Source organism: Trichosurus vulpecula, chromosome 6 (genome assembly GCF_011100635.1).
Source record: "Trichosurus vulpecula isolate mTriVul1 chromosome 6, mTriVul1.pri, whole genome shotgun sequence".
NCBI classification, from domain to species: Eukaryota; Metazoa; Chordata; class Mammalia; order Diprotodontia; family Phalangeridae; genus Trichosurus; species Trichosurus vulpecula.
The window spans coordinates 272,353,881-272,416,285 of NC_050578.1; the positions used below are offsets into that span (position 1 = coordinate 272,353,881).

Below are 62,405 nucleotides of genomic sequence, written 5' to 3' on the forward strand. Positions count from 1 at the left end.
TGAACCCAAGTGGTTTGCCTCCAAAAGCAGGTCTTCTGTGGGGAAGGCAAGGTCTGTAAAATCCACCAGAGAAAAAGAGCCCAGAGGGGGTCCTGGAACCCCAGGCATTATCTTGTTAAAGGGAGCATACATAGTTTAAAAACCAATTATAAATAATTTGGAGTTTATGGCTCAACCTAAAGTCAGTTTTATTTTGATTTCATAGATGTGGAGCTGGAAGAGACCTCGGAAGCCATGAAATCCCAGCCCCTCACTGCACCAAAGAGGAAACAGCAGGCGGGCTGGCTAAGGTAGGGCTAGACTCAGCAAGTTTGGAACCCAGGTTCTCAGACTCCAAACCAGCAGCTTGGTAATACCAAACTGCGCTGCCTGTTGTAGATGGTTACTAAGTTTAGAATATAAAAACTGGGGGGAAAACCTCCAAAGACTTGCTCAACTTCCCCCAGGCCCTGTTCGCCCATCCTCAGACCCCCTGCCCTCTCCTTTCTTGGCTTCAGCCTCTCCTTTCTACTGGTCCCCATCCCCCTCCTTATCTTCACTCCTCAGAGAGGGGCCTGAGATTACAGGTGAGGGGAGGGAGGAAGGATGGAGGTGTCATGTCAGAAGGTTCCTGCCAGCCCTGTATCCTGCCCCTCCCCCACACTTTCCTGCCCACATCCCAGAGAGGAGCTGCACTCCTTTCCTCCCTCCCTCCCTTCCTCCCATGGCCCCAGTCCAAACCTGGCAAAGCTTCCTTGACACGGAGCAGGGCGGGTTGACCTTGGCCTAGCTGGAGGGCTCCCAATGCATGCATGACCCACACCAGAACACCTTACTGGCAAAAACTGTGAATATTAAGAACCAACCTAGGCACCTCCTTTTTGGCCAGGCCTTCAGGTTTACTTAATCCTCTCCTGCCCATGGCTTTGTGAGGCAGGAAGTCCAACTATCCCCATTCTGCAGGTCAGGAAATAGAGGCCCCAAGAGGTCTCCATGACTTGTCCAAGGTCACACCAGTCTCAGAAACAGTATTCAAACCCAGATTTTGCAATGCTAGGTTTTTCCTTCATAAGCTACTAATTTTCATTGTCTTGGCTGCTATCTTTACATGGATTCTTTGGGTTCTCAGACCAATGGGGCTTTTGGGGGGTCCAGTCCTACGATTTAATCAGCCCCAATTGGCAACTACCTGTAACTCACAATCTTACAGAATTACTTAGGCCCAGAGTGATTAAGAGACTTGGCCATGGTCACAGAGCTATGTGTCAGGGAAGACTCCATGAGCCAGTGCTCTAGCCACTTGACCTCTTCAGACCAAGGGCACTCAGGAGACTTAGCCGCAGAAGGGACTATAGTCCAACCCATCTGACAAATGAGGAAAATGGAGCTCAGGGAGGGGAAACAGCTTCTCTATCAACTTTGTACAGTGTCTTGCACATTAAAGGCTTTTAATAAGTGTTTGCATTCCCTAAGGTCACAACACAGGTCACTTGGCCGAGACGGCATCGGGCCTCTGGTCCTCTGGTCCTCTGGATCCCGATGCCATATTGTCTCCACTACATCATTCTGTTTCCTGTTTTTCCCATATAGACTTCCCATCAAAATATGTTCCCACCACATCTCTAGGGCTTTGTTAACACCATTTTTCTTGCTCTAGACTTTTTTCCATAATAAATAGGTAAGAGTTAAAAGAGGAAAGACAAATATCCCAGACCCCACCCCCTACTTGGCTCAAATCCGTCTCATTTCAGGACTCCCATAAGGGGAGAGAACTGAGTATCTGGCCATTTGGGAGATGCCAGGAAGCAGTGGGCCAGAGGTACACCAGAAACTGCATACCAGCTCTGCGGCACCCTGTCCCTTTCCTGGGCCAGTGCCCATGCCAGGGCCTCCAAGGGCCCCAGCACCAACGTGGGTTTGAGCCTGGTAGGTGTAATTATAACCTAAATGGTGTGATTACAGTTACCTAATTACCAAGTGGGGAAGACTCTAGAGAAGAAAAGCCCAGGCCTGCCATTAAGAGGGGGAGCTTAGGGCTGGGCCTGTGGCCCCCAAAGGAGAAGGGGCACCCAAGCTTCCCAGACTCTGTCACTGGGGCAAGACAGGATGGCAGAACGGAAAGGGCAGGGTCTGGGTGACTCTGGGCACATCACTTCACCTGTCCTGACCCCCAACTGCTTGGGTTTTTAGAAAATCCTTCAGTTCAGTCGATCATCTCCGAGGGTCCTCTCTTTGGCCAAACTAGGAAAAAGCCATTTACACTCGCTTCCTCCACTTCCTCTGAACTCACTTCTCTGCCCCTTACCATCATTCAGGGCTTCCAATCTCACCGCTCAACTGAGACTGCTCCCTCCAAGGCTACCAATGACCTTTTAATCGTCCAGTCCAGTGACCTCTTTTCTTTCTTCATCTGTCTTTGACTTTGCTACTTCTGATACTATCGGTCACCTCTTCCTTGATCATCTCTCTTCTCTGGGTTTTCCTGATATTGTTATCTCCTAGATTCTTCCTCCCTATCTCAATCTCCTTCATAGGATTATCATCTGTGTCTCTGCCTCCTTTTGGCGGAGGGGGGGTCCCCCAGAGCTCTCTGTCTCTCTCTCCTCTCTGTCAACTTTCTCTGTCTCTCTTCTGTCTCTCTCTTCTTTCTCTGTCTCTCCCTCTTCTCCTCTCAGCTTGCCTCTCCTCTTTCTCACTGAAGTTCCCATGAGTTTAATTCTCCTATTTATTCAATGACCATGAAACCCACATTTGAAGCCCTCCTCTCTGCCCTGAGCTCCAGTCCCACATCCGCAGTGACCTACTGGACATAGCCACCTGGGTGTCCCGTCAATGTCCCAAAGCTCAGCAGATACTCTTGCCCTAAAACCCTCCCTCCCCCGAAACTTCTGTCACGAGCTCCCTCATCCTCAAAGTCCCCCAGGTTTAAAATCTCAGACACGTCCTGGAATCTTCCCTTCTCCCACCTCCAAGATCAGCTGCCAAATCTTCTCAATCCTCTCTCCGCAGCTTCTCCCCCTCATGCCCCCCTATTCAGGCCCTCCCACGCCTCACATGCCTCCTCCTTTCTCTCTTCCCCTCTTCCACCCATCCTCCACACAGTTACAAAGCTAATCCTCAAGCACAGGTATTTCCATAGAAGCTTCCCTAGCTCCCTATCACCTCTGGAATAAAATCCCAATGCCTCTCTTGGACATGAGACATCCTTCAAGATTTCCCATCACTCCCCTTCCCACCTATGACCTTCCAGCTTAACCGGTCTCCCTCACACACAACGCTCCACCTGCCACACCTCCCCCTCCCAGTAGAATGTATGCCGTTGGAGGCAGTACCTGTTTCCTTTTTTCTCTCCATGCCCAGTGTGCCTGGGACAGTAGCTGCCTTCTAAATGCTTGAAGAATTGATAAGATCTCTAAAATGAAAGGACTGGGCTCCTTCCAGCACTCAGTCTGTTGGGGTAGTTGACCATAGATAAGTCACTTGAGCATTTGAGCTTCTTTTCCTCTCCTGTGAACTGGGAATGATATTCCTGGCATTACCTCCCTCCCATGCAAGGCTCCTTGCCTCTCAGAAGAACAGAGAGCCCCGAACTAAAAGTCTGGGAGGCCTGAGTTAAATCTCACCTCTGAAACCTCTACTAGCCCAGTAACCACGGGCAAGTGTTTAACCATTTCCGAGCCTCGGTTTCTTTGGCAATGGAACGATAATTTCTGGAGTGCCTGCCTCACTCAAGATAATGGATGGGAAGTCCTCTGCAAAGGTTAGAACACTTATTATTCTAGAAATGGGCATTTAAGTGAATTATTGGAGCCAAGCAGAAAGCCTTCCAGGGCCCAGAGGCAGTGGTCACAATGACTCTCATTTCTCTCCTGCTTGGAGCCTAAGGAGGTGGTCCAGCTCCAAACCCCAGGCCAAAAAGTGGGGAGCCTTGGTTCCGGCTTCCTCCCCCTCTCCCTCTTGGGCCACACCCCGGAGGATCCCTTTAAGATGCTTGTAAAAAGCACTGTCCCCATCTCCCCTCCAGGCATTGCCCTCCTGTCTGGGAAGTTCTTCCTTCTATCCCATCCTCAGCTGAGGCCAATCTGGGGCTAGCAGTGGAAATCAATGGGGGCTTTTAGAGGATCACATAAAGGCCCTCGATGGCAGGTCAGGGCCCGGTGTGGGAGCCAGCCCATGGAGCAGCCCAGCCTGGCCGTCAGCCCAAAGGCCAGGGCTCCACATGAGGCCTGAGACCACAGGGTAGCAGGGTAGGGATGGCAAAGTGCCCACTACCAAGCCAAGCCGGTGGCCAGTATCCATGGAGAGAGACAGAGAGCCCCTCTGCAGCAGCTTCAGAAACAGCCGGAACATGGGGAGGGACCGCCGGGCCTCAGGTTAGTGCCCCAGCTTTGTGTCCTGTCTGTTTATAAAAAGGGTTGGCTTGATGTAGTAGATGTGCTTTCTGGCCTTGGAATCCAGAAGACCCGGGTTTGAATCCTCCCTCAGACACTGTGTGACCTTGAACAAGTCACTCCTCTGTTTCCTCATCTGAGAAGTGGTAATGATGGCACCTACCACTCAGGGCTGTTGTGAGGATCTAAGGACATCCTACCTGCAAACCTCAAGTACTCTATGAATGCCAGCTCTTTTTCTAATTGACTATTAACACACCAAGTGCCAGGGCTAAGGTATAACACAAGACAAATTTTAGATATTAATAACTGATATCTTTGCAGCTCTTTAAAGCCTATGAAGCACCCACCTTCTACCCTGTGGCACATTTACGCCTCCCAGCAGCCCATGGGGAAGGCAGGTATCTTTATCTCCACTTCCCACCTGAGGCAGCTGAGGGCCAATCAGGGGAGTTCGATGACTGGCCCACGATCAATCCATCAGTCAACCAACAAGCACTGAGTAAGAGAGTGCCAGGTGCCATGCCAGGCACTGGGGGTAACCCTGGGCACACAAGCAGTCAGTGCCACCAGCAGGATTCGAACCCAGGTCTTCCAGCTTTGGCATCTATTGGGATACTGCAGGAAAAGCAGGGGGCTAGGGGGCCAGAGAGGTGGAGTCAGACCTGAAAAGGCAAAGACCCCAAGGGGAAAGTAGAAGAAGAGATGCCGAGGGAAGTTAGCAGATGCAGAGCATGGACACAGCCAAGGGAACAACCCCCAGAAAAAGGCCCAGAAGGAAAAAGAGACCCGAAGGAGATGCCCAGATGAGACAATGCTCGTCATTGTGTCAGAGTTAACACACTACACTGTCTACGCTGGAAGTCAAAGGCTGAAAGGAAAGTCCTAATATGCCAGACAGACTCCTAGGTGGGTGTTTGAGTGTGTGTATGAGTGTGAATGTATATGTAAGTATGTATGTATATGAATATGTGTGTGAGTGTTTGTATGTATGAGTGTGTGTACGAGTGTGTATGAGTGTGAATGAGTGTGAATGTATATGTAAGTATTACGAGGGAGTGTATGTATGTATGAGTGTGTGTGTGTGAGAGTATTTGTATGAGAGAGAGTGTGTGTGTGTGTGTGTGTGTGTGTATGGCGATGTATGTGAGGGATTGTGTATGTGTGTATATGAGTATGTGTGTGTGAGTGTTTGTATGAATGTGTGCCAGTATATGTGAGGGACGGTGTATTTGTGTATATGAGTGTGAGTATGTGTGAGGGTGCATGTGAATGTGTGTGTGTGTGTGTGTGTGACTGTAAAGAACACTTAACAAACATGGGGTCCATCAACTGGCTGAAACAAAATGTCTGAACAAATCGTAGTCCTTGGATGCCATAGAATCTGACTGTTGTGTGAGAAGCAGAGCGGGAGGGATTCAGAAGGACAGGGGAGAGAAGAGGAAAACCACCCACTGCCATTACTTCTCCTCTCCCTCCGGCTCCCACCCCCATCCCTGTATGTAGCTGGCCCTCTCCCAGGTCCCCTGTGCTCTCTTCCTCGCCAGACCTGGTGGCTCTTTGTCCGCCCACACACTTCCTGGCTCTTCTCCCCTCTGCCCCTGCTCTCTTGGGTCTCCTCCTGCCCGTCTGCCAGCTCCCTGGGGGTGCCCTCAAAGGCTCTATGCTGGGCCTCCTCTATTCTCTCTTCAGCTCCCGGGAATTTAATTATCATGTCTGTGTAAATGAGTCCCCTCCCCTGAACCACACACTCTGGTTCAACCAAACGTCCCTGTCTCTGTCCCTCACACATGGTACTCGCCTTTGCCCTGGTTGCCCCCTCTGCCTGGAATGCCCTCCCTCTTCATCCCCATGTCTCAGAATCCCTAGCTCCCTTCAAAGCCCCACTCGAGCACCACCTTCCACACAAAGCCTTTTCAGCTCACCTCACACAGCCCAAATTACCTTGGAACTCTTGTTGTAGAAGCACATCTTGTCTTCTCTGCTAGACTGTCAGCTCCCTGAGGGCAAGTACAGACTTCACTTTTATCTGTGCCCAGCACAGTACTTAACATGCTTGTAGGATGGCTTGACCCAAGAGAAGAAGAAACAATACGGAGAAACAGACTAATTCCGATTCGAACCAACAACCAGTAATTGAAGCTCCAGAGAAAAGGCTGTGAATGTCACAGGTCCTTCCACAGGAGCCATAGGCTCCAGAGACCCGTCAGACGCAGCCAATGGGCTGCCCACACTTCTGTATCACAGGAGAGAGGTGGGGGAGGGGGTGGGGAGGCATCTTGGGAAATGATACCGATTTTTCAAAATTCATCAACAATAAAATATTTTTAATTTTTGAAAAATAAGGTCAATATGCATACTTCGAAAACAAGTCGTAAACATGCTGGAGTTTGGAGATAAAGAATGACCTCATTTAAAACTTTTGGTTGGTTCACTTGAATGTTTACATTTATTGATGGTCACTGAGTTTATAGAGGGAAATTCTCAAACTCAAAGAGTGTGAAACACGAGAGAAATAGAAGCAATGACCACCATCATCAACGTTATTCCTAGTGTGAGATGAGTCTCACCAGCAGAGAAGCAGCGGGCTCTTGATTCTAAGGGGACAAAAGAAGAGATGGGCTGTATGGGATGATGGAAGCCCAGTGGATGGAGTGGAGGACCTGGGATTCAATCCCGGCTCTGCAGTTTCCTAGCTGTGATTGGGCCAAGTACTTTGGCTTGCTGATCTTCCATTTCATCCTTTGGCTGGCTTCTAAGGTCCCTCCCAGCTCTAAGTGATCATTCCAGGATGCCTTTCTGGGCCTCAGTTTACCCACCTTTAAAATGAGAGACCAGATGATCTCCAGGGTCTTGTCCAAATTTAAATTCCGGAAATGTTATCCATCAGAAACACTGGGAACACTATGAGCTTTGGTCCATCTATTAACCACTAGGGCATGATAAACTACAACACCACTCCCAGTTGGAGGAATCTGGGAGTCCAAAAGCCATTTGGCCTGGGCAGTCTTTTCTTCTTCCTGTCCATCCTGAGAGCTTCTAGCCCGCATCCATCCACCACCGACATCCAGAACTTCTCCGTGTCCTCATCTCCTGACCACAAGTGCAAAGTGAGCCCTGGGGTCACTAGGCTCAGAACAGCCTTCTCTGAGACTCCTCTCAACTTCCACATAGTTCCCAAGGGGATTGGTTAGTCTGCAAGGTCCCTCCCACTTCTGACATTCCATGTTCCAACAACCCTTCCAGCTCTTACATTTCAAGTTCTAATGTTCTAAGGTCCCTCCCACCTCTGACATTCTATGTTCCAACAACCCTTCCAGCTCTGATTTTCCATGACATATAACTTAAGATTCCTTCCAGCTCTGACACTGGTTCAATCACCTGTCAGTTTCCCCACCTGTACAATGAAGTGATGGGGCCAGCCAGTCATTAAGTTCAGACAGTCCATGCTCTAGTCACACTCCCACAGTCCATGAGCAGGGTACTGCCCACCAGGCACCTCAATCAGGGGAACATAAACAGCCCTCAAACCCTATCAGCAGTGTAGAAACCACCAAGCTTAGGTCTAGTTTGCAAGAACTCAGCTTGGACTGGGCCATCTGGTCCCTACGAGTCTTACCAGCCGAGGACTGGAGGTGTCCTGGGGCCAAACAGGGAGGTGTGCTACCATGGGCTCCCCTCACTCCATCCAGGACTCAACCAGGTACAAAAAGATGCCCTGGAGGCACATTTCATGCTAGTTGCCAAAACCACTAGTTATAGCTCTGTCTGAAAGAGACCCCACCCCATTCTGACACCGTGGACTTCTATGAAGGTCCTCTTTTTGTAAACCCCCCAAACCTTCCCTCTGATTGGTGCATGGCCCTGTCCATCACAAACTCAATCTCCCAGCCTGGAACACAATAGCTTAAGCAACCTGGGCTATACTATGGTGGCTTAGACAAGTGGCTTGGCCTCTCTGGGCCTCAATTTGCTCATCTGGGAAATAAATAGGGTCTGAATGACTTCTAAAGACCTTTCCAACTCTAAGAGCCTACGACTTTCATTTTCTGAAGCATTTCATCACTGTCATGAAACTGCTGTCCCTGGGAATTGAGAGGAGAGCTCCACACTTTCCCTGGGGACGCAGAGATGCTTCAATCTCAATTCTGCCACTTACACCCATGTGGCCCCTTCTGTGGCTATCTAGAAAACATGGTGGCTGAAGGATTTCTAAACTCCATGACTTGGTGGTTAGTCCGATCAAGAAATCAGGGGCTTTGCGCACCAAGCAGGGCTGGGCCAGGCCACCAGATGGGGTGAATTGGGGGTGAGGAAGTGGACTGTTCCCACCTTCAAGTTCTTGCTGCTTCCCCTCCCTCCACCTTGGGATGGAATCCAGAGACACAAGGCATCCAGATTACTTGTTAGCGGCTTTATTTGCATTTTACAGCATGAATTTTCTTACATTCGGAATTAATTTGGCATTAAAGTGCTGGATTCTTAATCAGGTAACATTTGTTAAAAAGCATCCATGACAAATATCAGGAAAATGGCAGTCACTGGTAAAAACATCGCATATAGTACAAAGTATGTAAACCCCAGTTAAGCGGGTCAGTCACTAATAAGCGAGAAGCTATCTAACCCCCTCTCACCAGGAGCACCCAAAACCAGTCAGAATTACCAGCTTGGGGGGAGAACTGATGTGCCAAAGGCACCATCATCACCCCCACCCCCCCAAAAAAAAACAATTTCCCTGGGGAAGACTTCTCTCTGCCATCCTGGTGTGTGTGATAGGACAATTTTGGAATATTATCCATCCTTGGAGGCCAAAATGGAAGTCGCACCCCACCCTATCCCACCCCTACTCCCATCCCACCCTCCTATCCCTTGCAAACAAAAGCCTACCCCCCCAAAAAAAAGGCATTCAAATGGACGTCAGATTTCTATGACCCCAACACTGAAAAGATTCTGTAAAAATGAACGTGATAAACACAAGGCTTGCTTAGTAAACAGATGCTCTCAGCATTTCATGAGCAAACTGAAGTCTTAAGAAGGCAAATACTGCTTACTTTGCAGATAGGCTGGACTGAAAAAAACACACAATTCACCTCCTTTTGCTGTTATTACCACAGCCCCAGGCTCTTCCCAGTAACCTGAGGTCAGGCCAAGCCGGCCAGGCCTCTGTTTTCATTGCTGATTTTGACCTTGAGTCAATCTTCAGAAGTTTATATACAAACACACGGAAGCCTACCTACTGTAAATATATATTTATATATATACATGTGCACACACACAAAGGGCCTCTCATCTTACTTTTTGGAAACAGTCAACTCTGCCTCTGACAACTGTATGCCCACCTTGGTCCCGCTGTCGTTACTCGATGATGAGGACAGCCTGGACTTCTTGGAGGCCAGGGATACCCCGCTTCCCTGGAGCTTCCCAGCCTCCTCGTCACTCCCAGTGACCTCATAGTGACCTTTACTCTTTGACCCTAGCCCACCAAAGGTGCCAAACTTCAGTTTGCCATGTTTCCCTTTGACCTTTCCACCCTCGATGGACACTTCCCCACTTCCAAACTCGAGTGTGCCAGTAGGGGTGACTGGAGCAGAATGCTCCCTCTCGTCACTGAAGGAGCTGGACCTATGACGAGGCTTTTTGCTCTTAAAGAAGGAGAATTTGCCTTTCGGCGAGGAGGCCTCTGCCTCGACCTCCCCATCGAAGGAGCCTAAACTGGCCTTAGAGCTCTTGAGGTCTCCCTTGGAGCCAGAGATCGAGACCTCCGGGGAGCTTGCAGCACTGCCCTTACCTTTGGCTTTGGAAAAGGTAAATTTGGGCATTTTGATTTTGGACTTTTTGAGTTTGACGTCCGCCTCCTCCCACTCCCCTTCGTCAGCTCCAGCCTGCATGCCACCTTCCACTTTGGGGAAGTTCACATCCACCCCCACTTCTCTGCCCACTAGCTCCCGTTCTGAGGACGTAAACTTGGGGATCTTCATCTTGGGGAATGTCACTTTTCCAGAGACGCTTTCCAAGTGAACTTGAGGGCCGGACACACTCACCCCAGGACCCTGAAGTCCCACCTGGCCTCCTTTAATACCTCCTTCTGCCTTTGGTCCTGAAACATGGATTCCCCCGGCCAACTTTGGCACATCCAGGTCAAGAGCAGAGGAGACCTGGGGCCCTTTCCACTCTCCACCCACACCTTTTATATTTACGTGTCCTCCCCCCAAGCTGAGGTCTGGAGCTTTGTCACCTCCAGAAACATCCACACTGCCTTGGATTTTCGGTCCCTTCAAACTGATCCCCCCCAAGTCTGATGCTGAGACCTCGGGTGATGAGAGATTGAATGTAGGTCCCTGGATGCTCACGTCAGGAGCTGCCCCATGAAGACCAATGCCTGAACCTGAAAGCTTCCCTGATGGGAATTTGACATTCACATCTGGCAGCTCTGCTTCACATCTGGGCTTCTGGATACTGCCTTCCAAGCCTTTGACATTGACGCCCCCAAGACCCACTCCCACAGTAGGACCTTTGATGTCACCACTGGCCCTGAAGCCCCCTTTGATTTTTGGTCCTTCCAAGTTTAAGTCCACGTCAGGTGAGATCTGAGGCCCTTTCCCATCCACACCTTTGAGCTGCACATCCATCCCAGGCCCCTTCAGCTCTGGCCCTGTGATGTTAACGTCCAGATTAGACCCCTGAGAGGAGATGCCAAATTGAGGCAACTTCATTTGGGGGAGTTTAATAGCTCCCCCTGGTGCCTCCAAACCGACAGCTGGGGCATCCACCGACCCTTTGGGACACTTGATGTCACCCGCTATAGCCACATCTCCCTTCAGGTTTGGTCCCTTCAGATTCACATCGGGCATGCCAACATTCAATTTTGGGGTCTCTAAACTGATGTCAACACCAGGCACTTTCACTCCTCCTTCTGTAGAAAATCTGCCACCACCTTCCATCTTCAGTTTCCCACCAGCTCCTTTGAGGTCAAGGCCTGGGGTGTCCACACCCACCTTGGGACCTATGACACCCCCAGAAACATCCAGATCTCCCTTCAGCTTTGGTCCTTTCAAATTTAAGTCAAGATCTGGCCCAGAGAGGTTCACAGAAGGCAGGTTCCCTTGGGGTCCTCTCAGGGTTACATCAGGCCCTTCAAACTTGAGGTTAGGGGCACTCACACCTCCTTCAAGAGAGGGGAGCTGGCCATGAAAATCAGCTCCCCCACCCTCCACCTTCAGACCAGGTACTCCAATCTTGGGCAAGGAAAACTTAGGAAACTGGATTTTTGCATCTGGACCCTTCAGATCAACATCTGGTCCTTCCAATTCCACTTTGGGGACATCACCCTTTATCTTTGGTCCTTTCAAGTTGACATTCACATCAGGGATAGATACTTGAGGAGATGAGATGCCAAAGGAGGGAGCTTTGATTTTGGCATCAGGGACTTCAATGTTGATATCAGAGGCATCCAAGTTGGCTTGGACAGTGGGCACTTTCAGATCTCCCTCTATCTTTGGCCCTGAGAAATCGATGCTCCCACCTGGCCCCTTGAACTTTGGTGCCTTCAGATGGATGTCAGGCCCTTCTACATTGGCACTGGGAAGACTCCCACTGAGGCCAACAGACCCAACCTCGAGCCCAGGTCCCTTGAGCCCAGCTTTAATTCCCGGAGATGAAATTTCCAGTCCAGGTGTTTGGATCTCCCCTTCCAGTTTGGGGCTGGGAAGTGGGGCCTCTGCTTTGAATTTGGGAGATTTGATATCAAATTCTACATCAGGGAAGTACATTTTCCCAAACATCGGTTTCTTGGTTTTAGGAGATTTCACATCGACCTTAAGAGAGGCATCTGGAGCTGCCATGTTGACGTCCATGTCTGGAGTTTTGAGATTGGCATCGATTTCACCCTCTGGGACATTCAAATCAAATCCCTGTTTTTTGCCCTTGATTTTAGGGCCGCTCATATGAATCCTAGGCATTTTAAATTTCATTTTCTTGCCTTTCCCACTGACACTGATATCGGGAGACTCGACATTCAGCCCTGCTTCTGGAACAGTGACATCTAACGAAGGGGACTTGATGTCAGCCTTTGGGCCTTTAGTCCCAAAGCCAAATTTAGGTTTCTTAAATTTTGGAATTTTAACATCTGGCCCCTCAATGTTCAGGTCTGGACTTTCAATATTCAAACCTGGTGCTTCTAAGTCCACCTTGGGGCCCTTCAGGTCCAATTCACCTTCTATCTTGGGACCAGATAGGCCAAACTTGGGTGACTTGAGATGTAAGTCGACATCAGGAGCAGATACTTTTGGCGCAGAAATGTCTAGTGATGGCATTTTCAAGTTTGGGCCACTCAATTTGGCATCAGGGCCATGGAAATCCAAACTGGGACCTTGAAAGTCTACTTCAGGACCCTTCAGATTACCTTCAACCTTAGGGACAGACACATCAAAATCTCCCTTTAATTTGGGCCCTTTCAGATGCAAGTCAACATCAGGCATGGAGATCTTGGGAGCCTTGATGTTCATCTCAGGCATCTTGAACTTGGGACCTTTGATCTTCCCCTCTGGACTTTCGATACTTAGGTCAGGGGCCTCAATGTCCACCTTGGGGCCTGAAATGTCAATGTCTGCCTTGGGCAGGCTCACATCCACCTCTGGACCCTCCCCTTTGAACCCTGGCATGCTGAATTTGGGCATCTTCACCTTGGGCATTTTCAAGTTCCAATCTGGCCCATGGACATCCACATCTGGGGCACTGATATCCACTTTGGGGCCCTTGATGTCAAGATCAGGGCCTTTCAGATCCCCTTCCACCTTGGGAAGGGACACATCCACATCTCCCTTCAGCTTTGGCCCCTTCAGGTTCAGATCAATATCGGGCATGGAGATCTTGGGGGCATGGAAATGCATGTCTGGCATCTTGAACTTGGGACCTTTCAGCTTTCCTTCCGGGCCCTCAATGTCCACATCTGGAACATCAATGTCCACTTTGGGGCCCTTGATGTCAAGGTCAGGGCCTTTCAGATCCCCCTCCACCTTGGGAAGAGAGACATCCACATCTCCCTTCACTTTGGGGCCTTTCAGATGCAAGTCAAAATCAGGCATGGAGATCTTGGGAGCCTTGATGTTCATCTCAGGCATCTTGAACTTGGGACCTTTGATCTTCCCCTCTGGACCTTCGATACTTAGGTCAGGGGCCTCAATGTCCACCTTGGGGCCTGAAATGTCAATGTCTGCCTTGGGCAGGCTCACATCCACCTCTGGTCCTTCCCCTTTGAACCCTGGCATGCTGAACTTGGGCATCTTCACCTTGGGCATTTTCAAGTTCCAATCTGGCCCATGGACATCCACATCTGGGGCACTGACATCTACTTTGGGACCCTTGATGTCAAGGTCAGGGCCTTTCAGATCCCCCTCCACCTTGGGAAGAGAGACATCCACATCTCCCTTCAGCTTTGGTCCCTTCAGGTTCAGGTCCACATCTGGCATAGAGATTTTGGGTGCCTTGATATGCAGGTCAGGCATTTTGAACTTGGGGCCCTTCAGCTTCCCTTCAGGACCATGAATGTCAATGTCAGGTGTATCTATGTCCAATTTGGGGCCTTTGATATCCACCTGAGGACCTTTCAGATCACCTTCCACTTTGGGAAGAGACACATCCACATCTCCCTTCATCTTGGGGCCTCTCAGGTTCAAGTCAATTTCACTCATGGAAATCTGGGGGGTCTTGAAATGCACGTCAGGCATGTGGAATTTAGGACCCTTCAGTTTCCCCTCGGGACCCTCAATGTCCAGCTTAGGACCTTTAATATCGACTTGGGGCCCTTTGAGGTCTCCCTCCACCTTGGGAAGAGAGACATCAACGTCACCTTTTATCTTTGGCCCTTTCAGGTTCAAGTCAAAGTCGGGCATGGAAATTTTAGGGGCTTTGATGTGCATGTCTGGCATCTTGAACTTGGGACCTTTCAGCTTTCCTTCTGGGCCCTCAATGTCCACATCTGGAACATCAATGTCCACTTTGGGGCCCTTGATGTCAAGGTCAGGGCCTTTCAGATCCCCCTCCACCTTAGGAAGTGACACATCCACATCCCCCTTCACTTTGGGGCCTTTCAGATGCAAGTCAAAATCAGGCATGGAGATCTTGGGAGCCTTGATGTTCATCTCAGGCATCTTGAACTTGGGACCTTTGATCTTCCCCTCTGGACCTTCGATACTTAGGTCAGGGGCCTCAATGTCCACCTTGGGGCCTGAAATGTCAATGTCTGCCTTGGGCAGGCTCACATCCACCTCTGGACCCTCCCCTTTGAACCCTGGCATGCTGAATTTGGGCATCTTCACCTTGGGCATTTTCAAGTTCCAATCTGGCCCATGGACATCCACATCTGGGGCACTGATATCCACTTTGGGGCCCTTGATGTCAAGATCAGGGCCTTTCAGATCCCCTTCCACCTTGGGAAGGGACACATCCACATCTCCCTTCAGCTTTGGCCCCTTCAGGTTCAGATCAATATCGGGCATGGAGATCTTGGGGGCATGGAAATGCATGTCTGGCATCTTGAACTTGGGACCTTTCAGCTTTCCTTCCGGGCCCTCAATGTCCACATCTGGAACATCAATGTCCACTTTGGGGCCCTTGATGTCAAGGTCAGGGCCTTTCAGATCCCCCTCCACCTTGGGAAGAGAGACATCCACATCTCCCTTCAGCTTTGGTCCCTTCAGGTTCAGGTCCACATCTGGCATAGAGATTTTGGGTGCCTTGATATGCAGGTCAGGCATTTTGAACTTGGGGCCCTTCAGCTTCCCTTCAGGACCATGAATGTCAATGTCAGGTGTATCTATGTCCAATTTGGGGCCTTTAATATCCACCTGAGGACCTTTCAGATCACCTTCCACTTTGGGAAGAGACACATCCACATCTCCCTTCAGTTTTGGCCCCTTCAGGTTCAGATCAATATCGGGCATGGAGATCTTGGGGGCCTTGAAGTGCATGTCAGGCATCTTGAACTTGGGGCCCTTCAGTTTACCTTCAGGCCCTTCAATATTCACATCTGGAACATCAATGTCCACCTTAGGCCCGGAAATGTCAACATCTGCTTTGGGCAGACTCACATCCACATCTGGGCCCTCCCCCTTGAAGCCTGGCATGCTGAACTTGGGCATCTTCATCTTGGGCATCTTGAGGTTCCACTCAGGCCCATGGACATCCACATCTGGGGCGCTGACATCCACTTTGGGGCCCTTGATGTCCACATCAGGAACCTTCACATCACCTTCAATCTTGGGCACAGACACATCTACATCTCCCTTCACTTTGGGGCCTTTCAGATGCAAGTCAAAATCAGGCATGGAGATCTTGGGGGCCTTGATGTTCATCTCAGGCATCTTGAACTTGGGACCTTTGATCTTCCCCTCTGGACCTTCGATACTTAGGTCAGGGGCCTCAATGTCCACCTTGGGGCCTGAAATGTCAATGTCTGCCTTGGGCAGGCTCACATCCACCTCTGGGCCCTCCCCTTTGAACCCTGGCATGCTGAATTTGGGCATCTTCACTTTGGGCATTTTCAAGTTCCAATCTGGCCCATGGACATCCACATCTGGGGCACTGATATCCACTTTGGGGCCCTTGATGTCAAGATCAGGGCCTTTTAGATCCCCCTCCACCTTAGGAAGGGATACATCCACATCTCCCTTCAGCTTTGGTCCCTTCAAGTTCAGATCAATATCGGGCATGGAGATCTTGGGGGCATGGAAATGCATGTCCGGCATCTTGAACTTGGGACCTTTCAGCTTTCCATCTGGGCCCTCGATATCCACATCTGGAACATCAATGTCCACTTTGGGGCCCTTGATGTCCACATCAGGAACCTTCATATCACCTTCTATCTTGGGCACAGACACATCTACATCTCCCTTCACTTTGGGGCCTTTCAGATGTAAGTCAAAATCAGGCATGGAGATCTTGGGGGCCTTGATGTTCATCTCAGGCATCTTGAACTTGGGGCCTTTGATCTTCCCCTCTGGACCTTCTATATTCACATCTGGAGCCTCAATGTCCACCTTGGGACCAGATACATCAATGTCTGCCTTGGGCAGATTCACATCCACCTCTGACCCTTCTCCCTTGAATCCTGGCATACTGAACTTGGGCATCTTCATCTTGGGCATCTTCACGTTAAAGTCTGGGCCATGGACGTCCACATCAGGTGCTTCAAGATGTACTTCTGGTGTCTTAAGATCTACTTTAGGACCTTTCAAATCACCTTCCAAGGTTGGGCCTGCAACGTCCATGTCTCCCTTCACTTTGGGGCCCTTCAGATTTAACTCTACATCTGGCATCGAGACCTTGGGTGAAGAAATGCTCAGAAAGGGCATTTTGAACTTCGGGCCTTTCGCTTTGCCCTGCACCTCCACATCAGGGGCATGTATATCTACTTTGGGGCCTGCAATGTCAACATCTGGCTTTTTGAGTTTGGCATCCACTTCTGGTGTTTGAACTTTGGGGCCTGAGAAGTGAAACTTGGGAAGCTTGAAACGGGATTTCTTAGATTTCCCCTCAATGTTGACTTTAGGGGCTGCAATGTCAATCTCTGGGCCCTTTATGTCCACTTTGGGACCCTTGATGTCACCTTCTAATTTGGGTGCAGAGACGTCAACATCTCCCTTGATTTTGGGGCCTTTCAAATTCAGATCTATCTCCGGCATGGAAATCTTGGGCATGTTGACATGCATGTCGGGCATCTGAAGTTTCGGACCTTTGCCATGGATGTCGATATCTGGGGCATCGATGTCCAGCTTGGGGCCTTTGATGTCAAGAGATGGTCCTTTCAAATCGCCTTCTACCTTTGGAAGGGTCACATCCACATCACCTTTTATTTTAGGACCCTTAAGATTGAGGTCCAAGTCTGGCATTGAGATCTTAGGAGCCTTAATATTCATCTCAGGCATTTTAAATTTGGGACCTTTTACTTTTGCATCTGGACCCTCAATGTTAATGTCAGGAGCCTCGATGTCGACCTTGGATCCAGAAATGTCAATGTCTGCTTTGGGCAGATTCACATCCACATCTGGTCCCTCTCCCTTAAACCCTGGCATGCTGAACTTGGGCATCTTCATCTTGGGCATTTTCAGATTCCAATCTGGGCCATGGACGTCCACATCTGGGGCACTGATGTCCACCTTGGGGCCTTTGATGTTCACATCTGGAACTTCCACCTCACCTTCTATCTTGGGCACAGACACATCTACATCTCCCTTCACTTTGGGGCCTTTCAAATGCAAGTCAAAATCAGGCATGGAGATCTTGGGAGCCTTGATATTCATCTCAGGCATCTTGAACTTGGGACCTTTGATCTTCCCCTCTGGACCTTCTATATTCACATCCGGAGCCTCAATGTCCACCTTGGGGCCTGAAATGTCAATGTCTGCCTTGGGCAGGCTCACATCCACCTCTGGGCCCTCCCCTTTGAACCCTGGCATGCTGAACTTGGGCATCTTCACCTTGGGCATTTTCAAGTTCCAATCTGGCCCATGAACATCCACATCTGGGGCACTGATGTCCACCTTAGGACCCTTCAGTTCCACATCTGGCACTTTCATCTCCCCCTCCACTTTGGGCAAAGAAACATCCACATCTCCCTTCACTTTGGGGCCTTTCAGATGCAAGTCAAAATCAGGCATGGAGATCTTGGGAGCCTTGATGTTCATCTCAGGCATCTTGAACTTTGGACCTTTGATCTTTCCCTCTGGGCCTTCTATATTCACATCTGGAGCCTCAATGTCCACCTTGGGGCCTGAAATGTCAATGTCTGCCTTGGGCAGGCTCACATCCACCTCTGGGCCCTCTCCTTTGAACCCTGGCATGCTGAACTTGGGCATCTTCATCTTAGGCATCTTTAGATTCCAGTCTGGCCCATGGACATCCACTTCTGGGGCACTGACATCTACTTTGGGGCCCTTGATGTCAAGTTCAGGACCTTTTATGTCCCCTTCCAACTTAGGGACTGAAACATCTACATCTCCTTTTACTTTGGGGCCCTTCAAGTTAAGGTCAATTTCTGGCATTGATATCTTCGGGGTTTTAAAATGTATATCAGGCATCTTGAACTTGGGACTTTTCCACTTCCCTTCTGGCCCTTCAATATTCACATCAGGAGCTTCAACTTCCACATTAGGTCCTGAAATGTCAATATCTGCCTTTGGAAGACTCACATCCACCTCTGGGCCCTCCCCTTTGAACCCTGGCATGCTGAACTTGGGCATCTTCACCTTGGGCATTTTCAAGTTCCAGTCTGGCCCATGGACATCCACATCTGGGGCACTGATATCCACTTTGGGGCCCTTGATGTCAAGGTCAGGGCCTTTCAAATCTCCTTCGAGCTTTGGCCCAGAGAGATCTGCATCTCCTTTCAGTTTGGGGCCTTTCAGATTAAGGTCCACATCAGGCATAGAAATCTTTGGAGCTTTGATGTGCATGTCAGGCATTTTGAACTTGGGACCCTTGATCTTTCCCTCAGGGGCCTCGATGCTCACATCTGGAACATCAATGTCCACCTTGGGCCCAGAAATGTCAACATCTGTTTTGGGCAGGCTCACATCCACATCTGGGCCCTCTCCCTTGAACCCAGGCATGCTAAACTTTGGCATCTTTAATTTAGGCATCTTTAATTTTCCTTCTGGCCCATGAATATCAACATCAGGTGCCTCTACATCCAATTTAGGGACTTTGATATCTAACTCTGCTCCTTTCAAATTTCCTTCTATCTTTGGAAGAGAGACATCGACATCTCCCTTCAGTTTAGGTGCTTTCAAGTGTAAATCAATGTCCGGCATAGAGACCTTTGGGGCTTTGAAATGCATGTCAGGCATCTTAAATTTGGGGCCCTTCAGTTTCCCTTCAGGCCCTTCAATGTCCACATCTGGAACATCAATGTCTACCTTAGGCCCAGAAATGTCAACATCTGCTTTGGGCAGACTCACATCCACATCTGGGCCCTCCCCCTTGAAGCCTGGCATGCTGAATTTGGGCATCTTCATCTTGGGCATCTTGAGGTTCCACTCTGGCCCATGGACATCCACATCTGGGGCGGTGACATCCACTTTGGGGCCCTTGATGTCTACATCAGGAACTTTCACCTCACCTTCTATCTTGGGCACAGACACATCCACATCCCCTTTCACTTTGGGGCCTTTAAGATGCAAGTCAAAATCAGGCATGGAGATCTTGGGGGCCTTGATGTTCATCTCAGGCATCTTGAACTTGGGACCTTTGATCTTCCCCTCTGGACCTTCTATATTCACATCTGGTGCATCAATATCCACTTTAGGCCCAGAAATATTAATATCTCCTTTGGGCATGCTCATATCCACATCTGGGCCCTCCCCCTTGAAGCCTGGCATGCTGAACTTGGGCATCTTCATCTTGGGCATCTTGAGGTTCCACTCAGGCCCACGGACATCTACATCTGGGGCACTGACATCCACTTTGGGGCCCTTGATGTCCACATCAGGAACCTTCACACCACCTTCTATCTTGGGTACAGACACATCCACATCCACATCTCCCTTCACTTTGGGGCCTTTCAAATGTAGATCCACATCTGGCATAGAGATCTTGGGGGCCTTGAAGTGCATGTCAGGCATCTTAAATTTTGGGCTTTTCCACTTGCCTTCAGGACCTTCAACGTTGACATCTGGCATGTCAACATCCAATTTGGGCCCTTTAACATCCACTTCTGGGCCTTCTATTTTGGGAACAGAGACATCGACATCTCCTTTGATCTTAGGGCCCTTCAAGTTGAAATCTACATCTGGCATAGAGATCTTGGGGGCCTTGAAGTGCATGTCAGGCATCTTGAACTTGGGGCCCTTCAGTTTGGCATCTGGGCACTCCAAGTCCACATCTGGAACATCAATGTCCACCTTGGGCCCAGAAATGTCAACATCTGCTTTGGGCAGGCTCACATCCACATCTGGTCCTTCCCCTTTGAAGCCTGGCATGCTGAACTTGGGCATCTTCATCTTGGGCATCTTCAAATTCCACTCAGGCCCATGGATATCCACATCTGGGGCATTAATGTCCAACTTGGGCCCCTTAATGTCCACATCAGGAACCTTCACATCACCTTCTATCTTGGGCACAGGCACATCCACATCCACATCACCCTTCACTTTAGGACCTCTCAAGTGTAGGTCCACATCTGGCATAGAGATCTTGGGGGCCTTGAAGTGCATGTCAGGCATCTTGAACTTGGGGCCCTTCAGTTTGGCATCTGGGCACTCCAGATCCACATCGGGCACCTCGACATCTACACTGGGACCTTTGATATCTCCTTCTAACTTGGGCACAGACACATCCACATCCCCCTTCAATTTGGGGCCTTTCAAATGGAGGTCTACATCTGGCATAGAGATCTTGGGGGCCTTGAAGTGCATGTCAGGCATCTTGAACTTGGGGCCCTTCAGTTTGGCATCTGGGCACTCCAGATCCACATCGGGCACCTCGACATCTACACTGGGACCTTTGATATCTCCTTCTAACTTGGGCACAGACACATCCACATCCCCCTTCAATTTGGGGCCTTTCAAATGGAGGTCCACATCTGGCATAGAGATCTTGGGGGCCTTGAAGTGCATGTCAGGCATCTTGAACTTGGGGCCCTTCAGTTTACCTTCAGGCCCTTCAATATTTACATCTGGTGCTTTAATGTCCACCTTGGGCCCAGAAATGTCAACATCTGCTTTGGACATGCTCACATCCACGTCTGGACCCTCTCCCTTGAAGCCTGGCATGCTGAACTTGGGCATCTTCATCTTGGGCATCTTCAAGTTCCACTCAGGCCCATGGACATCCACATCTGGGGCACTGACATCCACTTTGGGGCCCTTGATGTCCACATCAGGAACCTTCACATCACCTTCTATCTTGGGCACAGACACATCCACATCCACATCTCCCTTCACTTTAGGACCTCTCAAATGTAGGTCCACATCTGGCATAGAAATCTTGGGGGCCTTGAAGTGCATGTCAGGCATCTTGAACTTGGGACCCTTCAGTTTGGCATCTGGGCACTCCAGGTCCACATCAGGCACCTCAACATCTACACTGGGACCTTTGATATCTCCCTCTAATTTGGGCATAGACACATCTACATCCCCCTTCACTTTGGGACCTCTCAAATGCAAGTCCACATCTGGCATGGAGATCTTGGGGGCCTTGAAGTGCATGTCAGGCATCTTGAACTTGGGGCCCTTCAGTTTGGCATCTGGGCACTCCAGGTCCACATCAGGCACCTCAACATCTACACTGGGACCTTTGATATTAACTTGAGGACCTTTCAAATCTCCTTCCAGGTCTGGAGCAGACACACCCATCTCCCCTTTCAATTTGGGTGCTTTTAAATTCAGGTCCACATCAGGCATGGATATTTTCGGAGCTTTGATGTTCAGTTTTGGCATCTTGAATTTGGGGCCCTTCAGTTTGCCTTCTGGCCCTTCAATGTCCACATCTGGAACATCAATGTCTACCTTGGGCCCAGAAATGTCAACATCTGCTTTAGGCAGGCTCACATCCACATCTGGACCCTCCCCCTTGAATCCTGGCATGCTGAACTTGGGCATTTTCACCTTGGGCATCTTGAGGTTCCACTCGGGCCCATGGACATCCACATCTGGGGCATTAATGTCCAACTTGGGCCCCTTAATGTCCACATCAGGCACCTTCACATCACCTTCAATCTTGGGCACAGACACATTCACATCCATGTCCCCCTTCACTTTGGGACCTTTCAAATGCAGGTCCACATCTGGCATAGAGATCTTGGGGGCCTTGAAGTGCATGTCGGGCATCTTGAACTTGGGGCCTTTGATCTTTCCTTCTGGACCTTCAAGATCAACATCACCAATGTCCACGTCCACCTTGGGTCCTTTTAAGTCAACTTTAGGACCTGTCAAGTCTCCTTCTACTTTGGGGAGAGAAACATCCAGATCGCCTTTTAATTTAGGTGATTTCAAATTGAGTCCCACATCAGGCATAGAGATTTTGTGTGTGTGGATATTCATACTGGGCATCTTGAACTTGGGGCCTTTGATCTTCCCCTCTGGACCTTCTATATTCATGTCAGGAGCCTCAATGTCCACCTTGGGGCCTGAGATGTTAATGTCTGCCTTGGGAAGGTTGACATCCACATCTGGGCCCTCCCCCTTGAATCCTGGCATGCTGAACTTGGGCATTTTCATCTTGGGCATTTTCAGATGCCAGTCTGGCCCATGGACATCCACATCAGGAGGGCTGATGTCTACCTTAGGACCTTTCAGTTCCATATCTGGCACCTCCATCTCACCTTCTACCTTTGGAGCTGTGACATCATAGTCTCCTTTCACCTTGGGACCTTTTAAATGCAAGCCAACATCTGGCATAGAGATCTTCTGAGGTTTTATATTCATTTCAGGCAATTTGAATTTGGGACTTTTAAATTTTGCATCCGGCCCTTCAATATTCACAGTTGGAGCATTTATATCCACCTTAGGCCCAGAAATGTCAACATCTGCCTTGGGAAGACTCACATCCACATCTGGTCCTTCCCCCTTGAACCCAGGCATGCTGAACTTGGGAATTTTCACTTTGGGCATTTTCAAGTTCCAATCCGGCCCATGGACATCCACATCAGGGGCACTGACATCTACTTTGGGGCCCTTGATGTCCACATCAGGAACCTTCACATCACCTTCCATCTTGGGCACAGACACATCAACATCCCCTTTCAGTTTGGGGCCTTTAAGATTCAGGTCCACATCTGGCATGGAGATCTTGGGGGCCTTGAAGTGCATGTCGGGCATCTTGAACTTGGGACCCTTCAGTTTACCTTCAGGCCCTTCAATATTCACATCTGGAACATCAATATCCACCTTGGGCCCAGAAATGTCAACATCTGCTTTGGGCAGACTCACATCCACGTCTGGGCCTTCCCCCTTGAAGCCTGGCATGCTGAACTTGGGCATCTTCATCTTGGGCATCTTCAGATTCCACTCTGGCCCATGGACATCCACATCTGGGGCACTGACGTCCACTTTGGGGCCCTTGATGTCTACATCGGGAACTTTCACCTCACCTTCTATCTTAGGCACAGACACATCCACATCCACATCTCCCTTCACTTTAGGGGCTCTCAAATGCAAGTCCACATCTGGCATAGAGATCTTGGGGGCCTTGAAGTGCATGTCAGGCATCTTGAACTTGGGGCCCTTCAGTTTACCTTCAGGCCCTTCGATATTCACATCTGGAACATCAATGTCCACCTTAGGCCCGGAAATGTCAACATCTGCTTTGGGCAGACTCACATCCACATCTGGGCCCTCCCCCTTGAAGCCTGGCATGCTGAACTTGGGCATCTTCATCTTGGGCATCTTGAGGTTCCACTCTGGCCCATGGACATCCACATCTGGGGCACTGACGTCCACTTTGGGGCCCTTGATGTCTACATCAGGAACTTTCACATCACCTTCTATCTTAGGTACAGACACATCCAAATCCCCTTTCAGTTTGGGGCCTTTAAGATTCAGGTCCACATCTGGCATAGAGATCTTGGGGGCCTTGAAGTGCATGTCAGGCATCTTGAACTTGGGGCCCTTCAGTTTACCTTCAGGCCCTTCGATATTCACATCTGGAACATCAATGTCCACCTTAGGCCCGGAAATGTCAACATCTGCTTTGGGCAGACTCACATCCACATCTGGGCCCTCCCCCTTGAAGCCTGGCATGCTGAACTTGGGCATCTTCATCTTGGGCATCTTCAGATTCCACTCTGGCCCATGGACATCCACATCTGGGGCACTGACGTCCACTTTCGGGCCTTTGATGTCCACCTCAGGAACCTTCACATCACCTTCTATCTTGGGCACAGACACATCTACATCTCCCTTCACTTTGGGGCCTTTAAGATTCAGGTCCACATCTGGCATGGAGATCTTGGGAGCCTTGATGTTCATCTCAGGCATCTTGAACTTGGGGCCTTTGATTTTCCCTTCTGGACCTTCTATGTTCACATCTGGAGCCTCAATGTCCACCTTGGGGCCTGAAATGTCAATGTCTGCCTTGGGCAGGCTCACATCCACATCTGGTCCTTCCCTCTTGAAGCCTGGCATGCTGATCTTGGGCATTTTCACCTTGGGCATTTTCAGGTTCCACTCTGGCCCATGGACATCCACATCTGGCGCGCTAACATCCACTTTGGGGCCTTTCAGATCTCCTTCCAGTTTGGGAACTGAAACATCATATTCCCCCTTCACTTTGGGGCCTTTCACATGCAAATCCACATCTGGCATAGAAATCTTTGGAGCCTTAATATTCATCTCAGGCATCTTAAATTTAGGGCCTTTGAATTTCCCTTCTGGGCCTTCAATATTCACATCTGGAACATCGATGTCCACCTTGGGCCCAGAAATGTCAACATCTGCTTTGGGCAAGCTCACATCCACCTCTGGGCCCTCCCCCTTGAACCCAGGCATGCTGAATTTGGGCATTTTCACCTTGGGCATCTTGAGGTTCCACTCTGGCCCATGGAGTTCCACATCTGGGGCACTGATGTCCACTTTGGCCCCTTTCAGTTCCACATCTGGAACGTTCACCTCACCTTCTATTCTGGGAGGGGTCACATCATATTCTCCCTTCACCTTGGGGCCCTTCAAATGTAAGTCTGGCATGGAAATCTTTGGGGCCTTGATATTCATCTCAGGCATCTTAAACTTGGAACCCCTCAGTTTCCCTTCTGGGACCTCCACATTGACATCTGGAGCTTCAATGTCCACTTTGGGCCCAGAAATTTCAATGTCTGCCTTGGGCAAGTTCACATCTACCTCGGGGCCCTCCGCCTTGAACCCAGGCATGCTGAATTTGGGCATTTTCATCTTGGGCATCTTGAGGTTCCATTCTGGCCCATGGAGCTCCACATCTGGGGCACTGATGTCCACTTTGGGGCCTTTCAGATCCCCTTCTAGTTTTGGGACAGTAACATCATATTCTCCCTTCACCTTTGTACCTTTCAGATGCAGATCTACATCTGGCATGGAGATCTTTGGGGCCTTGATATTCGCATCTGGTACCTTGATGCCAGGCCCTTTCACTTTTCCCTCTGGGCCTTCAAGGTTGACCTGTGGGGCTGCAATGTCGATGCTGGGCCCTGAAACATTGATGTCTCCCTTGGGCAGGCTCACATCAACCTCTGGCCCCTCCCCCTTGATCCCTGGCACACTGAACTTGGGCATCTTCATCTTGGGCATCTTCAGGTGCCACTCAGGACCATGGACATCCACATCTGGGGCACTGACATCCACTTTGGGGCCCTTGATGTCCATCTCAGGGCCTTTGACTTGCCCTTCTACCTTCGGGAGGGCAATGTCCACCTGGCCTTTTATTTTTGGGGCACCTACATTCAGATCAACATCAGCCATGCTGATTTTGCAGGTTCCCATTTTCCCAGATGGGCTGCCAATCTTGGGCCCAGTCAGGGACCCCTCCAGGTTGGGTGCCTTGATGTCCACTGTCGGTTCTGTCATAGCTATCTGAGGACCTTTGACATCCCCTTGTATTCCTGGACCGGACACCTTCATATCCCCTTTCAATTTGGGGGACCTGAGGCTTAGGTCTACATCCTGCATGGAGATTTTAGGTTTCTGAATTATCATCTCTGGGGTCTTGAATTTAGGGTCTTTGATTTTCCCCTCAGGGCCACTGATGGCCACCTCCGGCAGGCTGACATTTCCAGTGACACTGGGAAGGTTCACGTCTCCCTCAGGCAGTTTTATATCCACAGTGGTTCCTTCCCCTTTGGATCCAGACACAGAAAACTTGGGGACGTTCATCTGGGGCATTTTCAGTTTTCCACCAGCCCCATGAGGATCAATTTCTGGAGTTCCAAGTTCCACCGTGGGGCCTTTGATACCAACATGTCCTTTGGATGCAGATATGTCCAAGCCTCCAGCCCCTGGAAGTTTGACACCTTTCGGGTCAAAGTCACCCTCCAAGGATGGGGTGGTGATTGTAGGACCCTTCAGCTTTCCTTTGACTCCCTCGACATGGACGGATGGAGCTGTGACTTCCAGCTTAGGACCCTGGACATTTCCACTTACTGCCAAACCTGAACTATCACCCCCAGGCCCCACAGCTGAGAAGCCAAACTTGGGTAACTTCATGGTGGGAATGTTTATGTTATCTATGGATGGGCGCTGCAGATCAACAGTCCCGCCTCCAAATGAAGATGAAACATCCATTCCTGGAACCTGGACCCCAGGACCAGTGACAGCTTCTCCTTTGCTTCCTAAGCCAACAGAAGCAGGGACTTTGGTATGAACAGAGATTTCTGGCTTTCCTTCCACCTTCAGGCCCTTACTACCACCGCCAACACCCAAGCCTTCCACCTGGACCTTGGAGTGGCCAGCACCAGCTCCCCCAACCCCTTGGAGCTCTGGTCCAGTAGCCCTAAAGTCAACACTGTAGCCTGTGGTTTGAATGGTCGCTCCAGGGCTTTGCGGCAGTCGGATCACGGTCTTCCCATGCTCGGTCTCCACATCCATCTTGGAGATTTCCATCAGTTCATGCCTTGGAATCTTGATCTTGAACTCGGGGCTGTTGATATCAATCTCCCTGGCTCCCTCTCGCCCAGTCACATCCACTGTGTAGGCCGTGACCTTTCTGGTCACTGTGATGGTGCGGCTCTGGGTCTCCCCTAGCTCGCCGCCTTCCACCCCATCCTCTGACTTCAGTCGCGGCTTGATTTTCGTGGTGTAGATCCGTTGGTACTCCTCATCATCCCCACTCTGCAGAAAGAAACACCGCAGCAAAGGTTGTAGCTGAGCCTGCCCAACTAAATGCACCACAGTCCCAACCAGAGGCCGGCCAACAACCTGGCTTCCTGACCTCCGGAAGTATGGCCCCTCATGGAGCCCCATGGAGCCCTATGGGGAGATCCACAAGGAGACAGCACAGGAAAGAAATGGGAGCCCAGGGGAGACCCTGACATAGAAAGAAAGACCCAAGGGAGACGAGGCTGTTGGGGGGAGGTGGTGTCTGAGAGAAAAGAAAACTCTTGTGCAATCTAGCCAATATCCACCACTGATTGGCCCAAAAATGAGGAAATTCTAGTCAACTGACCAAATGCTGCCAGGACCTGGGACATTTTAGGGCACTGAGAACTGAAGGAAGAGACTTACCTCAGCCAAATGCTGAGAGAGACCTGCTTGGTTTGGACTAGGGGACAAGTCAGGTTTCTATTTGTCTTTTTATTTTTACAGCTGAATACTAGGATTAGGAGGCAAGCGTGAAAGTGCCCATACATTGTTGGGGGACTGGATAGCTGCTGAATGTGAACCACACATCCCCCACTGTCTTTCTCTTCTCATGTGCCATCCTGGCTGGCAGATGCCTTGGTTCCCCAAAGGCTGTGCCCACAGAGCCCAAGCTCCAGGCAGCCCACGCTGGAAAGGCATCAAGTATGGGGCCTTTGATATTAGGTTTGTTTGGAGAGTTTTGGGGGTACTGGAGTTTTGGCTTTTATTTTGGGGTTGCCTTTTTTTGTAACCCCCAATGACTGGCAAATGGGAGGGGCTTAATGAATGCTTGTTAACTAATTAACCCAGCTAAGCTCAGACAGACAGCTTTGGCCACAGAGGACCTCTCAGCCCAAGTAACTCTTGAAGACCGCCTCCCACACCAAGAAGGACCAAGATCTGTGTTGGGGGATGGGCTCCACATCAGCAAAATCTCAGCTCCCTGAAATATCCAGATGAGGAGGTCACAAGTGACAGGGCTCCTGAGGGATAGCAGGTGACCACTGGAGTTCCTCGTAGGACCAATCTGGAACCAATAACTAAATGAATACCATCTGTAAGAAACTCATCAACGGAAGCAAAAAAGGTTGGGAGTCGCTCCTGAAGCCAATGTATTTTGGATGTCTATGGGTTGTATGTTTTGCTGCTTCTAATAGAATATAAGCTTCTTGAGGGCAGGGACTGTTTCACTGTCATTATTCTACCTCCAGAACCTAGTACTTGCTCTAGGAGCTGCTTAAGAAAAACTTGTGGATCGACCCAGTGGGGCATCCTTTGAGATTAGGGCAGGCCAACAGAGTGATCCCATGAGCATGGCAGGGCCAAGAAGAGAGGGAAGACACAGAGGAGCAAGGCATGGGGGGAGCTTGGAGGGCAGGGTTCAGAGAGGTACTCACCAGCACCACCTCAGAGCACCGTGCAAAGGCGCTGTCATGGGACCAGGACTGGCCAGGCTCGGGGGAACGGTCTCCTTTGCGGTGCAGCTTCAGGCCCACTGTGTGGTGGCCCATGGTGTTCAGAAGCTGCGTCACCTCCCCCGACTGCAGATTGTCGAAGTAGATGGTGGCCCCCACAATCTGGTCCCCTGGAGCAGAAGTTACAAGAAATGAGACCGAGAGCTGCAGGTGCTGGAGGATGGGCGGGGGGCAATTCCCCAAGTTCGGGGCCTCCAGAGCCTCTCCTCCCCCGCCCCACCCCAGCCTACTTCTCATCGTAGCCCATCCCCCTGCCCACTACCAGCTGGCTCTTACCCTCCTTGACCACACCCGTGCGTGCCGCAGGGGAATTCTGCACGACTTGCTGAACAAAGACACCATCATCTGTCTGCTCGATGGTTAGGCCATGGGAACCACTGCCCTGCCAGTTGGGCAAGAGCAGCTCCCTTGTGGGCTCCTCTTCCTTCTCCATCTGCAACATCAATGAGATTGGCATTGGGTGATCAGGGCAAAGACCGAAGGTCTTCCCTGGCCACAAGTTCTACTTCAATTCAACAAGCATTTATTAAGCCCCTACTGGCTGACGGGTCCCCCTGTGAGGTGCTGGGGATACAAAGACAAAAATGAACCCATCCTTCAGGGAGCTTCTGTTCTTCTGACTCAGGAACTCTACCGACTCTCCCCGCCCTCCATGCCGGGAGATGGGACAGTTTTGATATGCTAATAGGATCTCAAAATTTAGACCTGGATGAGACCTTGAAGGAGGCAGTGCGGTGCAGTGGATAGAGAGCCAGCCTCAAACTCTACGAAGACCTAGATTCAAGTTCTGCCCTTGATGTATTTGGCTGTGTGACCCTGGACAAATCACTTAACCTCTCTATGCACTAGGCAACTAAGACCAGAAGTTGAAAAGGTGGTGGTGACCTGCGTTGGTAGAAGGAGCTGCCTCTTCTTGGAGTCCCTAGGGAACTTCAGAGGCCATCTGGTGCAACCAATCATTTCACAGATGAGGAAACTGAGGCCCACAAGGACCTGTCGAGGACACACACAACCTGTGTGCCTCTAGGACGATGAGCCCCACACTCCACAATGCCAGATCAGCCCCTCCAGCTCTTTCTCAAGCATCCACCTTACCAACCTTTTACAGAAATCTGCTTGGGAGCGAAAGCCTCGCCAGGAACCCGCCCCTCCTTCTACTTTTGCTCTTCCTCTTCGTCCTCTCACTCTCTCTTCAGGAATCTCTGCCCCACCTCCTTAGCCTGTAAGAAAAATTGAAAATGAGTTGTGGCAGAATAAAGTGTTGGACTTAAAGTCAAGAGATCTAGATCTGAACCATGCCTCCTCTCAGACGTTTACTGGCTGTTACCTTCTCTCCCACAGACTCAGTTTCCCTGTCTGTAAAATGGGTACAGTGTCTATACTACAGGCTGGTTGCAAGCAAAGGTTTTTTGTTGTTTTTTTTTTGCAAACTTTAGCATACTATAGAAATAGGAATTAGAATTTTCTGGAATCTTTAACTGCCCCCAAGAAGAAGATGTCTTCAGTTAGTCACTCATAAAGCTTTTATTAAGTATCTACCATGTGCCAAGCATTGTGCTAGATGCCTGGAATAGGAAGACAAAAGTGAATCCATCCCTGCCTTCAAGGAGCTTATATTCTAAGAGGGAAGAAGGGAAACAAGCATGTACATATATAAGTATAATACATAAAAATATATCATATATGATTATATTACATATTACCTAGCATATTAGTGTAGTGTAAATAGTGTAATATATATTCTATATGCATCTTTGTATCTGGTACATGTATGTGCATATACATATATGTATCTTTTGTATGCATATCTAATTCATACACGGTCATTCAGGGAGAGGGCAGTAGCAGTTGGGCAGAATCTAGAAAGCCTTCAGACAGAAGGTGGTACTTGCACAGAATACTGAAGGAAATTGAGGATGCTGAGAGTCAGCAGAAAAGGAGAGCATTCCAGGCATGGCAGAAGTGCGCCAGTGCCAAGGCACGGGAGACGAGCATCTTGTGTAAGAAACGGTGAGAAGGCCAGAGTGACTGGATCACAGTTTGTGAAGAAGGGTCATGTAGAATAACTCGAGAAAGGCAGGCTGGGGCCAGGTGGGGGAGGGCTGCCTTTAAATACTAAAGAGGGCTGTTTATATTTGATCCTAGAAGGAACGGGGAGCTGGAAACATCACAGCTGGCCATTCCAGCCCCAAAAGCTACATTGGTAGCACCTTCCCAGGACCAGTGAAGATACAGGATAGCTTCTCAGTTCCACACTGTGCAGGGATGTAACCTATCAACACCAAGGGAGATTCTTATTGGGCTGAAGACAGTATTGGTTGTGCCCTCCAGTCCCCAGGATCTGGGTTACTATTCCAAAGTCCCACCCCAAGACAATTCCACAAGACTCATGACAAAAAATGCTATCTACATCCAGAGAAAGAATACAGATCAAAGTACGGGGTGTTCCTAAAGTCTGGACATGTAGGCAAAAATGCATATTTTCAAGAAGTGAAACGAATGAAATTTTCAACATTTTATTTAATTGGAATATTAACAAGTAACATCTTCAACACGGTTTCCATCATTTGTGATGCAAAGGTTCATGCACTTTGCAAGATTCACGTGAACTCAATGCACTAACTCCACATTGCCATCAATTTTAGCACATTCACTCTTTATGCGTTCAATCAAATGTGTTGCGTCTATGATTTTCATTGAGTACTCCTTCTCCTTTAGCATATCCCAGAAAAAGAAGTCAAGGGGGCTAAGGTCTGTTAATATTCCAAATATTTCAAATATGCATTTTTCCCATGTGTCCAGACTTTAGGGACACCCTGTATACCATTTTCACTTTTTTTGCTTTTTCTTTCTCATGGCTTTTCTCTTTTGTTCTGACTCTTCTTTCACAACATGACTAATGTGGAAATATGTTTAACATGATTGCACACGTATAACTTACATCAGATCGCTTGCCATCTTGGGGAGGGAGGAGGGGAGGAAGGGAGAAAAATTTGGTATTCAAAATCTTATCAAAAACAAATGTTGAAAACTATCTTTACATGTAATTGGAAAAAATAAAATACCATTTACTAAAAAAAAAAAAAAGGCCCAGAGGTTCAGTCTGGGTTTGGTTAGAGGCAGCTGGGTGGTGCCATGGCTAGAACACTGGACTTGGTGTCAGTAAGACCTAAGTGTGAATTCTGCTGCCAACACTTATTAGTTGTGTGATCCTGGGCAAGACGTTAAAGCTCCCTCCATCTTGGTTTCCTCATCTATAGGATCCTCAACATCACTTAATCCTGGGTTCCTCTTCTGTAAAATGAGGAGGCTGGGCTCAGTGGCCTTCTGGCTCTAAATTGGGGCTGCTTTGAGCACCAAGAGTACTGACAAACAGTGACCCAGAAGGGTCCCAGTCTAAGCAGGACCCTTTGGACTAGGGATGACCCATAGTTGGCCTGAATTCCCCAGGGGCCACAGACGCAGAGACAGGCTCTTGGAGGCAATCCCAAAGCCAGGGAGACACTCCCCCAAACCTACGGGGCAGCAGCATCGGACTCAGGGATGTACTGAGGCAGACCCTAGCAGGCTTCCTGCATTAGGCAATGAGTCGGTGCCTCCAACCCCCATTCCCACTGAGATGACCAGTTAAAGCCTCACTCAAGCCCTAACCAAGATAATCTGTAAGCCAAAGGAAGTGTCTCCACAATACCTGGGCAAGACCCAGAGCCCCGAGGGACCTTGCCACCTTATCATTCTGAAAGTCACATGCCCTGTCTGGGCCTCAGCTTCCACAAATGTAAAATGAAAGGTTGGACTCCAAATTCAGATCCTGGTTTTAGTGCTTGAAGAGACCTCAAAGGCCATCTAGTCTGACCCCATCATTTCACAAAGGAGAAAAATGAGACCCCAGTGGAAGTGACTTGGCTAAGATCAGACAGGTACAGACAAATATTAGAGCCAAGATTTCTTTCCACTACAACATTAATCAAAAGACAAATATTTATTGAGACAAGTTCAAGTGTCTATCACTCTATGGGGTCGGGGGGGGGGGGGGGTTTGTCCTAAGACAGAGTTTATTATGGTATGTAAATAACAGCATAAAATCATGTCGGGTTTTTTTTTTTTAAAAACTGCTCCTTGAGGGAAAAGATACTGTTTTTTCCCCTTCTATCTCCAATATACCCCTAAACCTGGGCACCTAGCAGGTGGCAGCTATGGCATCCTGTGTGGAAAGATCATTGTCAGCTAGCATGTCCTGATTCTTTGAAGAGATGGGACAGCATACAATGGCAGAATTTTTCAATGTGTTGTTGGGTTTACTCTCTTTTATTCTTTGTTATGGGAAATGGTTCTGTGGGGCAGGGCGGGGTGAGGGAGAGTTATATTTGAAAATGCTGATGATGTGAAAACAAAAGATGCAAATTAAAACTGATTTTAAAAAAGAAAGAGCCGAGCATTGAATTTGGACTTAGAGGATCTGGATTCAAACTGTGGGCTCTTAGACCGCCCCCCCCCACCCCGGAAGTCCTCTGACCAGCTGTTGTGAGCTAAGAAAGCCATTTCAACTCTACAAAGCTTCCTCCAGTGCCCGGCAGCCAACACAAGGCCACTGTGAGTGCCTCCAACACCCTGGGAAAGCCCCAATCACCCTATTACAGTTGATCATGATTAAGGCCCTGAGGGATTATGGAGGCCAAGTCTCTCACTGGGGAGAGAAGGAAGCAGAAGTCCAGAGAAGACAAGGAACCAACGGAAGGTCCCACCCAGAGTCTGTAGCAGAGCCTGGCGTCTGAATCCAAACCCGGCATCTCAGAACCCTGATTCCTGAACAGCATTGTAGGCCACCTCAAGTGGATGCTGTGGAAAATATTATACTATTTTATATCATTTTTAATTTCAACCAGACCCAGAGCCTGAATTAATGAGTAACTGGATGAAGATCCAGGACCTGGGCTTCTTTGTTCTCTCTAAAAGTTTGCTCAGGAAATACCCTTACCTCTGTCAACAAGGCCAGATTAGACTGACCTAAGGACATTCTGACCCCTGTTAGCCACTAAAGGATGAGAACCTAACCAAGAGAGATTACCTTGCTTAATATTCTACAGATGTACACTATGTTATGGAATGTAATAAGACACAGAGACGCTGGGCTGTAGTTTCAACTGACTTTTGTCAACATCCTTTACAAACTCTATTCCATTAAGGAAAATTCTCTTCTTTTATCATGGTTAAACATACATGGGGGTCATAAATGTGAGGTAATACAGACTTGCTAGGTCTGCTAAAATAATGTATATAAGTTTTCTCATTGCTTTGTTCAGGCAGCCAGAGCTTGTGCTCTGACTCCTTGTACGTACAAGTAAGCTAGCTTAGCTATGCTTTAAGGGAAAGTAATAAACAACATGGATTTTTCTATCACCTAGCTTTGTTGTTTACTTCAACCAAATTTTCAGGTTTAACAGTTATGGTGCCGTGACTTTCAGATGGAAATGATGGAAACGGGACAATGCAGCCCAACCATGCCAACGCCCCAAAAGGGCACCATAGGATTAATTTTTCCTGGAATTTTGGCCTTGACAAAGTAGGGGTAAGTTGTCTCCATTCCCAGCTTCCAAAAAGGACTCCCACAAAATTGGTTGAAGTCTGAAAATTCCCTTTAAGCTAGCTCTGGGGGCAGGGATCAGATCTGCAGGCAAACGCACATAGATCCCTTGGAAACACTGATTGATCTAGAAAATTAACTATGGATCAGCCAAAAACTAGAATTAGAAGTCCAACCGTTCCTCCACTCCCTCCACCCTATTCCTCACTCCCTCCCTCCCTTCCTTCTCTTGGAGGCCCGGATTCAGGGGAGAAAAACTTTGCTGTGCTTTTTCCCTCCCCCTCTGCCTCCCAGGAAAGGCTCTGATCCAGAGGGAGGTAACTCTGTTCTGCTTCCTCCATCTTCCCTTTCCCCCTTCCTAAGGGATAGGCTATGGAGAGTCAGAAAAATCAGGAACACCAAGGCTTCCCCAAAGACCATAGGGGTACAAATAGCCAACTCATGAAAGCTTCTAATTCTCTGTTGTTTAAACTCTGAGCTCAGTCTGTATTTGTTCTGTATTTGTTTTGTTAATTGTTTGTTAATTGTCTGTGTGAAAGCATGTGCTGTGAAATGTCTATACCGTGTAAAATCTGAAACACAGGTAGCCAGAGAATTCTAAGGCTGCAGTTAGGGAAACAGAGACTCTTTTTTCTTTTTCAATGTCTGGTCTGGCCAACCAGACTTGAAGAAAAAAAACAGAGCTGAAACTTTTTAGCAGATTCTGGGATTTAATCATTAAAAAGTTTGGAAACTGATTAGTTGGAATTTTGGGAGAGAAAACTCCTGAGACTATAGATCACTCCAGAAACTCTCACTGGTGCTAAAACACCCTCCCAATGCTGATCACTTAGGTGAAGTTTACTTGAGTTAAAATCATTGAGATCTTTCACCATAGTTGTCTTGTCTCTGACCAATCCAGAGCTGCAGTAAAAGTTAAAGCAGCTAAAACAAACTCCTCTCATCCCAGATCAGATTAGGAGAAGAGAATGCGGGAGAACTGTAGGGAAAACTTAAATCATCCTTCCCCACCTGGCAAAAGGAGGAGGAGGACAGAAATTCACAGACTGACAGTATTCTGACAGTCCTGTGCCCCTGGGTACGTTTGTAGCCCATCCTTTTTGGCAAAGCTTGGAAATGTCACCCAGGTCCTATGCATTCTGGCAACTCTGTCCTCAGCAGCTGCAAAACTGCTTTAGGCTCAGTAAATTCTGCAGTTGTGGGGGAAGAGAAAGGCAGATGGATTTGGATTTTGGTTCGGTTCTCTAAACTCTGTCTCCCAGAATTGTCACCACTGGGATACTAGCTTCTGCTCTAGGTAACTTTACACTTCTTTGTTCCAATTTCAAACTGTATTTTAATCTCTGTTTGACCTGTTTCCTAATTTGTAAGGGAAAAAAATAATGATGGTTGTTATGGGATCAAAATGATAATGATTATAAAATGCTTAACATAATGTCTGGTATATGTTAGACACAACAGTATTATTATCTCTCTTCAAATTAATGTAATTGTTAATTTGAAGTGGCTTTTGAATACCAAAAGTAATAAACTGAATAATTTCTATATGCGGTAATCTGGAAATGCAATTGATGTCATCTGAAAATTGTTTCTGTATTTCTAAAATTCTCTTAGATTGTGAACTTTGAGAAGACCATTGTGTGGTAAGAAATGATATTATAGCAATTTTAATCTGATTTTGATATATGTGAATTGGGTTTTTAAAAGGGATGTAATGAAATTTGGAACTGTTATATGTGGTTATAACAAGTAAATAATTAATAATACTGATATTTAACCATGAGAACAGACTTTCTATGTGAAAAAGCTTCCTATAATGAGAATATATCTGGTGATTTAAAGTTATAGTTTCAAAGGATGAGATGAAAGATTCTCTGTGCAAGGAGATTTAGAAATATGTTCACCTAAATTGATAAATGGGTTGTTTCAAGTTTTAAAATGCATAATTATGTTTAGGGCATTGTTACATTTCTAAATTGTGTAATTTGGCAAACATGTATCAGCAATATTGAAAAAATGTGATTTTATAGGCAATAATCTTTTCTAAGTATTGGGCCTTAGAAATTAAAATGTTACCACTAGCGGTAAACTTTGTTATTGTGATAAGGTAAATTTAATTGGGTATGTAATTTATAGAAACTAAGTGTCCCCCACATTACAACACGTTTTTGACTAAGGAACTTTGTAATATCTAGGAATTCTGTGCAATATTTGAGAATGAGGACGTTTGGCACCAACTTAGTTAATGAATTCCAATGTTTAAGGGTTAATTTGCTTTAAGGAGAAAGAAGGAGATGTCTATCATTTTAAAACCTTCTAAATAATTTTCTTCAGAAAAGTTTAGTGAGTATTCCTTTTAGCATCAGGATAAATTTTAAACTGTTTTTAAAGAAGGGAAATAATTCTAGAAATGTTTTGAAAAATATTTTTGTGATTCTGAGCAAGAGTTAGAGCTTATCAATGTGTATAAGATTTGATTCCTGAAGTGTCCCTTTCCTCAACCTGTGAGGTTGGTCATTAACCTCTTTGCTTTGTTTAAGCTGGAATAGATTCCAGTACAGACAGTTATGTCAGTAAAAATCACTAATTTATGAGCTATTTTGTCTTATGGTTGAAATGTAAAGGAAGACTGAATAATGGGTTTGAAAGATTTGGAAAGGTAAATAAAGATTTGATTGGAAATACAAAAGGCAGATAAGAAGGTTTAGGGACAAATAGGAGTTATCTAAGCCTCTCCTGTCCCAAAGGAATACTAGGTTCAAACGGTTTAAGTTGAGAATGTGAGAAAGTATTCTAGAAGACCGAAAAGTTATGTAGCTTGATTTGATAATTATTACCTCAATGAAATTTGGGACAGTCCTATCTGAAGGATATTTATTTGCTATTTAAGATTTTATGGGACTACAATTTAAGATTGTTTTAAGCTCTGATTACAGGGATAGGTCACATGAAGCCAGTATTAGAATGGCGGGCATTACAGGCTGAGAACTTTTAAAGGAGTGTCTATGCCTGGGAAAAAGTCTTGAGGACAACCTTGGACACAGCCTAGGTAGGATCTTCCTGACTCTATTTCCCAATTCTGCTATTTCCTTTCTGAAAAGGAAAATCCCCACCTGATTACTCCTAAGCCCTGCTTTCAGCACCTAGTGACTATATGATTGGCTGACAGATATGACTCATGCCTGGAATCAAACAGAGCTAAGGAAGTTCTTTCCTTCTGTTAAGATATATGACATCGTCCGTCTTTTCTTTCATAGCAAATTTATATTATCAAGAAGGTTTGTAAGCACAATGCTAAATTTATTAGGTAATAGATGAATATTGGGATACCTCTGAGTTATTGTAATAGGATGCAGGAATGAATAGCTTACAATTTTAACCTATGTTCATGGCCAAATAAAGATTAGAGGTATATAGAGATAACATCCTCCAAAAGGAGGAAATGATTAGACAAAGTAATAAGGCAAAGATGTAATGTGATAAATGTCTAATTAAATAGGATAGCAAATTTTGAGAAAAAGCAGTAGGATCAGATTGATTCCTCTAAGAACTATATACAGATGTGTATGATTGGCTCCAAAATTTATCAGTCATGGAAATTCAAGCTAATAAGTGTGTTTAGGTAATAAGATCTTAAATTTGGATTTTTGCACAAGGAAATTGTATAAGATATTGTTACAAGTGAAATTATATCTCCTTTGTAAAGTATCTGTCTGATGATTTTAAAAGGAAGATGAGTTCAATTTATGGTTGGACCTTCATATTTTAAAGGATTCTTATACCAGGTACAAAATTTAGGTAAGGTTAGAAACAGTAGATGATATATAAACTGAAATACTCTGGAGTTTAAAAAAGGAGAGCCAAATTTAAGTGATTGTACTAAGTTATATTAAGTAAGTTAGAATTGTCTGAGAATTTCTAGATCTGAACCAGAGAAGCAGAACTCTCTTTTACTATCTAGGAACCAGTTAACTACAATCAGGCATCTGAAAAAAAATTGTTGCTTTAAATGGACATTGGAAATATGTAACTGGGATTTAAAGCTACTTTGTATAAAAATTGTGCAACTAATTGCTGGAATTAAATCAGAAACATTTTAAGCTTTTTAAGAATGGTTTGTGGTTTATCTTGTAAAGGCCATCAAAGAGACATGGCATGACTAAAAGTTTATGATAGTCTATGTACTGGGATACAAGGAATCTGATGTTAGTCAACATTGTTAATAATGATTGCATTACTCTGTATGGTTCATGTTTAAGTTTTCTTGGCTATCTAATATGTAAATGTAAAACATGTGACATGCAAATTTCCCCCTCTATTGTGAACCGTCTAAGTGGTTTGGTCTGTACTTAATGTAATTGTGCAGTTTTGTGAATTGTGAGAAAAACTTTATTGGAATTTTATTGTAATTATTTAAACTCAGCCCTGTGTGGCTGGGATACTGAACCATTTATTGTATTTGTTTGAACTTAGCCCTGCGTGGCTGGGACCTATGTTGTGCTGTTTTTCTCTCAATTATCAAATCATATGTGTTCTGGAAGCTCCTGTCAGATCTGACTACTTCTACAGCTGCCAACTTGTGGATATGGACTCCTTGATCCTTCTGTCACATCTGCCTCTGATCCCAAGTGGACATCTGAGCCCATAGGACACCATGCCCTCCAGTTTCAAAGAGCCTGAAGGGGACAGCATTGGACACAGGCAACCTTCCCAAGAGCCCAGACCAGAACCTGAACGAAGAACTGCTCTTTCCCTTTCTGAGTCCATTGCATTCCCAAGACTGTTTACCTGTACTTTTGGTGTCTTTGGCTTATTGCCCCTTGAAAGCTCCCTCTGCTTGTTTACAATTAGTTTATAATTACCGTCCATCTCTGAGGATGTCCAACCACAGAAAGAGGAAATAAAAAGCTGAATCCACCCAGATAAGGATTTTTAGAACTTCACCCCTGAGGAAGATAGAGGTTTTTCCATACCTTAGTTAGTCTTCAGGAGAAACTTTCAGTTTGCCTTTGACCAAAAGGAGGAAATGTGGAAAATATTATACTATTTTATATCATTTCTAATTTCAACCAGACCCAGAGCCTGAATTAATGACTAACTGGATGAAGATCCAGGACCTGGGCTTCTTTGTTCTCTCTAAAAGTTTGCTCAGGAAATACCCTTACCTCTGTCAACAAGGCCAGATTAGACTGACCTAAAGACATTCTGACCCCTGTTAGCCACTAAAGGATGAGACCCTAACCCCAAGAGAGATTACCTTGCTTAATATTCTACAGATATATACTATGTTATGGAATGTAATGAGACAAAGAGACGCTGGGCTGTAATTTCAACTGACTTTTGTCAACATCCTTTACAACTCTATTCAATTAAGGAAAATCCTCTTCTATCACGGTTAAACATACATGGGGGTCATAAACATGAGGTAATACAGGCTTGCTAGGTCTGTTAAAATAACATATATAAGTTTTCTCATTGCTTTGTTCAGGCATCCAGAGCTCATGCTCTGACTCCTTGTATGTACCAGTAAGCTAGCTTAGCTATGCTTTAAGGGAAAATAATAAACAACATGGATTTTTCTATCACCTAGCTTTGTTGTTTTCTTCAACCAAATTTTCAAGTTTAACAATGCCCAATAAGGATGAATGGAGAAAAGAAACACACACACACACACACACACACACACACACACACACACACACACACACACGCACGCATGCAGCCCAGGTGATTGACTGGTAGAAGGTGAGCTGACCGCTCCCACCAGAGGACTGGTGGATCTGCCCAGGTAAACTAAGAAGGCTCCAGGCACTCTCTTGGCTGACAAGAAGACAGAAAAAAGAGAAGACAGAGAGTGGAGGGAGGAAGGAAAGGGACAGAAAGAGAGAGAAGAAAGAGAAGGAGAAAGGGAGATAGAGAGAGGAGAAACAGATGAACAGAGACAGAGAGCAATGGGACCCAAACAACTAGCTGACTGAGAGCCGAACCCTGAAGCCAAGGAACCAAGAACACGCCCACAGCTGAACCCCTCCCTCCCCACAGATCTGGAACCTGCTTAGGGACTCAGGGGCTGCCTGCCTAGTATATATATATATATATATATATATATATATATATATATATATACACACACACACTCTCTCTCTCAGACCCTTTTCTCAATATAGGACACTGGTGTGGAGCCAATCACTGATGGGGGACCGGGAAAGGGAGTGGAAAGGGAGGGGGATAGAGAGGGAGAGAGAGGGGGGAAGAGAGTGAGAAAGAGGGGAGGAAGACGGGGCGGGGGAGAGAGGGGGATAGGGAGAGAGAGAGAGAGAGAGAGAGAGAGAGAAAGTGCTCTCAGTCACCCACATCTCTGCCCCACCTTCCCTCCCTCCTTCCCCCATGAGTCATAGGAACCATCACAGCTCCAGACATGCAGGGGTCACGCCTGAAATGTGATCACCAGGGCCCTTTTGGGGGGCTAAGGTCTGTGCTGGGGGAAGACTAGGTCCAGAGATGTTGCTGCTCCAGCCAGAACCAAGAAGGGAATAGAATGGACTAGAAGTGCCTCCCTTCCCCCTTCCCCACCCAGTAGAGCCTTGGCTGTAAAGTGTCCCTAAGGAGGGTGGCCCATGCCCAGGGCTGCCCCTGAGGTGCTGAGGTGGGTCGGGAAAGCTCCCTCAGGAGAGACTTTTGCCCCTCCATCCAGACTCACCCCAGCACCTCAGGAGCCAGAGTCGTTGTGCCTGAGGCTACAGGTTGGCCTTGGCAGAGCTCTCCTCTGGTGTGGCTGCCAACAATCCGGCCCTCCCTCCACTGAACCGAGCACAGCTGGGCCGAGGGGAGGCCGGCAAACTGAGGCCCTTCTAGGAGGTGGGCTTGGGTCAGAGAGGCAGGGGGGCAGAGTGGGAACAGGCCTGGCTCAGCAGCCAAGAGGATATGAGTTTTAATCCTGGCTCTGAGTTTATTAGCTGTAGGAGCTTAGTAGTCCCCTGGCCTCTCTGGGCCTCAGCTTTTGCCAATGTAAAATGAATACGTTGGGCCAGATGAGCTCTAAGGAACCTCCCAACTCCAAGCTGACGAACACAGTCAGTTGCCAATTTCAACATCTGCTCCCATTCCAAAGTCTCTCTCCCACCCCCTGCTTGGGCCCTGTCCCATCCCCAGCTTTTCCCCTAAGTACTGGCCCAACCCAGGTTTGTTCAGGGGCTGCCCAAAGGGAGGGGCTGTGACTGGGGGTGGGAGAGGGACGAATTTAGTGTTTTAGGCACTTAGGGACAAAGGACCCCACAGTGAGGCCACTGAGGGAAATGTGGCATCCCTGAGGGGCAGAATCTAGATCGAGGGCTGCTCTGGGCACAGAAAAGAAGGGCTGAGGCCAGGAAATACAGGGAGGGAAGTGTCATTTTAGCTGTAGGCTGGAGGGGAAAGAAACCTATGAGCAAATGGAAAGGTGCCCACTGAGTCTGAGGGGACTTGGAGGCCTAAAAAACTGCTGAGTTGAATCTGAGTTAGTATTAAGAACTTCAGCAGTGTTCATGCCCAAGCCCAGGAGCCGTCATAAACACAGAGTAACAGCTATCACTAAAGATGCTGATCCAAGGGAAAATCACCCCCACGCAGGGCTACACACCCAGGCAGGGGCATAGGAGAGTGTGCTCGGCTCTTCCCCTGGGGGTCTGGTCCTCCAAGGCAAAGCTGAGGTGCCACCTCTTCCACAAGACATTTCCTGACCCACCCCCTCAGTGGCTGGTACCCTCCTCCACAAGATCCAGTTTGTATTCACTCAGCTGTGTATGTGGTGTTCCCTACTCACCTTTCCCAGGTCAAACGAGCTTCTAGAGGTCAGAGATTGTTTTTATTTTGATCTGGATATCCCTGGAACCTCAAACAGTATCTGGCACATAGGAAGAAGCATGTGATAAATGTTTGCGGAATGAATGAATGGATGCATGGATGGATGGATGGATGGATGGATGAATGGACAGACAGATGAATGAATGAATGAATGAATGAATGAATGAATGACGAAGTGAAGGGAGCAGACAGGAGATGCTGGAGACACTGAGAGGCTCTGGACACTAGTGGTCTCCAGAGGGGTGACTCTCCTTCCCCCAGTGGTCTGAGAAAATTCCTTGGAGCTCAGCATGGGGAGTGAGGCTAGTGGGGAAGCCCTAACCACGTCAGGTTATCTGCCCAAGCTAGAGCTAGGGACAGAAATTTGGTTCCAGAAGGTGAGTAGAGAGCTGACAGGAACGGATGTGAACACATAAATCACACCTTCAAAGAAAGAAGAGACCTTGGGGGGAGGGGGGAACCACCATACATGCCACAGGAACACACCCAGGAAGAGAATTCACAAGAACCCATGCAAGGACAGAGAGAGACCTCGGCTCCTCTAACCAATGCTCTCTGCGCCCCCCCCACCCCCGCCCAAGGCAGAAAGAAATGCCCAGAGGATTCAAAATGGAGAGTATTTTAGAGACCCAACCCCCTCCTCTTCAGAGAAGGAAGTGAGTCCCAGAAAGGGGAAGGGAAGGGACTTGCCCCAAATCCCCAAACTCAATCTCCATCCCTGTCCTCTCCTCTCTCCTCCCTCTTCCTTCTCTCTCTCTCTCTCTCTCTCTCTCTCTCTCTCTCTCTCTCCCTCCCTCACTCTCTCCCTTCTCTCCTTCTGTCTCTCTCCCTCTCTTCTCTCTCCCCCCTCTCCCTCTCTCCCCTCCTCCCTCTCTCCCCTCCTCCCTCTCTCTCCTCCTCCCTCTCTCTCCTTTCTCTCTCCTTTCTCTTTCCCTTCTCTGTTGCTCCCTCTTGCTTTTCACCTCTATGTATCCATCCCTCTCTTCTGTGTTTCTCTTTTAATGAGTCTCCCTAGGAGCATCCTGATTTCCCTTTCTGTTCCCATGGCTTCCTCAGGCTGAACCTGAACCCACCCTCTTTGTGGCTGTTTGTGTTTGTCTCTTGGGGGGGGGGGGGGGAGTGGGTAGGAAAGGTCTTACTCAGGGTTGGGGAGGAGTGGGGCTGTTACCACTTTCTCCTCCTATGGGCTGGTGTCTGATACGTGCAGAAGGGAAAACAGAACATTCTTCCTGTGTGTGTGTGTGTGTGTGTGTGTGTGCGCGCGCGCGCGCGCGCGCGCACGCATCTGTTGTTTTGATATGAAGGGTTTGGGGAGAGGGAGATGAGAGAAAGGAAGAGAAGGGGATCCAGACAGAGAGAGAGGAAGCCAGAGAGGTGAGAAGAGAAAGAGGGAAAGAGAGAAGAAGAAATCCCAGAGAGTAGGTCAAAGGGATAGAGCACCATAGGGGAGAAGAACCCTTGGGAATGAATCACAAGCCCAGAGAGAGAGGGGCCCAAGCGAAAAGTCATCACACACATGAACAGGAAGGGACACAGAAAAGAGAAAGAGCTAGACACACCCAAGGACTTTGGTGACAGAAAAACGCATACATAAACACACGTGTGTACACATACATACATATACAAACACACATGTGTCTCCCATGTCATCTAAATCTAACCTGGTCATTTCAGAGATGAAGAAACTGAGACCAGTAGGTGGGTGCCAGCTGGTCTCTGACCCTGGGCTTTCCCACCTGGATGCCAGGCACACAGGGGTAATCAGCACACACAGCCAGGAGTAGTGGCAGAGCCGGTGGCCCGGCTGGTGTGGCACAGAGAGCCTTAGATTGGGAATCACCCGAGTCTGGGCCCTCATCATAGACCCAGAGACCTATCACGTGGCTGGGCCTCAGCTTCCCTCCCTATAGATGACCAGGTCAGATTTAATGGCATGTAAGGGCCTCCCATCTCCCAAAGCCAACATCAGCTCTCGTCGCCACATCTCTAACGGGTCACAGAGCCCTTCCCTGATGACCTCTGTGAGGGAGGCAGTCAAAAGTCTCATTAAAGGTCCATAGAGGGCCAGCCTCACCCAGCTTACATGGGGCAAAGTCGGGGTTCAAACCCAGGGTTCTCCTGGACCCAAGGGCAGCATTCTTTCCAACAACCACAGTGGAGGACACATGCCCACCAGTCTTCTCACACCTTACACACCCCCCTCATCCCATGTACTCTTTGGTCCAGTGACACCAGCCTCCTAGCTGTTCCATGAACAAGCCCTTCCATTGCTCAGCTCTGAGCATTCCCATCCCCCATGCCTGGAAGGCTCATCCTTCTCCACTCAGACTACCGACCTTCCGACTTCCTTCAAGGCCCAACTAAAATCCCACTGTCCACAAGACTGTTGCTGTTTCCCCCTTAATTCTAGTGCCTGCCCTCCATTGTTTATTTCTAATTTATCCTGTAGAGAGTTTATTTGGTTTATGGCTTATCTCATTCGTTAGACTGTGAGATCCTGAGAAGCAGGACTTTACCTCTCTTTATATCCCCAGTGTCTGGCACATAGTAGGTGCTTAATAAATGTTTATTCACACACACTCAGGAGACACAAGACCAGAGGGAGAAAAAAAAAGAGGTGAAAGAAAGAATCATATACACACACATACATAAAAAATCAGAATTGAGTTGTATACAAGAACCCTGGGAGACTGAATAGGTCTCAGAGGGAAAAAGGCATAGGGAGATCCACAAAGAACCAGAAAGAAGACAGCACAGGTCCCTGGCACTTATGAAGTCGGGCAAATGTCAGCCCACCCTACCAGCTACCAAAAGCAGCCCTGTCTGGTCCAGCTGGCAGGGGGTGGGGTGGGGCAGATAGAAACAGGCAAAGCCCAGAGGATCTGGCCCAATGCCTCCACATTCCAGGTGCTGAGGAGTTGGAAATCTTTCAGATCTGAGGCCAAGCTAGGTCTATGGAACCCCCCCACCCACCCAGCAAAGGCCTGAAAACATCTCCAAGGGTCTTGAGCTGACCTCAAATGTCAATTCAGAGGGCAAGATGCATGGCTTTTTAAAAATATCTGTGCAAGGCCTTCATGAACTTGTGGCAATGAACCCGACCCCTGCCTCCAACCCAACAACCATAACAACAATAATTATTTCAGAACAATAACTCCCTCACATAGCAATATGCCATTTACACAGCTCTTTCTACCTGGTGACACCACAAAATAGACCATGAAAGTCATTTTCATTTGACTGATGAAAAACCTCAACCTGGGAGAGGTTCAGTGACAGCCTATGACCTCACAGCTAGTTATAGGAAGAGTCGGGATTTGAACCCACTCTTTCTGAGACCAAGTCCAAGGCTAGACCCCAGCAGGCAAGTACAGGACAATGCCAACGCTCAGAGGTCATCCCACTCTGAGGCTTGGGGTCGGACCACTGCCTAGCTGGTATAACTGAATCACCATACATTGTCCAGGAGAAGAGGCAGATTCAAATTCCAGCTTTACACTCATTACCTGTGTATGGGAGACACAGGCAGCCACGTGGACAGAGACATGTCACCTCCCCTGAATTCAGTTTCCAAATCTGTAAAATAGTGCATCATGGGCAGCTAGGGGGCGCCATAGTGCACAGAGCACCAGGCTGGAGTCAGGAAGACTCATACTCCTTATTTCAAATCTGGCCTCAGACACTTACTAGCTGTGTGACCCTGGGCAAGTCACTGAACCTTGTTTGCCTCAGTTTCCTCATTGGTAAAATAGTGTATTAGAGCCAGATGTCATTTAAAGTTCCTTCCAACTCTAAATCCTAAGATCCAGACCAATAGTGAACGGCTAACAGATGAGGTAAAGGTCACAGGGCATTGAACTTGGCTCTAAGTCCTCAGAGAAACAAGTCCCTAGGGGAGTAAGGACACACCAGCCTGTGCCGCGATGATGAACCCGAATTCTTTGGGGTCACATGACCTCACTAGGGGAGTCAGACACTAAAATCCTTCAGACAGAATGGAAGCTCCTGAGGGCAAAGACTGTTTTTCACTTTCGCCTTTGGGTCCCCAGCACCTGGCACAGTGTCTGGCACAGGGCAGGAGCTTAATAAATGCCTGTTGACTGAAAAATTGACTGATTGCTAAGCAGACATTCCACAGGCATGTCAACTTTTCCTTTGGAGAAGAGACACAATGTGAGAGCTGTATACTTCCAGTGAATGTGGTGGGAGGATCTGACAAGCTTCCAACCCAAAAGAGATCTTCACTATGGCAGTCTATCAAGGAGAGTCAACACCTACAGGGGTGGACCAGCTGTCTAAACCAGGAGGAGTCCAGCACTACCACTGCCAGCCCCGTAATAGTGACAGGAAGGTAGAGGGCATTGGGAGACACCAGTCAGAGGCTAAGATTGTAGATTTAAATAAGGAGGGGCCCTTGGAGGTTATCTTCCAACCCCACCATTTTACAGAGAGGAAACTTCAACCCAGAGAAGGGAAGGGACCAACCCAAGATCATATGGCTGCTAAGTGCCTGAATCAGCATTTAAGGACAAGTCCCCAAAGCTTTCATCTTTCTAGGCTGCTTCTGTGTGGTCATGAAGACCCCCACATGATCACATGGGTATGAACCACATCCCATCATCCCATGGGCCCTTTTCCTCACCTACATCTATGCCCATTATTAATAACTACTCTGAGGGCCACCATCTCTGTCTCCTATGCCAACCAGCTCCCAGGTCCCACTGCAAATCTCAATACCAGAAAGGACTTCAACCTACTATATGCCAGGCAATGAGCCTGGAGGCTTGGAAAAAAAGCCTCATCTCTGCCCTTCAAGAGCTTCTCCCCTTCCCTGCAGAGCACCTGCCAGTTTGGGCACCCATGGCCTTCCTGCCTGTCTGTTAGCCTTTCCCTTGGTGTTGATACCCACCAGTCTGGTTCCCCTCCTTCCCTGCCCTAGGGGACTGAGACAACTGCTCCAGCCCACAGCTCCCACTAGGGAGGAAGTTTTCCACCCTCCCAGCCTTCCTGGGTTCTCCCCCCTCCCTTCCCACAGGCCCTCCCAGGCACCTCGATACACACCTGCCTCCTCAGCGGGGCCACCCCAACCCCTCCTGCTGCCCAGCTAGTGGCTCCACCTTCACCTACCCACCCACTGCTCTGTTCTCACTACTTCCCAGGCTCACTGTGAAGCTCCAGGAAAGAAGTCACTGGCAACAGGAGTGAAGACATTCCCCCTTCCTGCCCCTCCTTGGGACAGGAGACTCAACATGTTTCCCCATCTTCACATCAGGCACTACTGAGCCCCTCTCCCATGTCAGTGGGGAATTCCCTGATTCCTGGGCTTAGAGTTAATGGGCAGAGAAAGGCTCTGTCCCTCTCTGCCCTTCTCCAGGACCTGTGGCCCCTCAGAGACAATGATGCTCTGAAAATGACATCCCTGCTGGGGTTCCCCAAGAACCTGGGTCTTGCCTTAGAACCTTGGCTGCCATGCCAAGTGCTAGCCCAGCTGCAGTCCCAAACTCCCAGGCTCTCAGCTGGAAAGACCAGTCCTGAGTACCTTACCAGAAAGCCACCCCTCTGCCTTCTAGGCCAGGACTCAGAGCCTCCACCAAGATCCTCCACGAGGATCAGCTCTATGCACTTCCCCTTCCCTAGAACCTCCACTCCGGCCCCCCAGGGGAACCATCAGGATGTCCCACCCCACCAAGCCCCTGTGCATACCACATTCTGGTGCATAGACCCACTCTCTAGACTCTGCCACTGCTGGAGGGGCCACGCAGGCCAGCCCGTGGCTGACCAGTACGACCCAGAAGACACACAGACTACAGGGACACACACTTGTTCATTCCCCACACAGGAGGTGTGACTCATCTATTGTCACATGGTGACACATGTTACACAAGGGAGCAACAGTTACACAGAAGAGATACTAAGTAATAGCCATGAGAGGGACAGACAGATACAACATAACCATTTGGCTGGGCCCAGCCCCTCCCTCTTGGCTAGACTGACAGCTGAGCACCCCAAAAGGACACCAACAAGCCAGTCCCCTCTGTAAAATGAGGGCACTGGATTCATTGATCTCTAAGGTCACTCTCAGCTCTTACGATCCATGTTCTATGTTCTACATTCTAAGCTCCCAGCTCTGACATTCTGTGTTCTAAGAAGTTCCCTCCCACTTCTTATGTTCTAGACTGACATTCTTTGTTCTATGTTCAAAATTCTCTACCAGCTGTGATAATCTATATACTTTAAAAATAATGTATAATGTGTTTTTATACCACTTTGATTCCCAAATATATACCTCCCTCTCCCTTACCTATCAAGCCATCCCTTAGAACAAAGAATAAAGAGAGAAGGCGGGGTGGGGGGGGGACAATTCAGCAAAACCAACCAACATCTCAACCACATCTGACAGTTTATGTAATATTCTGTACCTGTAGTTCCCCACCTCTGCAAAAAGGGAAGGAGGAGCATTTTTTTCATATATTCCACACCCTGATACTGCCATTCCATATTCTATGTTCTAAGATCCCCACCATTCCTGCCATTCGGTGTCATACATTCTATATTCTCCTGTCTGGCAGCCCAGCCCTGGTTTATGAGTCTAATGGGTCCTATGCTGGCCCCAATCCTCCACAGTTCCTGTTGCACACCCACCCACGTGGCTGAGCACGTCCTCATCCACCTACCCAGGAGGCACACCCAGCCTCTCTGGCTGTAAGCCTCATGCATACAGGGTCAACCTGCATAACACAGAAAACACCCAAATGCCCACTCCCCTCCATAAAGAAGGAACCTGGCTAAGCAGGTGGAGGGGGGGGGGCAGGGCGGGCCCGAAAAGCTCAGAGCTGTTCCTGCCATGGCTAGAGCAGAGATCCATGCCCAGTTTCTTGTACCTAACCTACCCACCTCCCGTCTCCAACCCAGATTTCACATAATCAGTGGGTTCTGGTAAATCCCAGGAAGGAGCAGGGGAAGAAAAGGGAAGAGAAGACACCATGAAGTTGAAATGAATCAGACCCAGGAGATTCCATCTAAATCCTGATTGGGACTTCTCTCGTCCCTAAGGCTGCTCCCATGGCCTAGGGAGGGAGAGGACCACACCCCAGCACCCCACACCCCCACAGCCTCACTCCAACCACTCCAACCAGCTCCTCCAGCTCAGGGCGGAGCACTCCCTCTGCCAAAGACAGCCATTTCAGATCTGGGCTATGGGTGCCAACCTGTTAACCCTGGGCACCCACATCCCCTGCCCCTGCTGCTGCTCGGTTAGCCCATTCCCCCTCTCAGCCCACTCCTGGGTTTAGCCTCATGCCTTGACTTTCTAAACACCATGACACCAATGATAAATGTGACTCTCCCTCTGGAGGCCCCATCCTGGGCCCAAGACTGCCCCCTTTCCTCTGGCCCCAAACCTTGCAATTGCTTCTGTGCACCCCAAAACTCTTCTGAACATTCAGCTCTATGGGGAATTGCAAAGACCCAGCACACCAAGCAACCTGCCTTCCAACTTCACAGGCATGTGTGTGCCCTTATCTTCCCTACGAGCCCATGACCTCCATCCACTATGGCCTCTCTCGGAAGTGTCAGAGCTCCAGAAATGGGGAAAAATGGGAGAGGGGAAGGAAAAGAAAAAGACCATGTCCATGACCGTGACTATGACCACAAAGTAGAATACAAGTATACAGAATGCTTTGCTTACACATGTAGATGGGGGAAATATTATCATGCCCATTTCACAAGGGAGGTAAAGGTGAGGCTCAAAAGAGTTTCACTGATGAGTATGGATCACAATGTTGGGATACCAACTCCAGTCTTCTGCCGCTAAGACAAGAGCTCCTTCCATTGCACTGCACTGTCCCATCCACAACCCCAGATTCTGCCATCCTCCCCCAATCAAATTCCCAATCTCTCCACCTGTTCAGAGTCCCAGTTCCCAGTTCCCCTCCCTCCCTCTCTTACTCCACCCCTCCATGCTGTGTGACCTCTCTGGGACTCAGTTTTCTCATCTCTAAAATGAAACAGGTTCAACTAAATGGCTTCAGAGATTCCTTCCCCAACCTGAGATTCTATGGCTCTACAATCCCCACCCTGTCACTCCTCAGTTTCCTAAAGTGCCATCGAGTCAGTCAATTCATCAACAGGTATTTATTACTATGAAGTGCTAGGCACTGAGGATATGAGAATAAGTGGTGCGTGGGCATAGAGGGTTCCTCTAAAACTCCCATAGGCTGCCCCTCATTCTGCATGTGATCTGGGTTTATTTTACCAGAGCTGAAGGGACTGAAGGGAGAAGGTAATGATGAGGTTGGAGGATTTAAAGGATTTAAAAGATGAGAAGGGCCTGAACCTCATTTTACAGATGGGTAAACTGAGGCCCAAAGAGGAGCTGTGACTTGGCCAAGGTCACAAAGTCCTAAATGGAAGAGCAGGTCTTCTCTGACTGGAATTCCAACCTCCTTCTCTAGCACCATCTGTGCTTAATTTCAGGCCAGGGCCTCGTGCTGTGTTCCTCAACCCCACCCCATTGGGGCATAAGAGAAAAGGAAGGAAGCTTCCCCCTCCTGCTTGAGGGGAAGTGAGTGCCACACCCAGTCCCAGGCCTCAGGGATCTCCCTCGTGGAGATTTGAGGTTTTGGGGCAGGGGCATGCAGGAAGAAAGGGGAAAGTGCATCTGAAATCGGAGTATGGCTCTCTTCCCTTTTGGCCAGCGAAGATTTGGAAGAGATACAGAAGGTGTCTTCAGGCTAACTTAGCACCCAGTCTCCAAGGGAAAAAGAGAGAGTCTTCACCGAAATCAGCAATCACACCCCCAACTAAGGGCAGTCAACACACTGCACCCCCAAAACTGCACCCAAGGGATCAACCCTAAGGGCCCGCCCCCTCACACAGACACACACACCGTGCACAACCAGGGACGCAGCCCACAAAGCTTGTCTTCTACCTCGGGATCTGGGCACACCCACCCTACCGCGCACCCAGGCCCAGGAGCCTCGGAGCCCAGAACACTACTACCCAGAGGCTCCTCCAGTCTGACCTCAACACTCTCGGGAGTTCAGCCAAACCTGCTTGCCACCCCCACCCCCTCAGCCACTTCTTACATGCCCCTCGCAGAGCACAGGGCACAGTCAGAAGTTCTACACCTCCCCGCCTCCTCGGACTCCCTTCCTGCCTGCCATGCCCTGAATTCTCAACCCTGCAAGGGGGTCCCGCCCAACTCCACAGGAGTTCTGCCTGGCCCTCAGCCGTGCGCAAACAGCACAGCACCGCTCCCCGAGTGGGGAATCCTTACATAACACACGGAGGGGCGCACACCCTGCGCGCAGGGCTGCCTTCCAGCAGGACAACAGAGATCTGCCCTCTCTTCTTCCCTCTTCCCGGTCCCCCAAAGTTGGAGCAGACACCCAGAGAGGCGCCCGGAGAAATTTACCCTCCCTCCTACCCCTCAGTCTCTCCTCTAGCCCCACCTCCACCACACAGCACCCCCCGCTCCCCGTTTTTGCCCCCTCTCCTCTCCTCCCCAAACTTCTGGTTTGAATTAGTCATTGGCTCCAACCACCACATTCCTCAGGCTGCTGGCTGGAGGCCAGGGGTTTGGGGTGGGGGCGATCACCGCCCCGACGGGTTTTTGGGGGGAGTGGGGGGGCAAACGATGCAAGCCATCCCTTGAGGGTATGTTCCACACCTCCACCACTGCAAACTGGCTGCCCCCTTTCCCAATGCCCTAGCCAGGAATCTCCCCCAATATGCCGTCCGGTCCCCCCCACCTCGCGCGCGTCCGCGCGCGCGCACACACACACACACACACACACACACACACACACACACACACGGGGAAATGGGAGATTTCTGGCTTGGGGACCAGAAGGGGTAAGGGTAGGGTGGGGCAGCGGCTCCGGGAGGGAGGAAGGGAGGGAGAGAGAGCAGGGGGTATTCATGGGGTGTGGCCGCCCCGGCTCGTGCAGCGAGCACCAGGGTTAGGGGATGGGGGGGGGAGGACGCAGGGAGGGGCGCAGGGGAGGGAAAGCGCGGGGCGGGGGCACTGCCTCGGAAACTCGTCTGCTGTAAACACTGGGATAGAGGGGGAAGGACGGGCGGGGCTGCCGCCCCAGCAGCGCGAAGAGGTTGGGAGGGGGGCGCAGGACCAAATGGGGCTGTGGAGAGCGGAGAACTCCTGGGGCTGCGGAGCTGGGAGAAGTGGGCTCGCCAGGGAAGGAGGGAGGGAGGGAAAGGGAGGCGAGAGCCTAAGACACAACTTTCCCAACTTTGCAGAACCTACGCCCAGATTGGAGAGAAGGCAAGAACTGGGGGGCGGGAAGCGGTGCGCTCCAGGGCGAGGCAAGCTAATACTCCAGCTTGTTCCTGATCCTCTCAAACTGCACCCTAAACGCTAGTCCATCCTGAATGTCCGAAACACCTTTCTTTCCAAAGCCGCCACCCTGACCGTACCCCCAAATTATGAAGCACGCACAACCACAGGCCACATAACCCAAGGGTATGCCCAAATCCTGAGGAATTGCCTTTAAGGCCATCTACTCTAAAGTGCACCCTCAAACTCTCTGTCGCTAAGTAGCCTCCAAGTCGCCCTGGACAGATGGCAACCCGAAGCTCTCCAGAGCTGGTCTCCAAGCCGCCCTGGGCAAAGGGCATCCCCAGACTCCCCGGCGCTGGCCTCCAGGCCTCTCTGAACAGAGGGCACTCCCCAAATCACAGGCGCTGCCCAAAGTGTCCCTCGCTGCCCCCGCTCCCCCAGACTGCTGTCACCTGCCACCCTACCTGTAAGCTCAGCCCCAGGTCACAGCCATGCCCGGCAGGTACAGGCTGGCGGCTGGGGGAGGTCTGCAAGGTGGGAGGCTGCCGGCCGGGCTAGGGGCGGCAGGGACTCCCGGATCGGGGCGGGTCCGGGCAGGCGGGCGGTGCAGTCCCCGCGGCGGAGCAGCTCCGAGTGGCCGAGCCCCAGAGCGCGGAGGCGGCTCTTGTAACTCCGGCTCCCGGCGGGCGGGCGGGTCTGCCCCTTCCGAGCCTCCGCGGTGGGAGCGAGAGGGCGGGGCCGGGCGGGGCCCGCAACGGGGCCGGGCTGAGCTAGCTGAGCTAGGGGCCTGGGCAGGGGGGACGTGGGGGAGCGGGGCTGGGCCGGGGGGGCGGGGGGTTAGGGAAGAACAGGGCGACCCAGCCAGGGCTGCAGGGCGGGGGCGCCCGGAACTGGGGGAACTGGGGCGACTGGAGGGAGGGCTGGCACTGGACACAGGCGTGCTCTCCGTAGGGAAGAGGCGACGTGAACCTTGAGAAAAGTTGGAGGTTCTTTGGGGATCCCCGGCTCCGACTGCCTCGGACCCCCTACTTGCCCCCTCCCTTGCCCAGGCTCCCTCCTTGTATGTACCCCCTGAATTTATCCTGTGTGGGCCTTTGTTTCCAAGAAATTCTTAATGTGGCTCCCAATGTCTTCACATCTGGAACCGTGTTTGTTAACAACCCCTTCTTACAGAAGAGGAGACTGAGTCTTCCAAAAGTGCCTCAGAGCCTGAGAAGTCGTGCTGTAATTCAGAGGCCAAGGGTCATCAAAGCGCACCCAGAGGGACCTGAGAGGCCAGCCCTGCCAGCCCCATTTTAGAGATCAGGAAACAGAGGCCCAGAGTAGAGTTAAGTGACTTTGGCACAAGGTCACCAGGTTATAAGTAATAGAGACTGGAAACCCCAGTCTTCAGACTCCAAGTTCAGCAGAAATCCAGTGCCCACCCTGACCTGCTCTCCTCTGTAACCCCAGCAGCCTTCCATTCAACTCAGCAGACATTAAGTCCCTACTATGTGACAGGCCAAGGAGCGGCATCACGGCCCCCAGGCCCCCACCCCACTCCACACACCCCCCTCATGGGCCCTGGACATATAGTGTCAACTAGATTTAAGCCCTTCTCTCAAGTAGCTGCTTCTTGGGCTGGGGTTAATTTTCAAGTGAATTGTACCCCACCTTTCCTGGCTCCACTGGGGGCCCTCAGTGTTCCTGAGTATTTCCCCGAATCTGGCCCCTCCTCCAAGTAGAATAAACTCCAGGACATCCCAGCCTGCAGCAACCGACCCACCCAGAGAAGAAAGGAACACCAAGCCCACCTCTTCAAATACCCCATACTCCTTGAAGACAGTCCTGGTAAGGCCAGGACCTCAAGTGGATCTGCAGACTCCATCTCCCCTTGGGCAGGAGGCCCAGCTTCCTTTCTTTCCCTCTGAGTCCCTCTCCATCCTCTTCTCTTTCCCCTTCCCCGGGTCCTCCTCCCTTCAGAGGACGCAGAAGTTTCAAGTTTACAACCATTTCCCACAACCTCTGAGAGAGACATGGGAGTTTTATTAAACATTTAATGATGGCGTTCCAGAGTTCCCCGAAGCAGCACCCCTCCCTGTGCACACACCCCCTTTCCCTTCTCTCCCATTCATTCCTTGCCTTCTGCATCACCCACCCAGAAGCAGGCTCCTTTCTCCGGTATGGGTTGGGCAGGTTAGTTCTTGAGGAGCCTTCCAACCCTGAGGGGCTGTGAGTCTCCAGAATGTTGGGGAGATCAGAAGAGGCACTGTCCCAAGCCAAGTCCCCCTCTCTGTGGCCCTCCCTTCCTGATGGCTGTGAGTGGGCTGGGGCTAGGGGCAGACTCAACCCCATCCCCTGAAACGACAAACATGTTTACAAGCTAAAAATACCCAGCAGCCAGCCATGCCGCCAGCCACAGTGGTTGTGTCCGAGGTCCAGTTACCGGCACACACTTGGGACAGGGAAGGGGGAGGGGGGAAGGTAGGAGGAGGGAGTCGGGTACAGCCAGGAAGAGACAGACAGGAAAGGGAACACACACACACACACACACACACCCCAATCTACATCTGTGTCTCTCTTGGTTAAGACATGAACAGAGAAGCATTTACAAAGATATAGCCAGATTCCAACTCACAAGGCAGGCACACACAGAAATATGGAGCCTAACAAGGCAACAGAGGCCAGCAAATGGATAGGTCCAGAACTCCACATGTATATGGAAGCAGCTAGGATTGGAGTCAGGAAAACCCGAGTTCAAATTTGACATCAGACTCTTATTAGCTGGGTGACCTTAGACAAGTCACTTTAACCTCTGTTTGCCTAAAGTTCCTCATGTGTAAAATGAGGATAATCACCTGTCTTGAAGGGTTGTTGTGAGGCTCAAATGAGACAATCATTGCCAAGCTCTTAGCGCTGTGCCTGGAACAAAGAAAGCAATATCTCAGTAAGACTGGAGACCTCCTCTCCTCCCTCTGAATCTCTGCTCTGCAAGTGTATCATACTTTAAGGAAGTTGCCTGAAAATTTAGATTTACCCAAAAGATAAGCTCCCCTCCTAGAGAGCAGGGCCAGGCCTTTCTGGCCCATTTTTTCCATTTCCTGCACAACATGGCCCATGATAGAACCTCAGTAAATTACTGCTGAACTGAATTGAAAGGAATGTACCCTGGCCAGCCCCCATCAAGGGATCACTGTGTTCAGATCTGAGTGGCACATTTTAGGAAGAACATTGATAAGCTGGAATGAGTCCAGAGCAGGGTGACCCTGTATGGATAGGGACGTACAAGGAGCAGTTAAAGGACCAGGGATGTGGCGGCCTGGAGAAGAGTTGACTGAGGCGGGACAAATTAGTTGTCTCCAAGTCTTCCATAGGCTCTCTCATTCAGGAGGAGTTGAGCTCTGCTCCATCTCAGAGGGCAGAACTAGGAACAAAAAATGATGTCATATTTGTGTATCTCTACAAAGTCTGAAAAGCACTCAGTGCCTTGTCTATCCACCTCCAGGATGGGATGCCTCCTGGGAGGCAAGCTGCCACCCAATTCTATTGGTTGACTTTCCTTTACAAAATGACGGAGGATTTAAAGGTGGGACATTTTATTCCATCCTTTGAAAAATCCTAGGAGAAAGAGAAAGAGAGAGAGAGAAGGAGAGAGAGAGAGAGGGAGGGAGAGAGAGAGAGGGAGAGATGCTATTAATATTCCCATTTTACAGATGAGGAAACTGAGGCCCAAAGACATTAAGTGACTTGCTCAGTGTCTGAAATAGGATCCAAGCCCATGTTTCTCCTGACTTTGGCTCCTCACCCCTTGAACCTCACTAGACTGGCACAGGCTTGGGGCAGCTAGGTGTCTCAGTGAGCGGAGCGCTGGCCTTGGAGTCAGGAGGACCTCACCTGGCCTCAGACACTTGACACACTTACTAGCTGTGTGACCTTGGGCAAGTCACTTCACCCCAACTGCCTTTGCCCCTAAAAACAAACAAACAAAAAAAAAAGATTGGTACAGGCTGGTTTGGGCTGGATGGAAGGAAAACTGCCTAACAGAGCCATGCCAGAGTGAACCTTTGGCCCCAAGAGGTGATGGGTACCCCTCGATCATGATCTTCCACCAAAGGCAGGGAGACCATTTGTCAGGGGAGTGGTAGAGTGGGTTCTAGATCAGGTAAGGGTTGAAAAATATTAATCACTTATCAACCAATAAGCATTTATTAAGCATCTACTGCATGCCAGGCACTGAGAATATAGACCTCCCCCCCCCAAAAAAAAACCCAGCAGGTCTCTGTCCTAAAGAAGCTTGGATTCCACAGGGGGAGATAACATGCACACATACACCAGCCCATTCCAAATCTATACAAAATAAATACATAAAATGCCAAATGCCTGGGAGAGGGGGAAGGCCCCAGCGGCTAAAAGGAGGATAAAATGCTTCTGGGAGAAGTTAACAGTTAAGCTGCATCTTGAGGGAAACCAGGGATTCCACAAGGCAGAGATAAGGAAGAAAGCATTCCAGGCATGATGGGCAGCCCAGGCAAAGGCCCAGAGACCAGGGGGAGTGGCTCGGGTGAGGAACAGCAAACAGGCCAGGTTGATGGGCAGAGCTTCTTCAAACCCCTCCATCCGGGAGATTCTGGAATTCCATGAATGAGAGGGAAGGGGGGAGGGGGCCGAGGAGCTACCATCTCTCTCCAAGCCTCAGTTTCCACCTCTGTTAAATGAATGGGCTGGCACTAGATGGCCTCCCACCTTCAAATCCTGTTTGAAGTAAGGCTTTTTGGTAAAGGGAAAAGAAATCTGTTGTGAAGCTGAAGGAAGATCATGGAGAAGACTAAATGTAGTCCCAAATCCACTGGGGAATTTGGAGAAAGCAAATAACCCAGGAATTCCTTTAAACAAGCAGCTTTCCCAGGGCACCTCAGCCTGGGCTGATTTATGCATCAGTTGTCAGGAAAGCTCTACTGAGCAAAGAAAGCTGCCCCTGTGTGAACAGAGAAGATTGGGGGTGCCATGAGGTAAAGTGGGGGGAGAGTAGACTGAAAACAGGGAAAGGAGAAGACAGAGAGTGACTAATGTCACGCTCCATGCAGCCCCCCAGGGGGAGAAGGCCAGTCCAGACCCTGCTTATCTCCTTCTCTGTTTATTCTGGCCATTCTCTTGGTCAACAGGGATCTGTCCAAGAGAGGCCAGTTTGTAGAGCAGAGCAGGGGTCATTCCCTATGTACTTCAACCCAGGGAGGCAAGATCATGGGATCTGAGTACCTTAGGGCTGGAGGGGACCTCAGAAATTCAGGGCTTCTTTTCAGCTTGTCTGGGATTTCCCAACCCCTTTTCTGGTGGTGGGCAGGGAATGACACTGAGCCCCAGAGAAAGGAAGCATTGACTGTAAGCACCAAAGTTAAGTTAAGAGTAAAACCCAGGTCTTCTGATTCCCATTCTGATTTTCAATTTCCCCCTGATAACCAAGCCAGAGTAGGGGTCTACCATTCCAAGACCTAAAACCAGGACAACCAGGAGTTGGGAGACAGCTGGAACGGACTTCAGAGGTTCTGTCTCATCCAGTCCCCTTCTCTACAAAAGGAAAAAGCTGCTACCCCAGGGGATGGCTGGAACTTGCCCAAGAACCACAAAGAGACAAAGAACAAAAGCAAGACCTGAACGCAGGCCCTCAAAAGGTGCTCATCCAGCCCCTTCCCCTTACACTGAGCTGCTTATGTGGCTCTGAGGAGCTGCCTTCAGATGCCAGCTCTGGACACACACTTGCTGTGGAACCTCAGGCCAGCAACATCCTGTCTCTAGCTGGGATCAGTTTCCTCATCTGTCCCATGATGGTACTAGACTAAATGATCTATCTCTAGCATCACTTCCAACCCTAAAGGTTAGAGTTCCAGGACTAAACCTCAGAATCCTTAGGTCTGCAGAAGAGCTGCCTTCCTGAAGCTGCCCAGCCCAGAGCACCCCAGCAGGAGCTGGGAGCATCTTTAAGGATCCTGCTTTTTATTGAATCGGACTGATGAGGTGGGCAAAGGGCTGGAGGTAGAGGGGAGGAAGATAAGAGGGACCCTCTAGTCTGGTCATTATGTGAATGATTCTTACGAGGGCCTCTCAGAGGGAAGGCTGGGGAGCCTCTGGGAAGGAGTAGGTGAGGCAGTGGCCCCAAAGCTCTCAGCTCAGGGGTCCTCCATCTTCTTTGTTGGATAATCCAGAAAATGTTTTGAAAATCTGGACTATCTCCCCACTTCCTCCTGAAGCTGAGAATGAACGGTGGTCCACTGAGGAGGACTCACTTGGAAAGAAGGGGCCCTGTGGAGTGACATTCCAGAGTACTGGCAATCTACCTGGGTCCCAGTCCCTAAACACACACACACACACACACACACACACACACACACACACGAACGCACGCACACATGCGTGTGTGCACACACATGAACATGCATGTATATACACAAACACATATGCATACATATATGCACACATACAAACACATGTGCACGTGTACCGATACATATACATGCATACATATATGCACATACAAATACATGTGCACATATACACACATGCACACAAACACATATATACACACATACAAACACCCATACGCATGCAAAAACACATACACAAATATATATGCATACATATACACATGCATGCAAATACATGTGCGCATATATGCACACAAACTCATATAAAAATATACACACATATATACATATGCACATACAAACAAACACACCACAGGGACATAGGGTTGGAAGGGACCTCAGAGATCCAGTCCAACCCTCTCATTTCACAGATGAGGAAACCGAGACCCAGAGGTAAGGTGATGCCCCAAGTCCTCCAAGTGTCAGCATCAGAGGTAGAGGATTTAAACTCAGGTCCTCAGAGTACAAAGCGTGTGGGGTCTCCTTTTCATTCCTCTATTTGTTGTCTTCTAGTATGGCTGACTCCCATTAGACTTTGAAGTCTTTGAGAGCAGGGACTGCCTTCGGTCACTCTTTGTGCCTCGTACAGTGGCTGGCACATAGTAAGTGCTTAATAAATGCTTGTTGACTGACTATTTTTAAGAGCTGTCCAATGGGTAGGTGAGGATGTTCATCTTTAAGGATGTTCAGGACCTGAGTGTGTCTTGGCTAGCTGCATAACCTTAGGCAAAAGCACTTAACATCCCTGAGACTCAGTTTCCCCATCCATAAAATGGAGATGATAATACTAGCCCTACTTAATTTGCAGAACTGTGAGGAAAACATTTTTGAAATCTGAAGCCATGATGAAAGCTCGTCTCAATTATCATTATAACTACTCATCCACTATCATCCTCTGATGTCTCTTGCTGAAATGAAGAGGATCCCAAGCTCTGGCAGGCCCAGCTATGGATGTGTCTGTTGGCCACAAACCAGCCTCACAAAGATCAATGAGGTCCACAACAGCTCTAGAGTTGTAGAGGAGTAGGGGTCTGCTCCATGAAATCTGAATGTGTTGAAGGTATTATAATCATGTTTAACCCTGATCCCATCCCCATCTACATTTGGCCCAGGGCCAACAGACACAGACCCTAGAAGGATACCCCACCCTCTAGGTCCCTCCTCCCTTCTAGATCTTTGAACCTTTCTAGCCTCCTCAAAATCCCTTGGAGACTCTAGGTTCCAGAAGAACAGAAAAATCACCTTTGTCAACAGGAACTTGACTTTGGAAGCTGATCTGAAAAAGAGCTAGAGGTTTGTCTAAGTGGTCCACAAACTCAAGATGAGCCCAGTTGTGGGTACTATGCCAACCCCAAAAAGTTCATGTGATCTCAGACTGTATTAGGAGCACCGTAGTAGGATGACTGCCATGATGTGAATGGAAAGTACAGCAACCACCAAAAAATCAAAAAGGAATCTTTCAAAATTACCAAGAACAAGCTTGCCCCCCCCCCAAAAAAAGATGTGCAAAACCCCTTCCACCACTCCTTGGCAGAGATGGGGGGTGGGGGGAGGTCCCATGGGTATAAATACAGGGTCAGCTTTTTTTCAATGCATTCATCAGTTTTGCTGATTTTTTTTCCTCTTTTTTTTCATTTATTTTGGTTTTCTTTTCTTTTTCATTTTTTTTTCTTTTTTCCCTCTTCTTTTTAAAATTTATTTTTTTCTTTTTTGTTTTTTTTCTTTTTTTCCTTCTTCTTTTTAAAATTTATTTCGGTTTTCTTTTCTTTTTTCCCTCTTCTTTTTTAAATTTATTTTGGTTTTCTTTTCTTTTTTGTTTTTTTTCTCTTCTTTTTTTAATCATTGTTATAAAGGATGATAGCCCTGGTGGGGGGGGAATATTGGGTGAACTGGGGTGATGCAAAAATAAAAGACATAAATTCAAATGCATTTCAAAGAAAAGAAATGAGTGTGATATAAAAAAAGAGGCCCACAATCCAGGAGTAGGGAGGTAGTGGTCCCTCTGTCCTCCACACTGGCTAGATCCCTGGAGGGAGTACTGGACTAGCTTCAGAGTCCGACAGTTTAAGAAGGATGTTATTCCACTGGAGAGTGTCCAGAGGACAGAAACCAAAATGCTGAAGGGCTTTGAGTCCAGATCATGTGAAGATGAATTAAAGAAACTGGAAATGTCCAGCCTAAGGAAGAGAAGATCTCAGGCAGGGTGTGAGAGCTTCATCCACAGCCCTGAAAGGTCACCGAATGGAAGGAGGATTCCTCACCAGAGAACCTTCTGAAAGCCAAATGGGCTGCCCGAACAGTAGTGGGCGCCTCCTCCTTAGAGCTCTCCAAGTGGAGTCTGGAGGACCACTTGTCATCCAATTTGTATGTTGTCAGGATTCTTAAGTAGGAGTTAGACTAAATGTGTGATGGCGTTTCCTTCCAGCTCTTGAATTTGGGGATTCTGGGCCTAGCTAAACCAGCCCCTCAAATATGGGGCACCTAGCTACACACTACCTGGATTCCAGAGAAAGTCCAAGAGAAGCAGGAGTGCCTGAGGCTTTCAAAGCCCCTGGATTTCGGATACTAGAATCACAGATTTAGAGAAGGAAGCAACCCTAGAAGCCACCTGCTCCCATCTCACTCATGTACAGATGAAAAAAATGAGAAATGGGGCTATAATTTCATGTGTAAGGTCTGTTGTTCTACTCACTTATATCCACCTCTCTCCTCTGCCACTGCCCCCAGCCTGGTGCAGGTTCTCAGCACCTCATGCTAGCACTACTGCAGCGAGCTGCCACATTTATTTAGAGGGGTTGCAGTGGCCTACCCAAGGTAGTCAAGTACAGGTTTGGATCTGAACCCAGGTCTAGTGACCTAAGTTGGAATCCCAGCTCTCCTACTTATTACCCTTGTGGCCTTGGGCAAGTCACCTCCCTTCTGTGGCTCTCAGTTTCCTCCTCTGTAAATTGAGAGGGTCCAGGGACCGGTTTGGGATCCCTTCCAGATCTAAACCCTATGATGCTACAAATGTCGAGAGCCTCCTGTATGTGGCTCCCTGAGGGAATTCTCCCCACCCCCCCATACACTGGTCCTCAAGACTGAAGGGAAAACCAAGTTTTTGGACACGTCATTACTGGGATACCCCCGCTTCCCTTGGCACGCCCCCTCCTCCTTCTGGGGGTTCCCTCACTGGGTGTGTAAGTGTGTGTTTGATGAACCCTGTTCCCCTGGCTGCCAGGCAACCTTCACTGTTTGCCTTATGTTATGTTTTCCAGTTTCCATAGCAACCACGAAGGGGAAGATTGTGGGCAGGCTCCTTGCCAGGGGATTCCCCTTCCCCACCCTCCATCCCAGCCCCACGCTCCCTTTCCCCCCAGCCCCCAATAGCCATCACTGGGAGAAAAAGCAATGGTCAGCTTAAGGAGAGGCCATAAGCCCAACTTCCCACCCCTGCCCCCACCCTGGCTCTCCACTGAGGCCATCTTTAGCAGGGCTTGTGGCCTCTTTGGGGGTGGTGCCTACTCAGCCAGCCGGTAGATCAAAGACACTTCCTACCAGTCTGTCTGCAGATTCCTGGGTGTGCTTTGACCTAGTCCAGCCTGGTCCCCTCTCTAGCTTCCTTCTCTGGCTGCTCCCATCTTCCCCCCTCATCTCATCAGGA

At 48.9% G+C, this 62,405-nt stretch overlaps 1 protein-coding gene across 7 annotated transcripts; it reads right to left on the minus strand.

The window, feature by feature from the left end:
• Positions 1–9,235: 9,235 nt before the first annotated feature.
• Positions 9,236–52,924, minus strand: AHNAK (AHNAK nucleoprotein). 7 transcript variants are annotated; one of them, XM_036762673.1, is made up of 6 exons: positions 52,829–52,924; positions 29,741–29,861; positions 28,918–29,074; positions 28,564–28,751; positions 21,658–27,157; positions 9,236–21,456 (listed from the first exon to the last, which is right to left on the minus strand). In XM_036762673.1, the coding sequence occupies exons 3-6, from the start codon at positions 29,072–29,074 to the stop codon at positions 9,662–9,664; spliced, it is 17,640 nt and encodes a 5,879-aa protein (XP_036618568.1). In that variant the 5' UTR covers positions 29,741–29,861; positions 52,829–52,924; the 3' UTR covers positions 9,236–9,661. The 7 variants fall into 7 exon arrangements, with proteins under 7 accessions (XP_036618568.1, XP_036618570.1, XP_036618569.1 ...); XM_036762675.1 differs by having other exon boundaries at positions 9,236–20,266; positions 21,221–27,157; XM_036762674.1 differs by having other exon boundaries at positions 9,236–20,788; positions 20,990–27,157.
• Positions 52,925–62,405: the final 9,481 nt, after the last annotated feature.

Excerpts from the sequence above, each read along its gene's own strand:
- AHNAK (XM_036762672.1), bottom strand. The coding sequence starts at position 29,074 with ATGGAGAAGGAAGAGGAGCCCACAAGGGAGCTGCTCTTGCCCAACTGG. Across the intron at positions 28,752-28,917 it reads CACGGGTGTGGTCAAGGAGG|GGGACCAGATTGTGGGGGCC; the intron begins GTAAGAGCCAGC and ends CTTCTGCTCCAG. Across the intron at positions 27,158-28,563 it reads GGTGCTCTGAGGTGGTGCTG|AGTGGGGATGATGAGGAGTA; the intron begins GTGAGTACCTCT and ends TTCTTTCTGCAG.